This window comes from Haliotis asinina, chromosome 1 (assembly GCF_037392515.1).
Source record: "Haliotis asinina isolate JCU_RB_2024 chromosome 1, JCU_Hal_asi_v2, whole genome shotgun sequence".
Lineage (NCBI taxonomy): Eukaryota > Metazoa > Mollusca > Gastropoda > Lepetellida > Haliotidae > Haliotis > Haliotis asinina.
This window is the reverse complement of record NC_090280.1, coordinates 63,171,865-63,243,203: the sequence shown is the minus strand read 5'-3', so window position 1 is coordinate 63,243,203 and position 71,339 is coordinate 63,171,865. Positions and strand designations below refer to the sequence as shown.

The 71,339-nt window shown below is 40.0% G+C and overlaps 8 protein-coding genes across 8 annotated transcripts in view; 4 read left to right on the top strand and 4 right to left on the bottom strand.

The window, feature by feature from the left end:
- Positions 1-18,493, top strand: part of LOC137295867 (neutrophil collagenase-like) — a 28,480-nt gene extending 9,987 nt beyond the window's left edge. The window contains exons 3-12 of the mRNA XM_067827428.1: positions 239-402; positions 5,908-5,983; positions 6,830-6,981; positions 8,969-9,238; positions 10,192-10,284; positions 11,260-11,436; positions 13,460-13,599; positions 14,948-15,093; positions 15,802-15,891; positions 16,914-18,493. Of these exons, the coding sequence (XP_067683529.1) occupies positions 239-402; positions 5,908-5,983; positions 6,830-6,981; positions 8,969-9,238; positions 10,192-10,284; positions 11,260-11,436; positions 13,460-13,599; positions 14,948-15,093; positions 15,802-15,891; positions 16,914-16,998 (1,393 nt within the window). The 3' untranslated portion in view covers positions 16,999-18,493. The remainder of the gene's footprint in view (positions 1-238; positions 403-5,907; positions 5,984-6,829; positions 6,982-8,968; positions 9,239-10,191; positions 10,285-11,259; positions 11,437-13,459; positions 13,600-14,947; positions 15,094-15,801; positions 15,892-16,913) is intronic.
- Positions 18,494-20,084: 1,591 nt separating this feature from the next.
- On the bottom strand, positions 20,085-24,087 carry LOC137295830 (protein unc-93 homolog A-like). Its single transcript, XM_067827390.1, has 3 exons — positions 22,951-24,087; positions 21,999-22,266; positions 20,085-21,453 (listed from the first exon to the last, which is right to left on the bottom strand). Exons 1-3 carry the CDS (start codon positions 23,794-23,796, stop codon positions 21,176-21,178), a joined length of 1,392 nt encoding a protein of 463 aa, XP_067683491.1. The 5' UTR covers positions 23,797-24,087; the 3' UTR covers positions 20,085-21,175.
- Positions 24,088-29,085: 4,998 nt separating this feature from the next.
- LOC137281792 (protein unc-93 homolog A-like) lies at positions 29,086-33,263 on the bottom strand. Its single transcript, XM_067813409.1, has 3 exons — positions 32,240-33,263; positions 31,553-31,820; positions 29,086-31,059 (listed from the first exon to the last, which is right to left on the bottom strand). The coding sequence occupies exons 1-3, from the start codon at positions 33,083-33,085 to the stop codon at positions 30,782-30,784; spliced, it is 1,392 nt and encodes a 463-aa protein (XP_067669510.1). The 5' UTR covers positions 33,086-33,263; the 3' UTR covers positions 29,086-30,781.
- A 4,275-nt stretch (positions 33,264-37,538) lies between these two features.
- LOC137281780 (protein unc-93 homolog A-like) lies at positions 37,539-41,711 on the bottom strand. The gene is made up of 4 exons (XM_067813398.1): positions 41,642-41,711; positions 39,629-40,496; positions 38,509-38,776; positions 37,539-38,098 (listed from the first exon to the last, which is right to left on the bottom strand). Exons 1-4 carry the CDS (start codon positions 41,674-41,676, stop codon positions 37,833-37,835), a joined length of 1,437 nt encoding a protein of 478 aa, XP_067669499.1. The 5' UTR covers positions 41,677-41,711; the 3' UTR covers positions 37,539-37,832.
- Positions 41,712-47,685: 5,974 nt separating this feature from the next.
- On the bottom strand, positions 47,686-50,222 carry LOC137274354 (protein unc-93 homolog A-like). Its single transcript, XM_067807511.1, has 3 exons — positions 49,377-50,222; positions 48,615-48,882; positions 47,686-48,029 (listed from the first exon to the last, which is right to left on the bottom strand). The coding sequence occupies exons 1-3, from the start codon at positions 50,220-50,222 to the stop codon at positions 47,686-47,688; spliced, it is 1,458 nt and encodes a 485-aa protein (XP_067663612.1).
- A 1,884-nt stretch (positions 50,223-52,106) lies between these two features.
- LOC137281773 (protein unc-93 homolog A-like) lies at positions 52,107-55,201 on the top strand. The gene is made up of 3 exons (XM_067813388.1): positions 52,107-52,958; positions 54,268-54,535; positions 54,975-55,201. Exons 1-3 carry the CDS (start codon positions 52,107-52,109, stop codon positions 55,199-55,201), a joined length of 1,347 nt encoding a protein of 448 aa, XP_067669489.1.
- A 3,327-nt stretch (positions 55,202-58,528) lies between these two features.
- LOC137281766 (protein unc-93 homolog A-like) lies at positions 58,529-62,018 on the top strand. The gene is made up of 3 exons (XM_067813374.1): positions 58,529-59,380; positions 60,988-61,255; positions 61,792-62,018. The coding sequence occupies exons 1-3, from the start codon at positions 58,529-58,531 to the stop codon at positions 62,016-62,018; spliced, it is 1,347 nt and encodes a 448-aa protein (XP_067669475.1).
- A 377-nt stretch (positions 62,019-62,395) lies between these two features.
- On the top strand, positions 62,396-68,543 carry LOC137274346 (protein unc-93 homolog A-like). The gene is made up of 3 exons (XM_067807499.1): positions 62,396-62,446; positions 67,581-67,848; positions 68,317-68,543. The coding sequence occupies exons 1-3, from the start codon at positions 62,396-62,398 to the stop codon at positions 68,541-68,543; spliced, it is 546 nt and encodes a 181-aa protein (XP_067663600.1).
- Positions 68,544-71,339: the final 2,796 nt, after the last annotated feature.

The window sequence follows — 71,339 nt, the reverse complement described above, 5'->3', positions numbered from 1 at the left end:
GCCTTTAGTCGCGTTGTACAAGTATTGGTTGCTGAAGGCCAATAAGTACCCAGATATCCCCGGGTCCCGTGGGTGCACGTGGTATGGTGGGATAGCTACGTATGGCTGTCATAAAAACCTACAAACAAGTACGTCGCTACCTTGAGCGCAATTTCAAAACTTGTGATCGATTGTCTTAGTCCTTTGTCGTTGGCAGATATGAAAATGATTTTAATAAGTATTCGCAATAACGTTTCAGATTATTTCAGAAATACTACAGGTTACAGATGACTGGCCTAGTAGATCATGCAACGTACCGCCTCATGACGTCATCCAGGTGTGGAGTTCCCGATAACCCTGAAATCCTGGATAATAACGATGACAACACCAATTCATCAAAGCCCCTCGCCTATAAACTGTCAAGTACGTGTATATATTCTTTGTCAGCATTTCCTGAAACTGTTTCTGTCCTATTACGTACATTACACAAATTTAACACACAAATGAATCATTGATTCACCTGGAACCTACATAAGCGTGTAAGGTAACGATGAGAAAGCGTGTGAGTTTAGTTTTACACCATTTTTAGCAATATTCCAGCAATATCGCAGTGAGGGGTACCGCAGACCGACCTCACACCCATGTACCCATAATTATGGGGAATCGAGCCCTGGTCTTCGGTGATACGAGCGAACACCTTAACCACTTGGCTACCCCGCTACCCCATCGAACCTCACACCGATGTACCTGTATTGGGAATGGAACCCTGGTCTTCTGTGTGCCTAGCGAAAGTTTTAACAACTAAGCTAATCCCCCCCTCCCCCCCCCCCCCCCCCCACACACACACACACACCACACACACACGTGTTGTACCCATTTGGGGAATCGAACCCGGGACATCGTCGTAGCGAGCGAACGGTTTAATCACAACCCTCGATAACGCCCCCCGAGAATAGTCATGCTTTTGACTATTTTCATTACGATCGTCATGACTACCTGTTCTAACTATTCGAGCACACTAGCACAGTTGCTCCATCGACCCTGCGTTTAGTGCTTTTATGGACGTAAAAACAGTTTCCTTACTTGCATTTGATATCAAAGTATAATATATGAAACTCAGTAATACTCTTTACTTCGTAGATTTTTTTCTTTCCTTTTTATTTATTTTTACTCCGCGATATGTGCATGAACGGGTCACAGTGCTCAACACAATACATGCAGTTTCAGTTTCAATTCACGTCATGTAAGTTTCATAAGTAATGTTCTCATCCATGCGACCAATAAACATGTTGGCAGAATGTGATGAGATTAAAACGGATTCCCCTGTATACTTATTCAATATGGACTTATTCAGGGCATAGATACACATTACTGGAATCTCAGCTGTGATTAAAGTGATTATCATGACGACAATATTGGCCCCATCACCATGGAACTATGTTACAATACCTATACATTGTAAAGTACTTCTTATATTACTTGTTTTACAGATACTACTTGATTTTTACAGCAATATTCTTGTCGATAGGTGGTAAAACATATTTAAAAATGCTTTTTCAGATTTTTTCCCCCTGATTAGAATATATAATCGTACATTCAGGTTCTCACGTTTCCTTCTGCAATAGCTTTTTAAAAAACCCAAATTGATATTTTTGCGTTAATTTGGGGATTTTATTTGTTTCAAAATTTTTGCAATAATTCTTAAGTCGTAAATAAAGCAGATTTTATATTGTTTATTTGGATTTTATCAGCGGTATTTAAAAAAAATGGGCCGAGGATTCGTAAACCAAGATATGTGTGTGCCCTTAAATGTTTGCCGCAGTCTGTCACGTACAGGAAGTGGTAGTGTTGTAGTGAACGTGGGGATGTAGGTCAGTCGGTAAAAGCTCCAAATTTCCGCGCGTACGGCATGAGCAGCGAGCTACACTAGCTACACTGAGTGAGTGAGTGAGTGAATATGATATTACGCCGCTTTTAGCAATATTCCTGAAATGTCGCGGGGGATATCCCAAGCTGCCATCTACTAATGTTTGTCGTATGGTCGGGTGGTCAGGTTCGCTGACTTGGTTGACAAATGTCATCATATGCAAATTGCCCAGATCGATCGCGATGCTCATGCTGTTGATCACTTGCTTGTCGGGTCTAGATTGGACAGTTGGATTATTATCGCTAAGCGTGGAGATAAACAACAAACATACATACATTCAATGAAACGTGAATGAAGGGTGTGACTTTCCTTTCAAACGTGGAACAAGAAGTTAACCCAGCCATTGGCAAGAGGATTAACAAAATGATTATGACAGCTACCATGACAACCAAGAGATAAGCGTGTGGTTATTCCGTTTCAAGCAAGGTATTCAGTAAATGAAGATCAAATTATTTGAGAGAGTTTCAGGCAGGTGATATACTGATCTCTGTCATCCCACTCAATAGTGACGATAGACATTTTCACAGGACTGCATAGTTACATCGCCTAAACGATATATCAAGTAGAGTTAAACTCAGTTTCTTGCTGATCTGACAAGGCTGACGCTTGTCAACGCACACCCATGTCGACGATTGGCGCTCACGAAGTCAATCTCCAGATTGAATGAAGGAATTTACTCCCGAAATGGTCTCTAACCTCTAGGCTATCCAACCGCCCCTAGTCTTCACAGTGCGTTTCCATTCTGACTGGTAAAGAAAACAAATTATTTCCTTCGTTTTTGCTGATCATTACGTGGGAAATTATCCACATTAATGGATAAAATGGTTGGAGTCTGTTTTCACACAGACAGGTTTGTTGTACATGTTGTATAACCAGGACAACTGTCATTTCTGTCAAACATTATCAGTGTAGGACTAGAAGATGAGTATGTACAGACTTAGTACTAGATGTGTTTAATTCCTCCAAGGACAAAAAAAGAAAAGAAAAGAAAAAGAAATACCGGACCTTTAAGGCACAGTTTGGATTTGAAAGTTATTTAAGCATTTTATCATAAAACATCTGGATTAAATTCTTCTTTTTCGCACATCTAATCTACCGCCTACCGGTTGAGGTCGGCCGTTGGAATGGCGTACTCTCAGTAATACCTCGGGGATGAATACCATGCAATTTTAGAATGTCCCTATCTTATTGACTCCAGAAACCAATTTATTAAACCTTACTTTAAGAAAAGACCAAACTTTGACAATTGTTTCAAAATGTAAAAGTTGGTCCACTGCGAAAATGTACTTTTTGAAACACTGTAATGTCACTGGGAAAGTGAATTATATAGTGCATGTAACCAATTACAGACAAAGATTAATGCTCTTGAGAAATTTTGTAAACTCACTGGTATGACAGTAAATCTTGAAAAGACTTGTTTTTAGAAATGGTGGGCCTCTGAGAGATATAGAGAAATGGTATTACAATGGTAAACATATTGAATCTGTATCTTTATACATATATTTAGGACTTGTATTTACACCAAAAGTTCTCAGACTAATAAGGCATTATTTCCTGTAAATAACTTTCAGAGAAAAATGCGTGGTGTCAGTTGTAAAAATTTGTATAAAATATTTGATTGCAGGATCTCACCTATATTATGTTATGGAGCTGAAGCTTGGGGCCCCAGTCACTGTAAACGCATAGAGTCTCTACAAATTAAATTCAGATGTGGAAACTTTAATTTAGCTATAGAGCTATAGCTATAGAGACTGGGAGATATGAAAATATTCTAATGAAAAATTTTGTTTATTTTGTAAATCAAAAGGTATTAATGTTGTTGAAGATGAGTGGCATATTTTCTATATTTGTAAACGTTTCTCTGATGTTTCGAGAGAAATAGTTTGTACAAATTCTGCAACGAAAAACAATTTTATACACATTTTGCAATCTGCTGATGTCAGTGTCATTACGATTGTTTCTCTATTTACAGTGTTCCCAGAAATTATTGAGAAAATCTTTGTTTTTTTTCTAATGATGCTAAGATTGGAAAAAGGGCTTTCACTATGCACTAAGCATACTAAATAAGGGAGACAACTCTTGAAGGCTTAGAAGGCAGCTCATTACGTCAAGAGTTATCTCCCTTGTCTGAGCAGACGGCTTCCTGTGTTGACATGGCAGAATTTACAGCAAGAGAGAAAAGAAAGCTCATTCTAGATGATTTTGAAAGGGGTGAGGCTGATGCTACAGTGTTAGCTTGTAGACATGGTATTCCTCTGTCTACAGTATACAGAACTTTGAAGAATATTCAAACAGGAACTGGGATAGAGCACAAAGCAGGGGCAGGTCGGCCTAGGAAATTCAGTGTTGTGGATCGCCGAAGACTTGGGCAGATTGTGAGTAGGGGCAAATTGAAAAGTGTTGAGAACATCAGAAATAAAATGATTAGCAGAGGAAGTCCTCAGGTATGCAATGAAACAGTTAGGCAGGAATTACAGAGACTTAATTGGGTGAAAAAATGTGGAATTCCCTCGCCGTTGATGAAAGATGCACAAAAGGAAAAACGTTTAAACTGGTGTCGGGCTCGTGAAAATCAAGATTGGGATAATGTTTTCTTTTCGGATGAAAGTTCTGTTTGGCTTTTCCCTAAGTGTGTGAAAATTTGGACCAAAGATACTGTCAAACCTATCTACCAGCGACCAAAACATAGCCCGAAGTTTCACATGTGGGGTGGCATATCGGCTCGCGGAGTGACGCCATTGTGTGTTTTCACGGGAAACTTGACAAAAGAAAGATACGTTGACATTCTAAATGGTCACCTTCTTCCGACAGCACAAACATTGTATGAAGATGATTGGATTTTCCAGCATGATAATGACCCAAAACACACTGCGAGCTACACAAAACAGTGGTTGTCGGGCGAAAATGTTCAAGTTTTAGACTGGCCCAGTTACAGCCCAGACCTAAACCCAATTGAGAATGTGTGGGGAGTCATGAAGGACAGAATAAACCGAAAGGGACTGAGAAATATTGAAGATATGAAGGCCGAGGTGGTCCAATATTGGGATACCCTGTCACACGATTACCTACAAACTTTGATGGGTAGTGTGCCTAGGCGTATTCAGGCATGCATTGCTGAGCGAGGAGGTCTAACAAAGTACTAAAACAAGACTGAGGCTGTAAAAGGATGATGTTTTAACATGTTTATGTAAGTAAAACGCCAGAAGTTAATAAACGTAATGAGTTACATGACGCAACATGATTCTCAATAATTTCTGGGAATACTATATATATTATGTACACATTAGAATTAGGAGCAGGATATTTTCATAAATTATTGTCTACCATTCATGTGATGTGTGATCATGCAACTGAATGTATGATGGGCCAGTGGCCTTTCTACTGAATAAACTTGTCTGTCTGTCTCTGTCTGTCTCTGTAAAGTTTACATGAAAACCTATACATGTATATACGTCACCTGTGCAATACAAAGTACTATGTACTACTATTTGTTATTTGTAGTATTTGTAGCTTACATGTTTTATACTGAGACCACCTCCCAAATCTATACATTTGTATATTAATCACTGTAATCGTCATATGTCGTTCTCCTACTGCCTGAAAGGCAATAAAGTTCTGTTCTATTCTGTTCTGACAAGCATCATTCAAACTAGGGACTGTCGGCCTTTACTACAAACGTAGGTACGACCAGAGCCTCCTTTCAAAAAGCACTAAGGTGATCGTAAGTCACTATGGTAATCTTAGTGCAATGTTGAGAATGGGAGTTAAGGTTAACCTTAGTGAAGGTTGCAAGAACACCGGTCTGCACGTTATGCGCATAACGTCGGTACTGTCCAAATACGTCAAAGAGGTCTAGTCTCTTGGCGGTGTCTTCAAACTATGGTATGTCTTTAGGTAAAGATGTACCATAAATGATCTAATTGAACAAGACTGTAACGTTTTCACACTATATCAATCAACAAAGTTGAGTGACACTTCTTCACTTTATATTCGACATATAGGTCATACATGGAAGCATTCCACGATTCGATGGGGAATTTCACAGTATACAAACCAGCTGCAACGTGAAGAACAGCGGTAAGTACAGTTCTTTGTTGTCATAGCGATGATTGCCGGACAGACAATTCTCCATCATGATGGCCGTATCGTATTTTCATTTGTAACGCGTGGAGTATATACCGGTGACGATCCATTTGAAAATTCTTTGTCAGTAACCCATGTTTGTCGTACGAGTAAATCGATCGGGTGGTCGGGCTGGATGACTTGACTGACACATGTCATCGTATGCCAATTGAGTGGATCGATGTTCATGCTGTTGATCGCTGGATTGTCTCGAATATTTACCGACCGCCGTCATATAAAGAGTGTATTGCTGAGTGAGGCGTAAAACAAACAAACTAAAAGCCTTGAGTACATTGTCCAAATGCCGTAAGACAGCACCCCCGTGCATTCACTGAAAAGGCCACAGACCTATAATACACACAAAGTGCAGTTGCATGTAGGGCATGCTACCTATCACCAACAAACAATAAGTGCATATATTGCGGGACAGTCTTCAGTATTAAAAATGATATGTCCTCCATAATCTTGTAATAAAATTTAGAATTCATTTAGAAACTTTAAAAACACATTGGGGCTGAGAACACATCCTTGACGGATACCCATGGCCATTTTACATGTGAAGTATTCAGATAACCCATCACGTGTTCTGCCACATACAGCTTATCATAAGTTTTAAGTACGTAAGAATGGACAGAAACATTTCACAGACAACAATGTTTGCTAGACAGTATATTGTGATCAACATTATCAATTTTGGAGAGAGTAACCTAAAGGTGTAATACATTACATGCGCCCACTATCATAGGATATTCTTATTATGTATTTGCTTTCTTGCAATGAATGTAGTCCTTTTTCTTTCAGAAAGACGTTCCGCGATGCGTTTCAGCGATGGCAAGCCGTGTCTGGTCTCAAATTTGTATATGCAGATGAAAAGCCAGATATTGACATCAAATTTGTATCCCTGGACCATGGTGATAGTAGTCCATTTGACGGAAGAAGCAACAACTTGAAAGGTTGGCTTCAGATAAACATTGTACACACTCGTGAAGATTCATGTCTTAAATTTGTTTGCCGTATAACGCTTCACTCAGCAATGCTTGATACCCGTGAAGAATCGGGTCGTTGGTAACTCACTCTTGATGTAAGAGGGGACCCGTGACGATCCGAGTTAGAATTGATCTTCAGTAACCCACGCCTGTCGTAAGTAGCGACTAACGGGATCGGGTGGTCAGGCTCGCTGACTAGGTTGATACATGTCACTTGTTCCAATTTCGTAGATCGATGGTCATGCTGTTGATCACTGGATTGTCTGGTCCAGACTCAATTGTTTACAGATGGCTTCAATATTGCTGAGTGCGGATTTCAACATCAAACAAAGAAAACTGTTTCACTATACGGAGGATTTGATATTGTGCATCTTTTGGTCTCTCGGGTCTGTATAAATCTTAGAATCTTGGTTCGAATCATGTTTTGCCTCATTGTATTCCCAGGTTTTTCAACAAGTTTTGAGAGCAATCTTTCTATATAAACTCAAGTTTCACAGTTATGCAAATGCTGCTATTTCCAACTGAGAAACATTGGATCCATTCGCCATCTATTGACACAAGATGCTACTGTATGTCTCATGGGAACTGTAGTCTTCTCTCGCCTAGATTACTGTAACAGTTTATTGTTTGGAGTTTCATATGAATTGAACAATAAGTTACAAAAGATTCATTGCTGCATCTATTATAACAAGAAGCAAGCCATCTTGTCACATATCACCCATTCTACGATCTCTCCATTGGCTTCATATTCCTGAGTGTATCAAATTCAAAACACTGATTCTAACTTATCAGGCAGCTCACAACATGGGACCTCTCTACCTTCAAGACCCCACGACGCTGTACACTCCTTACAGAACTCTGCGCTCCCATGTTCAGTTTCTCCTGTCCGTACCTCCTTATATAAACTCAAATCATTTGGTCCCAAGTCTTTTCAGTATGCAGCTGTTACCCTCTGGAACACTCTGCCCCTTCATCTAAAACATCAACTATGTCACTCTTCAAAAAGAGACTCAAAACATACCTCTTTCAAGAATATTTTTCATAAATCCATGGATTATACTGTGCATATGAACTGTGACTTGTCAGCGCTTTGAGCATTGCCTTTGGTGGGAGTGAGCGCTGTATAAATACTTTTATTATTATTACCTGCATCACCAGCAAACTTACGCATCACAATTACTCACAGTGAAAAACACTGCTCTTCAGTGGATTAAATCTTCGTATTCTGACCGTCCGTTAAAGGTCAAGATGAGCTTTCTGTCAAATTCTAAAGTCAGTATGGTGTTCCTCGGGGTTATGGGCTAGTACCACTTCTATTTACTTAATATATTTGCTAGTCGGACATATGCCATTCAATAACACAAGGGGATATTGGATTTACAAGACTGAGGAAAAAAAATATGAAGATTAATTAAGCGAAGATGTGACAATTTATTACATTTCTTTGGCATATGGTATGCTTTATTCTCTGCTTTTCTTAATGGTACATTTTCAAGAAACATTCCTCTTCTACGATGTCTGACCGTGCTGTCTCAGTCTGCAGTACACAGATGTGGAACTCCCTACCATCTGAGCTAAGAAAACACCAGTTCCAAAGAAGTTCTCAACTCTCTCCTTAAAGCTCACCTCCTCTCAGCATTCTCTTAGACTTTCAGCATTGTGTGTAGATATGTGTTTAGATTTAGTTTTAACTTTGTCACAGCGCCACTGAGCACCTTCTGTGGATACAAGGTACTTTACAAATCCTGAACTATCCTGAACTGCTAAAGAACGCAAATCTGTGATCTGTCAAGATTTTTAATAGAAGACACAAAGTGAACGCTTACGTATACTTTTATGCGATTTCATTTGCTATCGAAAGTTGCGTTTCTTTTGCTGTCCAGTATATTATTATCCCGATAATACCACGCATGCTACTCTCCTAAATATCACGAATCATCTCTCTGTTTATTAGGCAACGTGCTTGCCCACGCCTTTCCCCCCGGAGGTGCAGGATTGTCTGGAGACGCCCACTTTGACAACGATGAGCTGTGGACTACAGACGCTGACAACAAAGACTGGGAAAGGAAGTACTTAGAGAAAGTTGCTGCGCATGAGTTTGGCCATTCTCTTGGCTTACAACACTCCAACGTCGACGGCGCTCTTATGAGCGCCTACTACTCCGGCGCCATAAGAACGTACGGACTTTCCGATGACGACATTAGTGCCATACAGGTTTTATACGGTGAGTATTTTGGGCTACTGCTACAAATAGATTTAATTGCCTCTTGATACACATTTTGATGTTATTTAAGCCACGAATATGACACAGATACTTCTGCGTGTCAAGTTGTTACAGTCAAGGATTGTTTTTGAGACTCTAAGTTAAAATATTTTTTTACAGTTACTGCTTAACTAACCTAATTGGGAAATCAGTCACAGACCTACATTTGTGAATGGAGTTCCCTGGCTGTATAGTTGAAAGAAAGATGATGTGACGTTTAGATTTAACTCGTTCAATGTTTTTGAGTGGCTTTCTAGAAGTTAGTGAATGTCAAAACTTTATGGATGATCAACGTCTCTATTTTCACAATAACGTTTGGTATAGCTTCTAATACCATTGCAAGCATATGGAGGAATAATGGGGTAAACTCGGTTTTATGCAAGGTACATGTACGAGTAATAGTAGTCAACAATAACAAAGGTGGGATAACAAAGCGTCAATGAAGGTTACATGATGAGCTACGATAACAAGATGATCAGCTGAAATAACATAACACTTATGAAAATGATTTGCTCTTACCACAAAGTCTAATGTCTCGACGCAAAGGAAAACCAGCTAATTTTGCAAAACATTTCTGCCTCCAAAAACACATTTTGCCATATATTTATGGAAGAAACACACTCTTACAGAAATGTCTTCAGTAAGAGAATGTAGCCACGAAATTCAGCAGAAATGGCTTGTTGGGAAATGGTAATGAGTATAGGCGTGGGATAAAAATCAGACTAATTTTCATCGCACTGTAATTTTGTTCTTGTAGCTCGATACCCTCGGTGTGATGAAGTTGTCTCGCGGTGCCTTTGTTTTATGCTTACTCTGGCCTTGCAGGTTACGTCACAAAGCGCACCTGCTATTTCATAATCCTATCGGTAGGCGTTTGGCTTGGGTTTGAGAGTTTTCATTTATGTCTGTTCTAGGCAAACCTTCAGGGTATGTTCTTGGAGTATTCATACCAACAAAAGCGCCATCAGTTCCAACGTGCAACAACCTGTTCCAGGCAGTAGTGTGGGGTAAGTCTGACATGAGTGTTGTGTAACGCCGCTACTACCAGATTAGATTTAGCTTAAAGCAGGATGAGACGTATAGATCACGTTCTTTCAAATTACAAACAGAAGCGATGTTGTGGTTGAACGGCATATATACAAGAACGAGGTAGTGTTTTTCCAATGTATAGGATTAGGGTGTGTTTACAGCGGAGATGATAGGGCTGTTGAATACAAAGTCTGTAAGATCTGCGGTAGCAAGTGCTAATCCTTTGCCTTCCATAGCACTTACCCCTTTACCTTCTTAACTGTTTACCATTTTCGTTAAATGCTCGGATGCTTTTTAGACATACGAGTATTCATAATCGTAAATCATCCAGCAACTGATTCATCTCATCTGACTCGTTAGGATCGTTTAGGGTACCTCCATGGTCACTCTTTTCTATACCTCCATTGTCCCTCTTTTATATGCCTCCGTTGTTTCTCTTTCTGTATGCCTCCATGGTCACGCTTCTGTATGCATATGTCTCCGTTGTCACTCTTTTGTACACCTCCGGTGTCTCTCTTCTGTATGCATCCATTGTCTCTCTTTTGTATATCTCAGGTGTCTCTATTTTGTATGCCTCCATGGCTACGCTTCTATATGATTCCGTTGTCACTCTTTTGTATATCTCCCTTGTCACTCTTTTGTATACCTCCGTTGTCACCCTTTTGTATGCCTCCGTTGTCACTCTTTTGTATGCCTCCGTTGTCTCTCTTTTGTGCACCTCGATTATCACGCTTCTGTATGCCTTCATTCTCACGCTTTTGCTATTAATCCAGATCAAAGCTTTTGCTTTACCTGCATTTTCACACTTTTGTATGCCTCTCATAATATCGTTATTCTCTTGGTATACATCAGTTGTCACGCTTTTGATGTGCATCTGTTGTTATGATCCGTGTCCAATATTGCTGTCATTGATACCTCCAATGAGACACTAACTGAAGTATCCTTTCTCACAGGCGCTGATAAACAGACATATGGAATCTACATGGACCAAGCATATGCAATCAACGACGACAAGTATGCTAAAAGTATTCCAAAGAGGCTTCAGATTGTGTTTCCAGGAGCCCCAGTGGAGGTGGACTTTGCCTTCACAATGAACAGAAATGGACAGACAGTTACTTACATGTTTATGGGTAAGTGACACGTCACATTAAACAAAATCCCTTTTATTTCGAATTATTATCAGCAATCCTGGTCGCGCCGTACCGCGTCGCGCATAAGGTGGCGAATTTAATCTTGCACGGCTACTAGCAATATTTTAGCAATATTTCAGCAATATTTTAGCAATATTTCAGCAATATCACGAGGGGGACACTAGAAATGGGCTTCAGAAATTGTATCCATGCCCAGGGGCTTGTATCGCTTAGAAACGGGGTTCGAAAGACACCTTTTAAATTCGTTTATTAATTCAAGCCACGTTGACAGCACCAGATTGGCCATTCCCACTGTATATCTTATTTCCAACCAGTCGGATGGCCCGAGTCTGTATGTGCGGATCTGATCAAGCCATGTGAAAGTCAAGGTCACTTATGGCCGACAAGTGAGTAGGATTGCCGGCGATTTTGGTGAACATGCTTGCTTACTGTCGAGAAAATGATATGTAGATGTTGAAGTTTTCTGACCCGCGGATCGAATCCAGCACAACGCTGGTGCTGTCAACGTGGCTTGAATTAATAAACGAATGTAAAAGGTGAGTTTTCGCCGTATTGGGTGATTCATGATTTTGGCGTGAAATTGCGGAGGTAGCTGTTTTCGATGATTCGTGGTGTATAAGTTTTGAAATAATGATCCGATTGTGACCATTTATAGCTCATTTTGCAGGGAAATCATCTGGCTTTCGATTCGATAGTCTCGACGGGGCCTTAAAAATATTTTACACGGTGACATGTAACTTTGATCGAGGAGGGGGTGGTTTCTTCGTTACATCCCTTTCCTTTTATATAGTACTAGGGTAGGGTCTATACACCTATGTGTCTTTCGAACGCCGTTTCTAAGCGATGCAAGTCCCTGTGTATCCATGTGGGGACTCGAAATCGGGTCTTCGGCGAATCGGGAGCGAACGCTTTAACCACGAGGCTACTCGACCGCCTCTGAAGACGTAGGAAGGAGAGGATAACAGAGGTCAGTTCCTTAAGGGACTGTAGCACTGCGACAGTCAACACTTTTGTTTAAGTTTGAGAGTTGAGATCTCTGTTAACAGCAATATACTGTTACCCTTGCATATCAAGGTCAGCTTAATCTTTCTTTCTATATTTATGAAAAACGCCACTCGACTGACTCAGTTTTCAAATTATACCATTAAAAAAAACCAGTAAGGAATATTGAATTTTCAAGATTGACAAAATGCAGTTGATGAAGCCAAAGAAGAAACAAATGAGAACTTTACTATCACCCATAGGGGATACTGGATTTAGAATATTGACAAAATGCAAATGATGAAGCCAAGGAGGAAGGAGATGATGAAAAGAAATTAAGGGAAAATGTGACAATTTGTTCCATTCCTTTGGAAATGTTTCATCCGTATAGATATATATTACTTTTTATTATATGCATTGGCATTTGCATTTGCTACTGGTATGCTCGCTCGCAAAATGGAATGTCACCTACTTCCTTGAATGGTATGTGATATTTGTCAGAACACACGTAGAAGACAGAGGTGCATTTGTGTTATTATACTATTAGACTGAAATTTTACGTTTTTGTCTTTTACGCTAAATATCCTTCAGATCTAACGAAATGGCATTGAAGTTTTTTCCCTTGTAGAAAAGGTAAAATATTCAAAACGTTCAAGCGTTCATAGTCCCTCTGAGTTTGATCGCCGCAAACATCACTATTCCAGATATATAGCGGCGATCTGTAAATAATTACGTCTGGACCTGACAATTATTATTACCGATATCACTGGATTTCACGTTCACTGCCATGTGAACATACAACTCTTGCAGCCACGAGGCGGACCGAATTAATGTGGCTTTGCCATCCTCACGAAATACCCATTTACCGCTTACAATCCAGTGATCAACAGCATGAGCGTCGATCTACGCAACTGGAATACGGTGACATGTGCCAGATGTAGTCACACTGTATCACCAAAACAAACCAAACTAAAATCAATGTACAATACCATGACGTACAGTGCCTTTACTTTTATTTCAGGCCCAAACGTTTGGCGGTTTACTGGCTATACCCTGGACAAGGATTACCCAGTGGGTTTTGATGTCAGTAACCTGCCAGAACCACCAATCTCAGCAGTCGTTGGCAATGACAATGGCCGCGAGACAATATTTATGTTTGGGGTGAGGTCTTTGCTCTACACCTAGGTGTTTTATGTTTCGTTGTAATTACGTTGTAAGTATTCACGTAATTATAACACCAAACCAAGATACATTTGATGGTATTGTTTGTGATAATTTTGCTGGTATTGTTCGTGATAATTTTGCTGGTATTGTTCGTGATAACTTGCTGGTATTGTTCGTAATAATGTATGAACTGGGTGTACATAGTGCTAAGGAAGAATTGTTTCCCATTCTTACCAGCTTTTCTCTTGTTTCAGTGACCAATTAAGTGTTGTTTCATCTATGTATATCTAGTACGAGAACAGTATTGCTGTATGGATAAAGCCTCGCGTAATCAATATTCGCGCACCTGACACGTTTAGGCACGGTATGCGGAATTAAGGCAGATGCAAATCAACAATAAGACAAACCTTCATCACTATAAAATGTTCATAAGAACATACGTTTCAGCATTTGACATATCGCTATCGTAGCGGGAAAAGCCATACCGACAGTATCAAGGTCAATAGCTAAAATCCGAACAAACAGTATGGTAAATGGTTTAGCGATGTAGAGTTGAAGTTCATGTGTCACAATGCTGATAAGAAGGTTTTAGTCGGGAAATGTTCAGAATTTGTCTACTTTTGTCTTTTTTCATCAAAAAGACGCATTCAAACAAGTAAAAGTTCCAGTAATCTTGAAGGAAAATTTAAATAATATTCTACATGCCTTTGGAGACATTTACTGAATAAACACAAGCATATGTTCGTTATTCATTAATTAAAACCATTTGATTTGATCATTAAAAAATTATATTAATTGCTTTTATTTAGTAACTTTCATAAACATTTGTTGTAAAGTTATTAGGATGGTGTCTGACATTGGCTTCCAAGGTTATGACCTTTTAGCATTACGATCTACCAATACAGACAACCGGCAGATCGGTGATGTCATGGATGGAAACTATTTTTGTAGAGTTTCATTTCGTCTTGATGTTTCTACATTAGTGCAGAAGAGTAAAAATACGTTTGATGGAAAACTTTCGAGAAAAAACACTACTTTGAAGATAACTTCTTGTTTACAAACCCGAAATCTTACGTCACACTTTTATGTGTAGCGACCGCGTAAATCCGGAAGTGATAGGTGCGCGAAAATAGTTGTCCGCGAATTTACATTACGCCGCGATATACTCCGAATAATCCACTCTTTCCGAAAAATTGTCTGTAGTTTTAAGCCTGTTTTTATCTAAATTAAATTAGTTGCTTCGACTCTATTCAAAAACATGACATAGTCAATGAAGTTTCTGCCCCATACAGACGAGAAACCCTTAAATATCAAATAATGCAACAAGAGTTATCTTCCCTTTCAGCGATCAAAATGGTGGATTTGGGATGAGAGCCAGTACAACAGGGTGAAAGGCTATGAGTTTCAAGGTTTCTGGTCTCACAACCCGTCAGAATATCCTCTTGTCACAAAATATATTGACGGCGACGTCTATTTCATACACAACGACAAGTACGTGTTTTTTTGTTTGTTTATTTTGTCTTTCTGTCTCTTTTCTGCACAGTTGGCTTACATAGTAGCCCTGCTTATGGCACATGAAGATGCTTTTCCAGTTAACTCTTCACTGTACGTAACGGCGTCTGTTGCCTCACACAAACACTCAGTCAGATATGCTGTACAAGAAAACATATTTGTTGTGAAGATTGAGCCAAAGAGTAAACACAAATATCCCAAATTATGCATGATCCCCATCTCTATTTGTTCAGTATATGTGATGAAGGGGCAAGATGAAATACGAAACGTTGCTGCACACAACAAAGATGATGTTAAAGTTTGCATGCTGTGTTTTCGAACGTTTTGAACGTAATCCGCTTGTAAATTATCAGACGTAAATACAACGAAATAATACGACCCCCACTGACTTGTTCGATAGCAGGTACAGAAGACCAGTATCACAACGTCTTGCGTTGATTTGTCTAGACCTTGATGGTAGACCAAAGGTTCCGTTTATACACACACACACAGCGAGAGTGTACTACAAACATGAGTGGAAAGAAACAACGTAGTTTTGACGTTGGTTGTTAACGTTTACGTCATTTTAGTGTAACAAATTACACGTTCTGGATTGCATTTTCGGGTGGGTGGGAGGTGGGTGTAATGGCGCTGTTATGTGGTTTGTTTTGTGAGACAATCCTTATATGCACAATGGTCTCATTTCAGTCACGTGAGATTGAACGACAAACGAACTGTAAAAAGTGGTTATCCAAAGAAAGGGGTACCCGAATGGATATACCAGTCGTGTCCGAATACGTGAGTCACACCTGTCATCATCATCATCATCATCATCATCATCATCATCATCATCATCGCTACCTACACCAGGGGCGGCGGGCAGCCTAGTGGTTAAAGCGTTCGCTCGTCACGCCGAAGACCTGGGTTCGATTCCCCACATGGGTACAATGTATGAGGCCCATTTTCTGGTGTCCCGCCGTGATATTGCTGGAATATTGCTAAAAGCGGCGTAAAACCAAACTCACTCACTCACTCGCTTCCTCCACCATCTTCTGTAAACATAACCAGTGTACATACAGTGGACTTCTTGTAAACCAACATCGCTCGGACTGTTATGTCGGTTAAGAGGGAGTTTTCAGAAACTTTGTCCGAAGGAAACCACGCACAGACAAAATTAAACAAACATAGTGAAATGTATAGTGGCTATACAGAGGTTTAGGTTTAGAAAGAGAAAATTTACACGAGAAACATGTTTCGGACCGGATTTGAGTGTAGTAATTCGGAATAGAGAGATATCGGTTTGCAGGGAGTTTCTTATATAATATAACATAATATAGGGACAAAAATGGGGATTAGAGGGATGTCGGTTTAGAGGGTTCCACTGTACGCCGTGATATTCCTGGATTATCAGTCCGATTCCCTCTAACTCAACGATTAATGAATAATCCTCTGAAAAGAAAGCACTTTGTTATGTACTTACAGTACTCTAACATAGACAGTATCTAAGTCTCACGTCTGTTCATATAACCGTCAGGGGCGGTTGGGTAGCCCAGTGCACGTGGTTATAGCGTTCAGTCGTCACTCCGAAGACCCGAGTTCGATACCCTACATGGACACAATAGGTGAAGCCCATTTCTGGTGTCCTCAGCTGCAGTATTGCTGGAATATTGCTAAAAGCGGCGTAAAACTAAACTCACTTACATAACATCCAGAAAAGAAAGAAACAACATATATGTACGAGGGCATGAAATTCTGCTTCTTAATTTCTGTACTCAATTGCCACCAACGTATGATTAACACGATATTACTCTCATTTCCAGAACTACGGCACTAGGAGGAACGGGCTATATCTACTCCATGCTGTATACCCTGTTGCTCCTGAGTAGAACTATATGGAGGCAGTAATCATATCTATATGCAATTGACTCTTTGCTCAAAGTGGTGTCGTTCTCTCAGGACCAATCAAAGCATTACTTGGAACTTCCGTAATCGGTTACATCCGGGGATTAAACTGCACTCAGTGATATTTTGGTCGCTTGACTTGGATTTGGACTTTATGGAAAAATGTACATTTTCCCCGGATTGTTAAAAAACATTAAGCTGAAAATTTTCGTGTAATGGAAATGCTGATTGCTGTCATCTATAAACTTCTCTACCACAAAATAATACATTGTTACAAGGATCGAGGTTTTTAGGTTTTTAGGAGTCATTTATGCTCATAGGTACAATTAAAACCGTCTTGTTAGAAGTTACCGCGGAAAACCTTAAGCACCGATAATGTGCCAGGAGTCTCACATTAATTACTTAAAAAGCATTTCCGTGATATTATTTGAACATGAAATATGCTGTCAGTGTATATATATATAGACAGTAGAAAGTTGAATCTTTATTTATTTTTACGATAGCATTACGAGAACTGATATATGAGCCTGATATTTATGCAATATGTATATATTTGTACATACATAAACTATGTGACGAAATTTCATGTTAATATATGAGTGTTTAGAAACTTTCAAAATATTTTTTTAAATATCCAACTGAAGAAAAATTGTTGGGAAAGATATTTCTATTCCTAATTCCTATCCTTTCAAATGTGTACATGAATTTGGTTGTTATACATACTAATAGTTCATAAGTGATATATTTTTAATTTCAAGCGGAATTATAAGTCATCAGAATAATGTTTAAGACCAACTTGAAATACAGATAAACTATTTGCAAGAATAGTTGAATTGTACAAAAGGTCATCAAATTTTAGTTATGCAAAGCTTCATACTCTTGCTGACTTTCATTAAATTTCTGGGGAACTGATTAAACCCAGATCTGTTTGTTAGGTTGTTTGTTTGTTGTTTAACGCCACACTCAGCAATGTTACATTATGTGGCGGTAGTCGTAAAGAATCTAGTCTGGACCAACAATCCAGAGACCAACAGCATGGGTATCGATCTACGTAATCGGGACACGATGGCTGGTGTCAGCCAAGTCAGCGAGTCTGACCATCTGGTCCCGTTAGTTAACTCTTATGACAAGCATGTGTTACTGAAGGTCAAATCGGATCGTCACGGTTACCCTCTTACAACAAGCGTGAGTTACGGAACACCCGAATCTTCATGGGTATCAAGCATTGGTGAGTGAAGCAATATGCAGGAAACAAATTTAAGACATGAAGAGAGTCTGACCATCTGATCCCGTTAGTTGGCTCTTATGACAAGCAAGGGTTACTCAAGATCAATTCTAACCCCTGTCGCAGATTTATAATAGAGGACAAACGTACATTAAGTTATTGCTTGAAAGAGTCGTATAATATTCGTTGGTCTCTCTTTTGTCACTGTTCATGCTTCATATCATTGTTCATATGTACCATTTTTTATGATTGCAATAAAATTTTCAGAATATATCAGCTATTTAGTTGCCTGTATGTTCACGTCAACCTGTCTGTAGTACAAACGACACGAATCGGATCAGAGGTATATGCTGTACAGCAAAAGAAACGCAACTCTGTTTTTGGTCAAGTTTTTAAATAGGAGACATAAACATGAACGCTTACTTTATGATCTCATTTTTTTTCGAAACTTTTTTTCCTATTCAGTAAAGACAACTTTGGTTTCGGTGAGCAGACAGCTTGGCGACTGTGTCCTTCATTAGAGAGATGCTAGGGCTTGGGTTCTGATTCACACTGAATCACATGTCGTACATTTGTCCTTAGAAATATTTCTTTGCTCATCAGGAGAGAGTGGTTACCCGGTAGGTGAGGTGAGGTGAAGTGGGATGTATCGTCATATCAGTATATTTCGCTCATATGACGTCGTTGCGCGTGTATGTGTGACTGCTGTGGTAGCCACGGATTAAGCTGGTTTTATAGTGCTACTTAACTGAGATACCATGCTACAGTTAAGCATAAAACCCCACTAAGACCTATACTGACTCCGAGTCGTCCTTGTTGTACGCGTCGATGCCGAGCACCAGGCAGGGACCACATTTTCACGTCAGCTGGTATGGCGAAGCCGGGAATGGAATCCGTAACCCACCACTCCGGATGCTCTAACTTTACACTCGTGGGCGGTGTGGGTACCCGGTATGACGAACGGTAAAACTGCTCATAGATCTGTTAACAAAGTTAATGAAGTGGCGCTTTATAACCACAGAGTATGGTTTTATTAAATTATATATTATGCAACATTGTACTCGCATGTGCTCGAATATTTCCTAGCGCCTTCCATCCACTTGGAAACTGTACAGAACAGGTTACGAAACATGCTCTTCGTAACAGGCAACTGATGAAATTATAATCAGTGATTTAGGGAGGGTCAAATTGTTGTCGGTATCACCTTAACCTGACAGATGAATTGTGTTCATACCTTCAGCCTCTGGCTTGCTTAACTCATACTGGGTTATGTACAGGTTCAGTATTGCTGACCGAATCCAAGTTTCCAAGCTTCCAAGCTTCCAAGCTTACAAGCCCAAGAGAGAAAAATACTTGAGATGTCGATGTCAAAGAGCCGCAAACCCTAGCAAAGTACATGTTTGAAATCATAATTGCAAATTTCCTTCTCACGAAAGGCACCTGTGAAGATCCGAGTTAGCATTGATCTTAAGTATTGTAACTCATGATTGCCGTAAGAGGCGACTAAGGGGATCGGGTTGTCTGTCTCGCTGGCATGGTTGGCGCAGGCCATCGTATCCCAATAGCGTGGATCGATGCTCGTTCTGTTGACGATTGGATTGTCTGATCCAGACTCGATTATTTAAGGACCGCTGCTATATGGCTGGAATGTTGCTGTGTGCGGCGTAAACCTAAACTCACTCACTAACGTATGAAAGAGACTACTTACAAACATTAAGTAGGCTAGTGGACCAAGTTTGACACCTGGCGGTGTGGATGATTACACCGTGCTAGATCCCTCGTGTCAGAGTTGCCAAGCTACTGCCTTTGACGTTGCCATATATCTAGATACTGACATATAAACAGATGTCACATTAAGCATATCTAGGTACTTGAACAGCAGTTTATTTTAGGTCATGACGCCAGGGGGAAACTTTCCAAACATCCTTTATCTTTACAGAAAGCTACAGAAACATCCAGGCTACACACAAGCTTCGTTTCGGAATAAATACGGAGATACAAAATGCTCATTACTTCAAACGGTTAACGTAACATATGTAGGACTAAACATTTTAAATATAGGCGTAGCTTTAGGCATATAATGAATATAGAAAAGGTTAACAATGAGTCGGGGGTGACTGAAACGCACTTAAATTTTCAAATAAATTGAAACACGTTCAATAAGACAATACAAAAGATTAGTACACACTATACAAAATGTCAAACGCCAGATAATAACCAGTTTTAATTATCAGTCGAAAGAGGCATCATTGGGCATCGAGGACAATATCCCTCAAAACCCAAACAGGATAACCCAATCTGCCGCATCCGCCTTGAAAACAGTTCACATGTAAATTGCATTTAAATGGTGACAAGCGCCTCCCGAAAACACATATACACATATAAACAAATACGCGAACGCATGAAAGTACAAATGTTCCTTTGTGTATTTGCAGAATTTCATTTCCAGTGCAATACATACCTTGTGAAGAAACCTGGAAAAGAATAAAGAACACTTGTACTTTCATGTGTTCCCTTATCTGTTTTGACCCGTGAAGGTCTCGGGGTAGAATAGGCCTTCAGCAAACCATGCTTCCCATAAAAGGCGACTATGCTTAAGAGGCGACTAACGGGATCGGGTGGTCAGGCTCGCTGTCTTGCTTGACACATGTCATCGGTTCCCAATTGCGCAGATCGATTCTCATGTTGTTGATCACTGGATTGTCGGGTCCAGACTCGATTATTTATAGACCGCCGCCATAAAGCTGTAATATTGCTGAGTGCGGCGTAAAACTAAACTCACTCACCCACTTACAGTATCTGTTTCAATGGATATATTTGGAAAACATCCGGAAGTTACTTGAATAGGTAACACACATAAATAACTGTTTGTGGCCCGATAGGTGCAAACGAAATGGAACAAAGGAAACCTACATTACACACATCGTTTTCATGAACGTATTCTAACACATGGTGTTAGTTAGTGTATTTTGATTCTGTTGTACCATTTGAAATGATTTCTAATGATGTAGTAGCTTTGCCCTCTTTGCGCTTCTGGTGCACTCGTGAGTAAATCTCCACGCCAGCATACATTACCATTGCCACGGCTAACAAAGCCAACACACAAATAAGTTTTGTCTTCAAACACAGGAAGTTGCTGACAACAAATGTGATCGTGAATGCTGTAGATTTCCAAGTGTGGAAATTAGCGAAGGCTGGTTCCTTCTTTTCTGGGAACAGCAGGGCGATCAGAGCTGGAATCAGAAGTACGGCGGCCATGAGTTTGGGTATAAATCTGTTCAAACAGCTGTTAAGACTAATATGAGGCCATTGGCACATGCTTACAGCAATAAAATACCCATTGAGATTCCGGTTCAACAACCCATTCATGTCAGGCTGACTGACTTTGTCAACACGTGTCACAGTATTTCAGTTGCGTCGGCTGATGCTCATGCTGTCGATTACGGGATTGTCTGGTCACGACTCGATTATCTATAGATCACCGCCATTTAACTTGAACATTGCTGAGTGCAGCGTAAAAGTAAAGCCACTTACTCACTAAGTCAATAGAAAAACATCAATAGCCTCCAAGTTAATGCACTCAGCCAGACATTGATGACACAGACACATGACATTCAAAATACTATGTCATACTGATATGATGCCATCGAGAATACAAATATTTTGTGTATTGTGACAATGACTTTCGCACTTTGGGTGATAGCCCTCCTGGTCTGATTATTATGTATATTTTTACCTTTTATAAGTAATTAGATCACTGAGTGTGAAAGGTTCTTACAGTTTGTCTGTGTCTCCCATATTCCTTCCCCGATGGCCCACACGATAGGAATGACGAAGATGTACTTGGTGTCGTCACTTGTCGGCGTCCATAGGTAAAGCGTTATGAACACCCCTCCTTGTAACAAAGCGGCTGCGGAGAACAGAATGTACCGTCCAATGTACTTGGCAATACGACTGAAGATGAAGGCACAGGAAGCAGTGGTGGCCCCATACGTCGCCATGACGAAACCAACCATGTGTATTCCGATAGGACAGCTGATGAAGGACTGTAATGAAAGCGTGACGAGTATTGTAAAACCTTGTGAGTGAATTTAGTTTAACAGAAATATTCCAGCAATATATACCAGAAATAGGCTTCCCACATTGTGTCAATGGGTAGAATCGAACCTAGGTCTTCGGTGTGACGATAGGAGGTCTTAACTGCAAGACTACCCAACCACCCCTACTGCCCATTAGATATGCTCATACTACCTACTGCATCAATACTATTGCGCACCTTGCGTCTCAATGCCTCCACTTTGCCTGTAGATGTTAATCTGTGGATAAACTTTGTCCTGTTGCATTTGTCCTGACTATTGCCTTTGGTTACCCTGTTGTAAATTTATGTTGCAATGAATGCATACTGCATATAGACTGCCTTTTGAATATATACTACTTTGTGCAGTTAAAAGCTTACATGAATGGAACGAGAAAGTTCATCGAATCATGTTAATGCATTGTCCGATTCTTTACATATAGAGTGGTTGCGGTTCAACGTGGCGTTTGGAACCAGTGTCTTTGGCACGACGAACCATCGTTTAAACTTCGTTTACACCACATTTTATTATACTCGCAGCACGCGTGGGTGAGTGTATGGTCATACAATTAAAAGATCTAGCAATTATGAAATATCATCTTCAAGTTATGACATATAACATCAAGATACAATCATTAATGATCCAATAACCTACCCTTGTATAGTCTGACCATAATATGCCTTGTTCCACAGCTTGGAACATTATGAAAGGAACAAGGAATATCAGCTTGCTGGTGAATAATGTTACAAAGAAGGAACTCAGGGATTGCTTCAAGCTGACGTTGCTGCTCCAGTCACTTTTTGGTAATGGTGGCAGGAAGACGACTGTGATGATCAAAGCAATAACATCACATCCTAGATAGATCCCAAGGAGAATGTACACCAGGCTCATCTCTGGAGTAGCTATGTCCGTTCCATTGGCTACTCCAGGACAATAATCAGAACCACAAACGGCTTCTCCTGTGACATTGCTGTAGGTTCCTGATCGTAGGATAAGTGATGACACAAGGTTGCCTGGAACTTGGGTGGTCTCAAAGACGGTGAAGAAGAGTCCGTTCAGTTTACTGAGGACATCGTACGGTTCAGCGCCTGTAGACTTGGCAAGAGAGTAAGCACACACTGAAATGTAAATGCCCTGACTTGTCCAGAGAAAACCAGAGATGGCCCCAAGGAGAATTGAAGAAGGAATGAGGGTGTAAAATGCCGGATAGAAGTTCGAAGACGTATACACGAGGTGTATCACCCAAGACAAGATTAAAGACATCTTGATTCCCATAAATCGAATTATAGTTGGGGCCATGATTCCGGAAAATATAATGCAGCCATACAGAACGCTCAAAGAAATAATTCCAAGGTCTGCTGCTTCGTTGAGGCTGCTCTGCAGGTTCTGAATAGCCATGTAAGCAGCAAACGCAGCAAAGAAAGCCGCTGCCAGCACAGCACTACTTTTGGTTTCCTTCCCTTCAAAAGCATATTTCTTCGTGTCCTCGATTTTCTCCATTTCGTTGTAGATGATTCCAACAGCACAGTTTATCAATACCTGTTGAGTGGAAATCTTGTTCTATGATGGTGGGTGAATCCAAACAATTGGAGAAGGGTGGCAAAGTTTAGATCTGCTAGTATGCTTGTATTATGATGCCCCGCGGGCATGCACCATCGTCTCCTCACTGAATAAACTGTAAAGTAAAAGGTCCTCAGTATAGAGGAATGTATCCGATCATGGCCGTTGCTAAGCCTATCAGTGACAAAGTTTATGAAGGAGACGTACGTCTTGCATTCTCTTATCTGACATACTTTTATTACTAGTAATTTAACATATGTGTGACCTCACTGAGTAGGTGCACGGAAGGTACATCTTTTGGCAACTACCCATCTCAAGTTGATTCAAGGTTGACCCATCATATGACCACGGCTGTGATTTGGGAAAAGTCCCTTCCGTAGCATGCTTGTTGACCCGAGAAGATCTGGGTCAGAATTGGTCTACTTGGTGAACCCATGCTTGTCGTAAGAGGTGACTAATGGGATGGCGTGGTCAGAGTTGCTAATTTGGTTGACACATGTCATCGTATCCCAGTTGTGTATATCGATGCTTATGATGATGATCAATGGGTTTCCTCGAGGTTTACAAATTACAGCCATGTAACTGAAATTTACGGAATGTGGCGATAAACAACCAGCCATGTCTGTACTCACAGGCAACTAAAACACCGGGTGGATAGATACCTTAACTTGATTAACTGGGCTGTCATTTCTCATAGGACAAATCGCTGTGTCTGGCTATACTGGAGCCTTCGTAGACCTATACACTTGTGTAAAAGTTGGCTAACGCTTGCCCCACATCCCCTGCATTACTTGGTGAGTGAGTGAATATGAGTTTACGCCGCAGCAATCTCATGGAGGGGTGCACCAGAAACCAGATTTCATGAATTATACCCAAGACACGGGTAAGGCCAACGGTGCTAGAGCTAGGCTACCCGTAATGGAGTGTCATGAAGCTTTTTTGATTGTTAAATACCAATAAACTTATTAAAATGACAAATAACGACCTGAGCGTGTTCATACATGCACATGACATGTTATGACACTTTGAATTGCATCTCCCATTTTCGTTATATCTGCACAATTGATGACAAAGGCCAAAAGAAAGTTCTGGCTGTGTAGTTTTGAGATTATTAAAATAAACCCGGTCGGTCGATGGTTACGATATATATTCTTTGTGTTTGGGGATTGTCTTAAACACAAGACATGTTTTTCTGATTATGTCTATCTTAGGATTTGTATGAAATTTACAGCACGATTTTCATCCAGACAAGGCAGCGTTTATGAGATTATGTTCTTGTAAAACACCACATATATAGTGCCAGAGGTGAATGTTGTCACGTACAAGATAAACAATAATGTACCTTTCCTTGAACTGATTTGATGGTCAATTCACACTTGTTCTCCGGTTGTCAAATGGACGCTTTCATAAAATGATCATTAAACGCAAGTCAAATCATTGATACAAAGGTAGGTGTTGACAACATAATCTGTTACCATAAAATGTTACCAACACACATGGTCACGATAACACGTGGTAGCGCCACACACATGCACAGACTGTCCATCATGGGGACTGACACCATCAAGGAGGCTAGGTTCATCTATGTGCACCACAGTGTCTCTAAATGTTTCTGTTTCTGCTTATATAGTTGTGATGTACATGATTCCACTCACTGTGTCAGCAGTAGGAGTGGAGGCTGCAATGGGCGTGCTGGACACCTACAGTGGCCGGTACGTTATCTGGCCATGAATAGTCGCGGGTCACCTTCAGAAGCGCAGCACCTCAATAATTGTCATTGGCCACAACATAACAATGAGCACTCGTACACTGTAGCTTCCTTTACCGGACAGGGGTTAAAGGATAAATATACTTCTCTTTCTTTCAACAACGGAAATGTGACTACGGTCATATATAACACAATCTGAAATCATTTTTTGATACAATGTTGTAAGAATCTGGTTTTGTTTAAAATTGACATGTGCAAGTGTACAAAATGAGTCGCCGATGGTATTTACTGCGTATTTATTATCTCATCGTCATCTGATAACTCTGACTTAGCCTAGTGGTTAAAACATTCGCTCCTCACGCTGAAGACGCGGGTTCGACTCCCCACGTGGGCACAATGTGTGAAGCCCATTTCTGGTGTCGCCCGTTGGAATATTGCTAAAAGCGCCGAACAATCTGAACTCATTCATTCACTCGTAAAGTGAAAGACTAAAGGAGTTGTATGTAACTGCATGAAGTATCCGTATAATGATCGCCCACTTGCACTCAGTAAATGAGAAAAAAATCAAGAACGGATTGTCCTGTTCACAAACGATAACAAAGCCACTTGTATGACTTTGAATTCCAAGCACATACATCGACATGGCGGACATTATCACCTAGGTTAACCCAAGCTGTCTGTCAGGTTCTAGGGTAATAATACTGGGACTTCACTGCTGGGTAAACACAGGCATTTTTGAACAACCACAGTTGCCTATTGTGAGACCAGACCAGACACGTGTGTTTCGTTGTGTGATTGAAGTCCTAGAAACTCTAAGGCGTCACCAATCCAGGCGCTCGTCAGGACCAACGCACTTTAGGAGCGATCTGTGCAGGTAAACAACTAGACTTGTGTATACGACGGATGCAGCCAGTGCAGCAGGATGCACTCACATTTCGCGAACATCCCGTTCACTATCTCATGATGATTCGTAAACACATGCTCTGTCATCGTATCGCATGGTGACAATCACTGGTTTCTCCATTCCAGCCTAGATTTGTTTACAAACAACATCACCGGACAACTATCATGCTACTGAAAAAATATATGTGCTCACCATAATGTCACAATTGTGCAACCGACTCTTTTTTCAGCAAAGATTTCTTATGGATGGTGAAATAATAATAAAATAATAATGGATATTTAGCACGCCATTATCCACCCAAGGTGCTACATCAAGTATACATACAATACATGTGAAAGGAAAACATAATAAAATAAGTATACTATGAAATTGTTGACAAAACGATTGATGTTACAACTAAAGTTTGAGAGTTTCCAACGGGGGAGACTGCTTATATGGAGAGGGAGAGAATTCCACAGAGTAGGACCAGCGTATTGGAAAGATCTCTTGCCAAAAGAAGCAAGAAGAACTTGGGGAACTGAGAGAAGACATTCGCCTTAGGATCTGTGAATTCTGGTAGTGGAGTATTCAATGAGAAGTTCAGAGAGATACGAACGAGCTAGATTCTGTAAAATTAATACACAATGCAAAGAAGTATGAAGTCAAACCGGAACTTGATTGGAAGCCATTGTAATGATGAGAGCATTGGGGTGAAATGGTCGCCTTTAGTGGTAAGGGATATAATACACGCTGCTGTATTTTGGACTTTTTGTAACTTATGGAGATGTCCACAGTAATCCAATCTGGATGTTACAAGGCATCTCACAAAAGTGTGGGCACTTTCCATTGTGATCTGCTTCCGAACCGTCACAATGAGTCTGAGATGGTTACAGCAGGTATGGTCCAACTTATCCACTTGCGAATCTACAGACAGGCCTGAATCAATATAAACACCAAGATCTTTTATCACCTCTAACGGCGTGATGTTAGCTGAGCCAATCTTCACACTACCAATGTTTAATTTCTCCAGTTTCCTATGTTTTCCAAGAATGAGAACCTCTGTTTTAGTGTCATTCAGTTTTAGTTTTCTGTCCGTCATCCATGTCTTGATTTCCAAAGTATATTTCCCAATCTGTTTGAACGTTGATTGGGCATGGATCGGTTTGAACATTGTCAGGAGTTGGTGATCATAAGAAAAATGTGGGGTGGAGAACTTGTCGCTGGTCGCAGAGTGTTGGTGGATGTAAATCAGGAAGAGTACTGGGACCAGAACGGACCCCTGTGGTACTCCACATGTCAGAGTAAACTTTTGGAGATACTGCCCGATACTGAGAGTGACCGGTGTCTGGAAGAAAGGCGAAGTGAACCAGGCCAGTGCTAGTCCGCTGATTCCAAACTGATGTTGAAGCGTATGTAGAAGCATTGTGTGGTCCACAGTATCAAATGCCCAAATCAGATCTAAGAGTGTCAGAATAGCCACGTCACCTCTATCAACCTTAGAAGCAGAGTCTCAGTAGAGCGGTGCGGACTGTAAGCTGATTGGTACTCGTCTAAAATGCTGTTGCTTGATAAGTGAGCCATCAACCTCTTGGTAACTGCTCTCTCAGATTCTAAATGGAGCGTTAGTTTTTAAAGTCATTTTTGTCAGGTTCATTGTTTGTGACCAGGGGCTCCTTTTAAGAAGCAATCTTTTCTAAGATTAACCTTAACTCCCATTCTTTATCACTGCACTGAGGTTACTTTAGTGACTTGCGATCGGGCTATATGAAAATGGCTACACGACAACACATCATTCCAGTCATGAAGTTATTAAATGACCCTGATCGAAATATGCCGCTGTTCCCTGAGGATGCGATGGTAGTGTGAGTTGTTTACCACATCAGCTTAGATTGTATACTCCACTAAAAGCCATTGAAAATCAAGTGGTCATTGTCCCAGTGACCAGGGTATCAATGTTGCTAGAACATACTTTAGGGTGTAGATTCGTCACGTTGTAAATATATGTGCATTATATATATATATATGTGTTATGGCAAGAATATTTCCTGAAGCCTTCTGAACGGAGGGACCCGTGATGCGAATAAGTCAACAACGTTGCCAGCCAGAGTCTCTTCGCATCCTGATCCGACAATGTTCATAATATCAACCATTGATTTCAGTGGCTTATACTTCGTTAGGTATATCTCTCATGTGTAAAGTGGGGTGAATTATTAAACTCGTAGCACTAAGTGCATATGGATGTGTGGCTGCTAGTACTAGCCCAGACTTAAACTTTTGTTTACCCACTAATGCCGAACGCCAAGCTGGGACCAACAAGTACCAAATTATTACGTCTCTTGGTTGGGGTTGGGGTTGGGGTTGGGGTTGGGGTTGGGGATCGAACCCGCGGCCTTCTGTTCTCTTGAGTGAGTGAGAGGAGTTTTACACTACTTTAAGCGGCATTCCAGCAATATCACCGTAGGGGATACCATAAATGACTTTCCTACACTGTACCCATTTGGAGAATCAAATCCTTGTTTTCCACGTGACAAGCGAACGCATTGTCCACTAAGCTAACCGCCCTTCATCCCAAAGCTTCTCAGCTTATCCAGAGGATAAGTAACCCAAAGCAAACTGAAAACCAAAACAATAAAACATGCAAAAGTGTGTTTTTATTCGACATGGAGCGCAAAATACAGAAATAATATCTATGTGCATACATTTACAACATGAAAACCAAGGCAAACAAACTAACCAAACGAAATATTTTCCATTCAGTTAACGAAGAAAACCATTCCGCTCAGGGTCATTATGAAATTAAAGTATATCCTTGTTTGAGATGGCCCCTGGTTCATGATCACGTTTCAGATGCATCAGCATTGTCCCTGTTTCAGACGTAAACGTCCCTCCACTTCCACATACTCCTGCCACATGCTCCGGTGGGTTTGTCTAGTGTTTCACCCGTCACGGCGAAGGACTGGGTCGATTCCCAACATGGGTACAATTAGTGAAGCCATTTCAGGTGCCCCGAGCCGTGATATGGCTGGAAATATGGCTAAAGGAGGCGTACAACCACTCACACACAACCGTGATGTAACGAATATTAATGAGGTTAAATTACAATCACTGACAGACCCCGGCTTGCAGATATGGTTCAGGATGCAAATGTGTTCACGATGGCATCTTCCGTTTATGACATTAGTATTTTATGATGTTTCATGTGACTAATAAGCCTTTATAAATCCAGTTTTAATTTGGCTTTAAACGTCCCTAAACCTGAAGTTGGAATTGTAAATCAGACCCTAACATAATCATAATGTATGAAGCAGAACTCATTACAGGACTTGTAACTATCTCATGATAGAGATTACTTTCAAACATAAAGTAGGCTAGTAGACCAAGATTGAGTCCTGGCAAAGTAGATGGTGATTCCCTTCTGGACTCCCGTACCAGAGTTGCTAAGCGCCTTTCTCTTGACGCTCTCATATATCTGGCTGTCCAGTCACTTTAAACGTATCCAGGTAGTCGTCAAGTTATTTATCTTAAGCCTTGTCAACAGTAAGAAAGTTTCAGAATATCTTCTATCTTTACATTAAGCAACACAAACATTAATGTTTCGTTCCGAATTAGTGTGTGAATCAGTCTAGTTTCACGCTAGTATCTGCAATGACATCGCTATGATATCACTAGTATTAGAAATGGGACGCCCACTGCGCATTACCATTGGTGGTGTGTGGTCCTGTGCACAGAGCCCAGGTTGAAGTTCAGCAAGGATGGGCGTGGAGTGTCCTGGCATGTCTGGCACTTTGACTCCTGAAGGTTTCTAAGACTTCAGTCCTACTCCAAAACAAATGTGATACATGTGGTCTCACCCTAGACAAGTGAGTTTTGTTCAAAATTGCCACTGTTCACTCAGTGGGATTAGTCATGTGACTATTAACCTTCTAGGGCCTCACAGGCAGCTTGTGTTACCGAGGTCATAATAATCAGATTATATGTGTGCGCTTTGAGCAGGATATGAGGCCTGGAAACCAGTGTTATAAATACGTTATTACTAAAGAAAAAAGAGCTGTGTATGGATCGCTGGAACTCAATGATGCCAAGCAGGCATTCGCACCTAGATATATATCTTAGTGGTGACTTATGAGGCACAGCAGCATTCCTGAACTAGGTATTTAGAAACGCACAGTTAACCTGAATGGATTGCTTATCAGGATCATGCCATCGCAAAGTTTACGTTTCTTACTTGAATAGGTAACACACACAAATAACTGTGGCCCTGTAGGTGCAAACGAAGTGGAACAAAGGAAACTTACACTACACACATTTTCGTGAACGTATTCTAACACATGGTGTTAGTTAGTGTATTTTGATTCTGTTGTACCATTTGAAATGATTTCTAATGAAGTAGTAGCTTTGCCCTCTTTGCGCTTCTGGTGCACTCGTGAGTAAATCTCCACGCCAGCATACATTACCATTGCCACGGCTAACAAAGCCAACACACAAATAAGTCGTGTCTTCAAACACAGGAAGTTGCTGACAACAAATGTGATCGTGAATCCTATGGCTTTCCAAGTGTGGAAATTAGCGAAGGCTGGTTCCTTCTTCTCTGGGAACAGCAGGGCGATCAGAGCTGGAAATAGAAATAAGACGGGCATGAGTTTGGGTATAACACTAATTGGAACAGTTCTAAACATGATCACTAGATTGTCTGTTCCAGACTTGATTACTGACCCACGCTATACGGCTAGAATACTGCAACTGCGGCGTTAAGAAAACAAACAAAATATCAGTGGACTCCATCATGTTAATATACTTTGCTTTTCTGATGTGGGCGAGGGTAGCCTTCACTGGACATGTTAAAGATCTGGGTTCGATGCTTCACACGACCACACATTGTGGCTCTTTTCTGGTATCCCCCGTCGTATATTATTGGTGAAATGGGCGAAAAAAAAACAAACTCACACACTCACTCACATTAGCGTGATGCCATAGAGAATAAAACACATTCCTTTATTTTTGTTCAGGACATTGCAATTATCGGGTAATTAACCCTCCTAGCCTGCTTAAAATAACATTCTGTTGTTCGATGATAATGAGATCACGGATTGTGAAAAGGTTCTTACAGTTTGACTGTGTCTCCCATATTCCTTCCCCGATGGCCCACACGATGGGAATGACGAAGATGTACTTGGTGTCGTCACTTGTCGGCGTCCATAGGTAAAGCGTTATGAACACCCCTCCTTGTAACAAAGCGGCTGCGAAGAACAGAATGTACCGTCCAATGTACTTGGCAATACGACTGAAGATGAAGGCACAGGAAGCAGTGGTGGCCCCATACGTCGCCATGACGAAACCAACCATGTGTATTCCGATAGGACAGCTGACGAAGGACTGCAATAGAAGGTATACTGATTGTACCTTGTAAAATCATACTTTGATACATACAACGTTTAGTATATTCATGCTGTTGAATAAATACTGCAAATATACAGTGATGTTTACGTGATACCTTTTGTTTTGATTCTGCTGTTGTAAACATGCATTCTGCCTATTGTATACATCTGTTCAGGGCCTTTGACACGACAAACTAACGTTTAAATCACAAAATACTTTCTTAAACTGACACCAAGTGTACGTGAGTGTTAATATCCACTGAGAGACAACACTATGGTTATCTTCGATGGGCCATTTTCTTCACTTACGAGGCACAGAGCAATTAAAAAGTTCATAAATTTATGATTTATGAAATGTCTTTCTCAGGACGTGACAAATCTCACAATGATACAATTGTTAGAGAACCATTAACCTACCCTTGTATAGTCTGACCATAATATGCCTTGCTCCACAGCTTGGAACATTATGAAAGGAACAAGGAATATCAGCTTGCTAGTGAATAATGTTACAAAGAAGGAGCTCAGGGATTGCTTCAAGCTGACGTTGCTGCTCCAGTCACTTTTTGGTAATGGTGGCAGGAAGACGACTGTGATGATCAAAGCAATAACACCACATCCAAGGCAGACTCCAAGAAAAATGTACACCAGGCTCATCTCTGGAGTAGCTATGTCCGTTCCATTGGCTACTCCAGGACAATAATCAGAACCACAAACGGCTTTTCCTGTGACATTGCTGTAGGTTCCTGATTGCAGGATAAGAGATGACACAAGGTTGCCTGGAATTTGGGTGGTCTCATAAACGGTGAAGAAGAGTCCGTTCAGTTTACTGAGGACATCGTACGGTTCAGCGCCTGTAGACTTGGCAAGAGAGTAAGAACAGACCGAAATGTATATACTCTGACTTGTCCAGAGAAAACCAGAGATGGCCCCGAGGAGAATTGAAGAAGGAATGAGGGTGTAAAATGCCGGATAGAAGTTCGAAGATGTATACAGCAAGTGTATCACCCAAGACAAGATTAAAGACATCTTGATTCCCATAAATCGAATTACAGCTGGGGCCATGATTCCGGAAAATATAATGGAGGCATACAGAACGCTCAAAGAAATAATTCCAAGGTCTGCCTCTTCGTTGAGGCTGCTCTGCAGGTTCTGAATAGCCACGTAAGCAGAAAATGCCGCAAAGAAGGCAGCTGAAAGCACAGCACTACTTCTGGTTTCCTTCCCTTCAAAGGCATATGTCTTTGGTTCTTCCTTTTTCTCCATTTTAAGTTTTGTCAATAAGCTGTATCAATACAGGTTGGACGGTAAATTCAACAGGATTCTAAGAGGACGTCGATTTCCAAGCGTATGCAGTCCAGCATTACTTTCAGAGTTTCAAAGCTAAATAGTAGTTTCTAAAGGAACAAACCCAACTGCTTGAATCGAGCCACAAGCCATATCTAGAACACATATGGTGGCAGTGGGCGGGCCCTTCGTTTTGGAAGGTTTCATTTTGTTTACAGGGGGTTGTAAAATTTAAAACTGGGAACCAGCAAGTATCATATCAACATAATCATAGGTATACATCACAGGAACCCCCACTGAAATGGACCGCTCTGTTGGCGTAATTTATTATAAAGGGAAAGGTCAAACGTATGTTTATCAGTACATACTGGAATGTTGGTGGACGTTGCTAAGAATGGCAATGACAAAGCAGAACGACGAACAAACTCTCCATCACAGGGTTGTGTTCACATTAACACAATGCGCTTATCTAAATCCCATTAAATACTATGTTCTCAATGTGGTTATTGTGTTTTGACCTCAATAATTAGGCATATTAATACAGGCTCCAGGTGTGTTTGTTGGTAGTTGTTCATCTCACCTGTGTACCCATTCATCTTTTTGTTGACAAAGTTATGAAGATTTCATGTTTGGATTCCTCGTTAGGTTAGACCTCGGTTCCCAGTAGCATGTACCTCTCGACAGAGACGCCTAATATCGTAGGGTGGTTAGAAACGGTGATGGGGCCGTTACCAACATATACAAAGACTTCACCTGAAACAAACTGGGTACGTATGGTACAAACAGCATTTTGTATCAGAGATCATTTGTGTCACTGATGCATCAAATGTCTTCCCTAAGTAATACCATAAAACCCTTTGGAAACTTTACTGAGGCATTGAGTGTTGTAACCTTGAGCAAACAACCTCTGGGCAAGAGTCATGTGCCGCTCTGTGGAATCCAGGTAACACCAAAATGCTCGATGGTACTTCAAAATGTGTAAAATTTGAAAGTCGAAGACAGGAGCTGTTGGAAAAGGTCTTATCTCCAAAGTATTCATAAATAACTATTAATAAGGAAGTCCAACATTTTACATATAATTCTCTCAGTAAACTTCAAGTGCTTTAATTTTCGAGGAATCGTCCTTAACCTCTGAAGATATATACGATAGGTGTATTGGTACCGTATACAAATCAAATGTTTTGACAGTGTGTAAAATTTGGAGAATCCATATGGTAATAATTCCGAGTGTCTCAAGTACGATCTGTGAATAAACAGAAAATCCTCCTGGATAGTAGTAAAGAGTATGTTTTTTCTTGGAGACAAGGGGTTATAGGTGGTACATTTGCTGTGCCCAGGAATATATCTGTCTTGTTGTGGACGTTAGTGTGCTATGGAATCCTGTGCAAAAGAGGAATGGTCATATTATTTGTCATCAATTTATGACATGATGTTTACACATGCGAGCTTGTCAGTGGGAACAACTATATACAACATATACCGGTTTTGGACGACTGCTGGCTGGGACAGGAAAGGTTAATTCCAAGTCTGGTTCATCATCATTTGCGTCTTACCAATGACGATATCACACACTCAAATAACTTACTATAAATGGCATTCCACAAATTCTTCTTCTCTTTTGTCTTTTGACAATCTCAAACGGTAGGTGGCTTTTTAACATAGTTTTGTCCTATACCTGATGAATGTTCTTGTCAACAATGGAGAAGTCATCTGTGCTTTTATGCCCTACTGGATTGTAGCAAAATAATGAGTTTTGGTTGCCACGTTAAGTTGACTTTATATCCTGACCTACTGAGTTGACCTTCACCTTCCTTTACACGTTAATATAAGTGAAGAGCCTGAGTAAACGTGTATTATTTTTTTACAGGAAAATGAAATTGTTTATATTTCAAGAAATCAGAAATATTTTTGCACATTTTCGAAAATCAAATTTTGTTTCAGAAAATCAGGGTGTTTTTTCAAAAGTAAGACTCTGGTCTGATTCAGTAGAGTCTACACCTGGTTAGCCAAACGCTTCAAAGCAATAACAATCACTCAACAGTTCAGATGACATTGTAGCATGTCTACCTGTAGATCCACCCAGTAGCAAAACATGGAGAAGTCGTTCTCTTAATTAATAAGAGGCAGCAACTCATCCAAATGAATGGTGTAATTGGGCTTTTGCCCTTTCTTGTGACCATAGCTGCGATGAAACCGTTAGGATGGTGTACATTCAATAACGTTTCCCGATAACGTCTTTCGACTTGTTGCACATAGAAGTCAAATCCAGTGATTTTTCATTGACATTCTGTAATGTCCACTGCAGTTAAGGTAGTATATTCTTAAGGTAGTATACTACAGTGGTAGTATATTTTCTGATGTCCTAATTTTCATCCGTAGGAATGAATGATTTTCAGAATTAAAATGTTGACATCCGCAAATAGACACATTTCTATTGATGTCAGTCTATGCTGGCTGGGTCGTTTCTTTAGTTTCTGTTTTGTCTCTCCAAAATGAATCATAGTGAAAAGTTCTGTTAAGATAGTTTTCAACATTTTTTGTGTCATATGAAGAAATAGTGCACGGAGGAACTCCCGTTCTATTTACGTTATTCGTGAATGTATGATAATGTAAGAATTCTTGCCACATATGAAAATGAAGATATTCCACATTTATTGTTCGTTTGTGAAAAAAACCCTTTTGTCTATTCGACGAACGTTTGTAAACAAATCTAGAAAAATGCAGGACTATTTCAAAATGGTTTCTTTACAAGGGAGATAAAAGTGAATCTGTTCGGGTAAATAAATTACAGCTATCACATAATTTTATTATTATCAGTACCTTGGTAGAATATTTCCATCCAGTTTCATCGAGTCGTTTGCAACTCTCTGTTCAGTTCAGAACGTCCTCGATATTTTAAGTGTTTTTCTTAAGCTTGGAGCAGTGGGTCAGTCTAGTGGTTGAAAGCATTTGCTCGTCACGCTGAAGATTCAGGTTCCATTCCCCATTGGTACCACGTGAAGCCAATTTCTGGTGTCCTTGGAATATTCCTCAAACTGGCGTAACACTAAACCCATTCACACTCACTTTAGCCAGAACATCCACAGTTTCAAGACTGGCACAAAAGATCGTCGGGGTGATGTATGGTTTTACGACCAATCCATCTGCATGTTGAATACAGAAAATTATTCTACGGAATCGCTTAACCGCAGAGATCGTATGCTCATATTTTTAACTTTCGTTTTTACTCACATAAAACAGAGAGTATATGTCAAGACTCGATAATGCTAATAATTCTGACCCATTTGTGTGCTCAAAGGGTAATGTGAGCCTTCAAGAAGTGCAGATGTTAATTTGATCATACTTAAGAACTTGAAGGAGCAACGTGTCTCTACTTACATCTGCATCTTACTACATCTTACTGTGTAGTTGTGACATTAAAGCGATTTCACACATATTAAGAAAAATTAGTCCTGTTTTCTTAAGAGATGCTTGGCGATTTAAAGAAGTATTTCAAGTAGTACATAAACTTTCTTTGTTCATGTGCTCTCAAATAAATGTTACAAGCATGTGCGCTCTGTGCCATGAGGTCTTTTCACAAAATTAGAGCGTGTTTCTTGCCTTACCTACCTATCAATATGAACAGAAATCAGAGTATGCACACAAAACCACAAAACAATACAAAGAAATCAGACAATATCACACAGCATTTTTATTATTTCCTTTCGCGAAAAGGAAAGTGTTAATATTGTTGCATTTAGTTCGATATAGTATAGCCCTGATGTATACATGTCACACGACAACCACTGTCACTTGTTTGGAGACGTAATTGATGCAGCGAATATCGTATCACTTCGCCTTCAGCATAGCCACGGTGACCTACATAATTCAGTCTTCATGTCAGGGTCAGGCTATCCTGTGTAACAGAGCCGATCCATTTCTGTGTCAACCTTGACAAACATGGTACCTAGGACTAGTTCTGCCATAGAATACACAAGTGGCAATGTTGCCACTCAAACCGTACTGTTAATACCTTGACTGACATTACTGTCCTACTTTAGTCAACTGTCTCCTTAGACAAGAGCTAGGGGTCCGAATAGGGATAGATAATAACATATTTGTTGGTTCAAGCTCTCAGATAAAGCTCGAGATGAGAAATTGTCGAGAAAACCATATATATCCGATGTACAGAGAAGACTGCACATGCTGGATACATATTTCACATTCGATCTTCTTGCTACGTGCGTACATTCCATAACATGCAACATTGCATAGTACACGAGGCACCGGGGAACAATATATTGTGATAAATATTTTACGTAATACTACTTTCACTTGTTTTGGTGTTTGTCCTCAGAAATGTGTATGTTTTAATAAATAACAGATGTTCTGCCTACATTTTATTTGGTAAAGTTCCGTTGTTTTCGCAGGTGATCGATTAATTTGCCTTCGCGTGTATTTGGGATCTGAGAAACAGGATACTATCACCTTTCGTGAATGCTTGCTATCATTACTTGACAGTGATTCATATTAGATAGATGTCAAATGTAGCTTACAACTAAATCGTATGACAGTGGAGTTACTGCGGTGTCTTATCCCCCTCCACTCCTTTCAACGCCCGATGGAAACTGCTTCGACATGACTCTCTTTACCGTTGACATTTTATACGAAAATTATGTTTTGCCGGTGATATTCCAAGGACACTTATATGCCGTGGCTTGTAATCGTCTGAAGGGAACAACTGAAGTTATAAGGACGTTTTAGATACTTTTTTGTCCTCCATTTTGATATCTGGTTTCGTGACCTCACTCCCGTGAGACCTTCTAGTATAAATCTCCACACCAGTGTACATTGTCATAGCAACCACTAGCAGGGTCATCACAAATATCAGCTTGGTCTTCAAGCACAGGAAGTTACTCAGTATAAACGTAAGTGTGAATCCGATGGCTTTCCAAGTGTGGAAGTTGGCAAATGCAGGTTCTTTCTTCTCGGGAAACAGCAGGGCAATGAGAGCTAGAAAAGAGTTGGAAACAAGAAAATAGAAAAAACTGGTAAACCATTGCATTCATCGTGACGAGAACTTAGCTGACAACATTACGTAGTAAGTGATGACATATTTACATGCATGCAGATGACAATGTAAAACTGTTCATGATTATTGTTAGGCATTTTATTTGCAAGTGAATGGTTCATTAGCCTGTGCAGAACAGGATGCTTTCACCACAGGATATCACCACTACCAATGCGATGTGGTGACGTCTCTGAGAGTTATTTTATAAATAATGACGTACAATAGTGACAGTGTATGGATAACAACTTCTATTTTCTATTTTGTGCGTTTATTGTGGATTGGAGAAGTAAATACATTATTTTTGCTTGTTCTACCATGTAGATATGTACACTAATGGGGACAGGCAACTTACAGTTGGATTGTGTTTGCCAAATGCTTTCGCCAAGACCCCATGCAACCGGAATCAAGAAGAGGTATGTTAAGTCCTCGCTTGTGGGCATCCATATGTACAGGACAATAAACACTCCACCTTGCAGAACAGCAGCAGTGAAGAACAGGATGTAACGCCCAATGTACTTCGCAATACGACTAAATATAAAGGCAAAGGAGGCAGTGGTCGCCCCATATGTTGCCATGATGAAACCAACCATGTGTATTCCGATCGTACAGCTGACATACGACTGCAAAGAAAAGGAAAGTCTTCATGGCACTCTGCAAACTGGACATTGTAAATGAAACGATGCATTGACAGAATTTCTACCAATAGTAAAGTACAATATTAAATGAATGTTTCACCCTAATTTCTTTCTGTAGGTGTAAATATAATATATTTGGAACAGAGTTCATATATGTGTTTCAGTGGTATTGAAAGCTTGTATGATGGATAGGCACACTCTTTATTGTAATAGATACGACGGATCGGTGACTTGTTTGATAATAATGTTAGCATCTACATCTATTCAAATAAAGAATGTGTCTATCGTTTATTATTTAATTTTATTATTTTATTAAATATACAGTATATTAATAGTTTCTTTTTCTTTATAACGCCACGGAAACGATGGATCATTGTGTGAGTGGGTTTCTTTTAGTGAAGCTGTAGGTGAATGAACCCTTGGATTAACCACGTTTTGTATTAAGAATGCAGTGTATGAGGCCAAAAGGTTCTGATGACAACTGAACTCATGGCAAAAAATCACACAAGATTTGTTAAGACTGAACGCTTTCGGATTATGATGGTTTCAAATTCGTACTGAGAAACGAAAACATGTTTCAAAATATCTGTCCATATGGGTCCTTATATTTGGGCTTCTTAATTCTTAACGTTCATTTTGTATGGAATTATAATGTTATGCAGGCGGGTATAATCAGAAACCCAAAACAAACGAAATGGACATTAAAGTAATGTAATAGACGGTCGAATACGTGAGCTACTTTCGCCATTTGCAACAACATTCAACAACATCAAACAGCAAATTCAATCGAGCTTTGTACTCTTACACAATACAACATCCAATGAACCAATCACCTACCCGCGTGTAGTCTCCCCAAAGGATGGCTTGTTCCACGGCCTGGAACATGATGAAAGGAACCAGGAATATCAGCTTGCTCTTGAAGAGGGTCACAAAGAAGGAGCTGAGGGACTGCTTCAAGCTTGAGTTGCTGCTCCAGTTACTTTTAGGTAGAGGAGGAAGGAAGAAGACCGTGACGAACAAAGCAATAACATCACATCCCAGGTAGATACCAAGCAGAGTGTACACGACGCTCGACTCAGGAGTGGCTATTTGGCTTCCATTTGCTGTCAGTGGACAATAATCCGGACCACATACAGCCCCCTCCGACACATTACTGTACGTTCCTGTTTGTAGAATCAGTGACGATACCAAATTCCCTGTTATCTGTGTCGTCTCAAAAACCGTGAAGAACAGGCCGTTCAATTTGCTGAGAACATCGTACTCAGTGTTACCTGTAGTCTTGGCAAGGGAGAAGGCGCACACTGAGATGTAGATGCTTTGGCCAGTCCACATGAAGCCCGATATGGCACCAAGGAGGATGGATGAAGGAATTAATGTGTAGAATGTTGGGTAGAAGTTCGAGCCTGTGTACAAGATGTGACAAATCCATGACAGGATAAGGGATTTTTTTACTCCAAGAAATTTAATCACAGCTGGAGCTAAGATTCCTGAAAATATTATACATGCGTACAGGACGCTTAGGGAAATGATGCCAAGATCTTCTGCCTGATTCAAGCTGCTCTGGAGATTCTGTATCGCCATATAGGCTGTGAACGCTGCAAAGAATGCAACCGACAGAACAACCGAACCCCTGGTTTCCTTCCCCTCAAAGGACGAAGCCTGTTTTCCATCTTCTTTGCTCATGATTCTCCGTGTATCTGGGATCCTGGAGGACAGAAAAAATGTTTCACTCCTGAACACAACGCCGAACTGCCCCACGGACGGAGACTTGGTCAATGCCAGTCCTATATGTTTCCAGTGTGTACTCAAAACGGTAATTTATGCTTGTAGTCCGATGTACATATCCTTCAGTTCCTCTAGGACTTTACACCCACAAGGATACTCCTTAAACGTTCAAAGTTGATATTTATATGGCCCTTGAAGCTGTCATTTGAAGCAATGACTAGGCATATGTACAATGATGAATAGCAGCATCAAGTCAATATATATGATGAATTAACGTGAACTGGTTTGATTTTTATCTACGGGTCAACACTTCAGTTCCAGCACCAGGTGACTCACCGTAAACCAGAGAATGGTATCACCTTAATCTATTATGGAAGATAGAGTATGGACACGTAAGATTTAATTGTGTGTAAGTGAGTGGACGATGTAAAGTTAGGCCTTTATAGTCAGCACTGATATCATGATATTGTCTGTAATAAGTACTGAGTTTTTCTCCATGGCTTCAAAGGGTGTCAGGATAAGAATAAAGAAAGCAATATTCTTTTAGAAAAAGGGTACATATTTTCACATGTTTACAGAATAGAAGATCCTACGGGCAACATGGATGGCGATGTGGTGTTCTGCCGCGCAGTATCTGGTCAGTGTGTATGCACGCACACGCACACGCACACGCACACGCACACGCACACGCACACGCACTCACAACACATACACTTGTTATGTGTAAGAGGTACGATGTTCAGAAGAGTAAGGTAGTAGATATGTATAGAAAACAACAAAATAATGACACGACGCGAATTGTGTTCAAAGCGTTTCATCTATATCTTTTATAAAAGTGTGTGTGTGTGTGTGTGTTTGTGTGTGTGTGTGAGAGAGAGGGAGTGTGTGTGCGTGTTAGTGTGCTTGTGTGTATTAGTGTATATTAGCATATTCTTTAGTTTCAACACACGTGATGACCTAGAGTCCAATGTATGTTATGTTCATTGTACATTATAAATATTACATAACACGTTGCATGATTGTTTTTCTTTAGCTTTTTCGCTCTAGATCTGTAATTTAAACTGTTGGATATCACATGCCAATCAACATATCTCCATTATTTCCACAAAAAATAACCACACATACCTTGACAGGCCCGTGCACAGGTGTTGTTGACTCATGTAATGGTAAACCCAGAAGCAGAAAGACAGCCTGTCTCAATGTGTCATGAGAGAATGTGCCTAGCAGGAACACACCTTTTATTACCTATTGTATATGCATGAAAGAAACGTGTCGCTGTAGAAATATATATATATATATATAACAAAGACAGAAATACGCCTTGCGTACTGTCATCAGATGAATGTGACATATGACGTAGGAAGAAGTACAGGAAGTAACAAAAACATATATATACTTGTGTGTGTGTCTATATATATATATATATAGATATAGATATATATACACACACAAGTATATATATATGTTTTTGTTACTTCCTGTATGTACGTATGTATGTATGTATGTATGTATGTATGTATGTATGTATGTATGTATGTATGTATGTATGTATGTATGTATGTATGTATGTATGTATGTATGTATGTATGTATGTATGTATGTATGTATGTATGTACACACACACAAGTATATATATGTTTTTGTTACAAGTATATACACACACACACACACACACATACACACACACACACATTTCTGTCTTTGTTATTACCTTTAGGGATTAGCTGTGTCTCAAATAAAATCTGACTTTCTATAAAAGCCCCTACATCAACCGCAGAACATTTTTTAACTAAAAGATGAGCCGGAATTATGTTTAAGAGGTGTAAACTGAAATAAAAAGAATTTTAAATCATGTGAGAGGTTCGATTTTATTTTAGAATAGTTTCGAGTACGAAAAGCGTGTTGACACAAAAAGATGAGTCTTGGATTGGAACTCCCGGTTACAATTTCTCGGAATGACGCAAGCACAATGCTGCATTATAACATCGTTCTCTCTCTTCAATCTCTGTATGCATCTCTCTCTCAAATTTTCTTTCACGCAACTACCCACGAAGATCAGGCTTAGTACTGGTCTCCAGCAAACATCTTGTCGTAAGAGGTGATTACATGTCTGGACACGTGTCATCGAATCCAGATGGCGTTGAACGATGCTCATACTTTTGATCACTTGATTGTCCGTCCCAGATTCGATTATTTACAAACCCGTGCCACATAGCTGAACTATTGTTGCTTCACGTGTTAAATAACCAATGAACAAACAAATCATACCACATCAATGCAAGAGTTTATTTGTGTCACTCCAGAGCCCAGTCTGGAGTTGAACGTGTTATGCCTTAATCGTGACTTTGCAAGAAGGAACGCTAACACAGCCTTTGTCCTGAAAACAGTCACTCGATCTTAAATGGAGTGAGGCCTGGACCCTTAATCATGAGTGCCCAAATCCACGAATTGGCAAAGTAAGTCAACTTTTGTCCTGTCCTGGTGCTGATCTATCCCAGCCTTACCTTACACACACCCTAGGTAAATAACCTGCGTGTTAGTCACTGGCAAGGTCCGGCAATAAATCATTAACCAGCGTGTTTAGTCCTAAGAGTTACATCTGCATACCCTGCATCTCAGGGCATTGATGCATGCCGCCAGTCAATGGTAAGTGATAGTAGGTGATTGAATAGCTATTAACGCCACGTTTAGCAAGTCCCACGATATCACAAAGTGAGTGAGTTTAGTTTTACGCCGCAATCAGCAATATTCCAGCTATATGGCGACGGTCTGTAAATAATCGAGTCTGGACCGGCTATTTCAGTAATCAGCATCATGAACATCGAGCTGCGCAATTGGGAACCGATTACATATTGGTCACCCAAGCCAGAGAGCCTGACCACCCAATCCCGTTAGTCGCCTCTTACGACAGGCACAGTCGTCTCTTACGTGCATAGCCAAGATGAAAAACTATGATGTACTACTACATGTATAGGAATCGAACCAGGACTTTTATCTCGACGAGCGAAAAGTGTTACCACGAGACTACAACTATGTATTACGTGTGTTGCGACCTAAATTGTAACGACTCCATAAAATCCAATTAACGAAAAGTGGAACAATATACTGCTAAATATATGATGATTCGTTTTGCCACATTGTCGTAAATTGTAATAACTTCGTGTGGTATAGCTTTTTTGTTTAATGCAGTATCAAGCAGTTTTCCAGTTATATGGCAACGGTCTGTAAATAATTGGGTCTGGACCAGACAATCCAGTGATCAACAGCATTAAAGGGACAACATCCCACCACATCAATGTAAAAAAACCCCACAAAACAAACAAAAATAACCCACCATAACGCTTTAATCTCAATGAAGCTTCCATATAATTTATTTCCAAAAAATTACGTACATGTGAAAAAATTCAAATGAATTAATGCAACGTTGCATTAAATCGTGTCTCGCGCTCTCAACCGGCTGACCAATATTTCAAGCGATCCGTTTAGGGCAATAGGCCACATGGGACACAATACGAATGTCCTACGCACAATTTGTGATTGAAACTAGTTCGGCAAACACCGACAAAACCGCGTGCGAATGTTTTCCGGTACACAACGATTGTTGACATTCCACATATGGCAAGTGTTATCTGTGTGGAAGCTGTTCGCATGGAAGTTTCAATTACCAGGTATTTTTTGCCTCATTAGGAATCTAAAATTACCGCATATGCCCCAAAATATAAAATATAGGTACACATATTGTAAAAAATGTGTGACATTGTGCCTGTAAGATCGATCTAATAGGGACTCGATGACATTTTCAACCGAGTCTGCGGCCCTGACAATAAGATCCCGTTAGTCGTCTCTTACGACAAGCATGGGTTACAGAAGACTAATTCTGACACGGATCTTCACGGATCTGCATTGTGGTAAATCGTAGTGAAATATACTATATTTGGAACCCCACAATGACATTTTGGTGGATATTTAGGATTAGAGAAAGAACTTTGTTATTTATCTGGGATGCATTATCAGGTCCCATATCTTCACTCCATGACTAACCCGTCTCACACTCAAGGCTTGTTTATCGCTACCGCTGCTTCATAGGTCCTTTCATATATATCTTGTGCTGCTTACATTAAAGATATACCCGTAGCAGAGGGTACAGGGCAGATAAAACTATGGAAACGTTTAGGGGACAGTTTCGTACGTTTCTGAATGCGGTGCAAAATCGTGATACTTATGTGCGAAGAAAATATCAAAATCTCATGTTTTCTTTTCTCTCCAAATAAAAAAAATCTTGAAAAGGAAAGCGATTAGCGATTATGTCACATACAGTGTTCCGTACGGTACGCTCGGTACATTATCATTGTTAACTCGTGACTGATTGTAGAGGCACTTCATCTCGGCTTAAATCTTATGTCAATATCCAGATATGTGTGTCATACATTGTCCTAACTTTAATAACAGGATTTGCATGTAGATGTTACAGTGCTGATATAATGTATACAGTTAATTCACTCCCGTTAGTGTTTTACGTAGTATTTCATAGAAAAAAAGTAGATTCCACCAAAACTGAATGTAAGAAAGAACTCAAAAGACAGAATTTAAAATTTAAAATTTAATTTTAATATGTGCATATGCGCATTATATCAGTTCTGGTTAAGGTACTGTTATAATATGTGCATATGCGCATTATATCAGTTCTGGTTAAGGTACTGTTATAATCAGACGCGCACATTTTTGTATAACAGATCAGCACTCCACGAGCGGCTTTCGCTAAGCGGGGATTGGAGTAGCTGGTGACCGAGTTGGTAAAGCGTTGGCTTGCCAAGCCGAGGGCACGGGTTCGATTCCTCACATGGATTTAATATGTGATGCCCATTTCTGGTCTTCGTTTGTTCGTCCCCCAGGAATGATATTGGTGGAATATTGCTAAAAGCTGTGAAAAACCCATTGCACTCACTCAGCCACGGCAAGGTTCTAAGTTCACAACAGTAATTCACTCACAACAGATACTCATTAATTCCTCATGCCCCAAAGGTATATTTTGTCTGGTTATCCATATTTGACCCATCAATCAGGGCGGCAACACGACACAAGAGACATAAACACAGTTACCAGGTCATTGCTATCACGAGTGGTTAACGCCAAGTCATGCTGATGTGGACACATGCTACAGGTCGCTTCATAAATCAACTTTATCTGGAGCAGGCCAAGGATGGTAGCTTTTACGTTCACTCTTCAACTCGAACTGAACCATAGCGGGATATTAACTCGGGTTGTAGTTGATATGAAGCTGTAACTTCTTATAATTTTCTCAAATATACTACCCATCAAAGTTTAGATTCGCTAGTGTAAATATAGCCCCTTACTTGATTAAACTGTTCTAAACTAGGTTTTGTAAAATATTCGATACTAATTTATTAAAAGGTGCTCTTTATAGAAAAATTGATGTATTGTAAAACAAATTCGCAACTTTGCAAAGACAATGAGTTCAATAAATGATGACACTAGGTGAAAATTAGTTAATTCTTCACACATCTGTGCACTAAAACGCAGCCGTTCACATGCAAAATAATTCCAGAAGCTTTTTAATTTGATGCATGGGTCTCATTAAATGAATTTATTTAAACTATTTTATACATTGCCTCATTTGCACACTCAGCGAAAATATAACTGACGGTGTTTATATCACTATTAAGCTTGTCAGAATACATTTCACTGATTTAAAAAGTCCAGTCGAGAGGCAGATGCTATTTTGTTTACATGCTATATAGTCGGTAGCAAGCTTATGGATCTTCAAAATAAAATAGAAGGATATTTTGTATATTTAACATAGCGATACGATAAATACGTTGTAAACATCTCACTCGGGTAATACGGTGTGATGTGCGCCTCTTTGTAGTAGTGTTATCTATCGTCTATAGGCTCAGGTGACACTGCTGTGAAGAAGCGTACATCAGGCCGCATTACCCTTGAGAGAAACATACAACTTATATAGAATTGTAACTATACATTTTCTCTATAGTCTGAGTGTCATATATTGTCTCAAAAATTCCTCCACAATACTGTTCAAGATATACTTTCATTGCATGCCAATATTATGTGTTGTTCATTAAAAATGTGTCTTTTGATTTTGAACCGGCAGATGGATTATGCATACCGAGTATACTATAACATACATTCCAACATGGTATGTTTGTCCATGATGTTCCTGTAAAAGAATGTTTTTTTCCTTGTCTTTTTCTGTTCAAAATATATTCTTTAAAGAGTACAATATCATTATTATGTGTTTTACGAGACAGGCAGTTTTTGATTTCTCGTTTCAGTTCCCACACAGCAATGGTATAGCTACTTGTGTGGGTGAATAAGTTTAGTTTTAAGCCGCTGTTAGCAATATTCCAGCATTATCACTACGAGAAATGGCTTCATGCTTCTAGGTATTTGTGGCTAGCCTGCAAGTGATCATGTCTGGATTCGAAAAAACAATGATTGTAATTATGAGAAACGATCCATGTTGCAATCAATCTCTTCCATCAGATCATTTCAATCGACGTTTACATTTATATGTCGTTTGGGGCCTTGGTTTAACCTTTGACACTTGTCCTAGATAGGTGTAGATCTATGTGTACTTATGGTCGCCGACACTTCTCTTGTATCAGGCTGTGTAGGCTGTCGAGCGGCATAGGATATCAGACGTAGTGATTTGTGGTCACGTCTATGTTGCATGAGGTTTCCAAATGATCACGACGACGGGGCATGACATCACGTTATGGCCACCAAATCAGTAGAGTCCCTTTCTGAACATCAGCGGCGGTGGGGTAGCCTAAGGGTAACATCGTAAAGCCCGACTTGAATTCCCCACATATGTACAATGAATACGATTTCTGGTGTCCCCTGCTGTGATATCGGTGGTAGTATTGATATTATGTTTTATGTGCACTTGCACTCAAGCAATACATTGTAGGAGGCACAGACATGCGTCGCCCCACACTGTATCCATATAGAGAATCAAACCCGGGAGCTCAATGCGGGAAACGAACGTTTTAGCCACATGACTATATCCTCCCTTTTTCGAGTATCATATGAACAGAATACCGGAATATACATAATGGTATAAAACGGACTCATTTATTACTTATGCACATAAATAGACTAAGTATTTACACAGAACAAAATTGTTCTTTTCAATCTGTTTTCGGACAGCTCTTGTCTACATTGCCATAATTAGAAGCAGGTGGTTGGGCGTCTGTTAGTATCGGAATATTTTCCTCTGAAACAGCTTTTGATGAAAGTCCGGAGTTGATATCGCCAGTCACTGTATGGCTTTTGTCATGGACCTTCCAATAAATCTCAACACCGGTATATAACACCATCCCTATGGTAAGTAGTGACAACACAAATATAAGCTTTGCCCTTAGACAAACAAATTCACTGAGTACAAATGTAATAGTAAATCCAATAGCTTTCCACGTGACAAAGTTGGCAAAGGCTGGTTCCTTGTTGTCGGGGAAAAGAAGAGCAATGAGTGCTGAAAAGTAGAAACACGAAAAAAAATAATTACATCCTTTTATGATTTTAGTAACTCTATGCTGTCTTAAGGGGACTAGCGGGATGGGTGACCAGGCTCACCGATCACTGATGCATGTCATCGTGTCCCAATTCCGTAGATCGATACCCACAGTATCAATCACTGTACTGAGCATTTACAGATTGCTGAATAAGCAATAGGCAGATCCGAGTTGGCAGCATAACTCGGTTTGGTAATTACATGAAAATTAATGTCTACCTCTGACATTAGGAAAACCAACTAACAAAATGAAATGGGGTTGTGGTAGTGTCATTCCTTGCACATAGAAAGATTGTTCCTGAAACTGGCTTGAGTAACGTATCTCATAAAATAGCTTACCACCAGATACTATGATGTAAATCCAACAGCAATACAAACGCAATAAGACAAATATAGTAGCCTATATTTCGTGATACTTCATTGGGAAGTCTTTCTAAACAGACATAGCACGTATTGTCGTACAGCTAGAATATTACGGAGTGCCGCGTTTAACAACAAACACACATATTATCATTGAGTTTAGTCCAACAAACAAAACAATCATACAGTTTGCCTGCGTCTGCCATATGCCTTCTCCCATGCCCCACAGAACTGGCAACATGAAGATGTATTTGGTGTCAGCAGGTGTGGGCGTCCACAGATACAGAACGATGAACAATCCTCCCTGGGACACGGCAGCAGCACTGAACAGCAGGATCCGCCCAGTGTACTTGGCAACACGACTGAAGACCAAGGCTGATATGGCCGTGGCAGTTCCATACGCTGCCATCACAAAACCAACCATATGGACTCCAACTGGGCAGCTGATATAGGACTGCAATAATATTTGAACATGCGAGGTGAACTTAAGACTCATAACATCAGTGATGATGTAGCCTTTCCTCAAATCGAAACTAAACGTTGCCAGATCATCTGTGTAAAAGTCAGATACATTGCAAGAAGGTTTTTGAATTTAAAATGGTGTCTGTTCAGACGTAATTTTTACGTAAATGCAACCTGACTGATAGAGAAGCGCTTGTCAATACAGTGAAAGCTGTCACAACCGGCATCTGTCCAATCCGGCAAGTCACCACCAGCATAAAATCTCAGTCCCATCTGTGGCATGTACATTTATCATGTACATCTATCATGTACATCTACATTCCGGTATGTAGTTTAAGCCGGATTATTTCTTCAGTCTCGATGAGTGCCGGTTTAGACAGCTTCCTCTGTATATCAATATGTTTTCATATATTTGTTACCAGACTTACCAACTTGAAAACGTTCACGCATCACGGAAGTGACGTACAGCCCAACTCACTTACTTACCAGCGTGTAGTCTCCCCACAACACAGCTTGTTCCACAGCCTGGTACATGATGAACGGAACAAGGAATATCATCTTAGACGTGAAAAGGGTAACGAAGAGAGAACTAAGAGATCCTGTTAAGGTTGTGTTTTCACTCCAGCTACTTTTAGGCAACGGCGGAAGAAAAAACACAGTGATAGCCACAGAAATAATATCAAAAGCAAGATATATTCCTAGCATTGTGTAAACCTTGTCCATGGAAGGTATGGCTACGTCAGTTCCATTGGAAGCCGAAGGACAAAAATCAGGCCCACAAACAGCTTCTTCTGTGGCATTTTGGTGAGTCCCCGTTTGTAAGACAAGTGACGACACTAGGTTTCCTGGGATCTGAGTTGTTTCATATATCGTAAAGAAAAGTCCATTAAGCTTACTGAGAACATTGTAAGTAGACTGTTTTGTATAACTGACAATGGAGAAGGAGCACATCGTGATGTAGATGCTTTGGCTCGTCCACAGAAAGCCAGAGATTGTCCCGAGAAGAGCAGACGAAGGAATGAGAGTAAAGAACGCAGGATAAAAATTGGATCCAGTGTAAATAGCATGGCATATCCATGATATAATCAGTGTATTTTTCACTCCTATCCATCGTATGACAGCTGGAGCACAGACTCCAGAGAAGATAATACAAGCGTACTGTACGCTAAGTGAAATCGTTCCCAGACCAGCTTGCTGATTAATGCTGCTCTGTAGATTCTGAATTGCCAAATATGCCGTGAACGCTGCAAAGAAAGATGCTGAAAGAACTCCACAACTTCGTGTCTCCTTCCCTTGGAAGGAAAGTTTCGGTTGTTCATATTCCTGCGTCATACTGAACGTTGTTTGACGAAACTCAGGGGTATTTGTCAAACAGATTTCAGCTAGTGAGTAGCTACGGACATTTCACACAAACGGAAGATTATAACTAATACTGTCACTGTCATTGATAGTAAACAGTGTAAACGTAGCCATTGCTACACGCACACATCACCTCTCACATCTAATCTCGTCAGTGCTATGTAGGTCATCAAGGCCACGCTAAATGTGCTTGATAAGTGTGTTTGTGGTATTTGTACAGTGAGAATACATAACTGATGGAGTCAAGCAAGGTCACATTACATTTCCGAGTAATCAGTACAACAGACTCAATAAATTGGGACCTTTAGTACATAAAACAAGGTATTCAAATTCCTTGCGCACCTGTTCAAGGGCAGTTGGTCACATGTTAAATAAATGTGCTGCATGCAAAGCTATTTTGAATATATGGACAGTTTTACCATCGATCCATGTCCATTTTATGTGGCAGAAAACCCCCAAATGATGCCGATCAAAGGCGTTCGCTGCTTGGTAGATTCTGCATCAGCACAGTTGCAGAACTTGCTGCAATGAAAGAAGCTGAAACTGCAAGACATTGCAAACATATGGCAAAATGTAAACGAAAATGTCAAATGATTTCAATGTGATTAGTAAATCCAGGAATACGGTGGTTTAATATGTTCTTTAATGTCGCATATTCCAGCCATGTGACAGAGATCTGTATATCATATGGACGAGAAAATTAAGTTATCAAGATCATGAGCATTGATCTACCCAACAGGGATACCATGATCAACAAGGTCAGTGAGTCTGACCACTCAATCTCATACGACAGGCATGGGTTACTGAAGAATTCTAATCCTGATCTTTTGCCGAGAATACGATCACGCGCCCAAGAATATGAACTGGGCACAACATGTGTAAAGGGCAAACATATCATGACGATGTATTCAGTTCATTTCAGCAACAAGAGGAAAACTGGAAGTCCTAGCAAAGAAATATTTTTGCAAATGGGTTTTTGTAGTCACGCCAGAACCATATCGTGCACGTTTTATTGATGCCATCACCTGTAATATCAGGGAAGGACATGGTCATTATGTAGGCGGAGCATGCACATGTTATCACCCAACAATGTTACAGATAACTGAAGGCTGCTGCATTCCGTCGACTTAGACAGGTTTTATGCTGATAATCACATCACTCTACAAAGTACACGCCAACTATATGAACGCAACGAGTGAGTATTAAACAAACCCTCAATCAACCCTTAAAACGAAAAAGCCAGTAGGAGAGGATCACTTATAAACACGTTAGATCCTATTTTCCTATTATTATTTATATTTTTAAATGTTCGTTTTCGTGATGTTTGGACGTTTGCGTACATTCAGCATCACATTCTGTAATATTAAAGATGTATGACGGATCTACATAATCATTTATGTACCAGGCATACCAGAAGTTGAAACTAAGGGCAAAGTCTTTCTCCGTCAGGACATGATCAACCAGTTCAGTATATATTCTAAAACTTGATGAGAATGAGAAACGTATGAGAAACGAATGTGTCCATTTCGTAGTTGAGGGTTAAAAGTTTAGTAAGCCTTGCACTTGATTTTATCTCTGTTACCTCACCGTCCAAAATGACGGGAAACAATACTGGCGTTAATGCAGACTAACATGGAACACGTCTATCAAACTACTAGAACGGTATGCAATGGGGTTTCATTCTCACAGATGTAAGTATCTTTTATTGTAGGCTTATACAAATCACCCCAATGAAAATCATTGCACCAAACAAAAAGAGCACGTAAAGACCAACGCGACCAACACATTCTGTTTTTCATATGCTATGTATTTTATTATGATGTACTCATTGTTATTAGTTTAGGAATGACAGAAACCATGACGTCTGGATCTGAGGACGATAGGGACGTCAAAACGATACAAGGCAAAGAAACAAGGAACTGCTTGATTTTGGCTATCACCTTCCTAGCGGCATTCACAGCATTCCATGCTCTTCAGGATCTTCAAAGCAGCCTCAACGAGAAACATGACCTTGGAGTCTTCTCACTTAGTGCAGTGTATGGTGCGTTTGCCATTTCAGGTATGTTGGCACCAACTGTAATACGGTATTTTGGCGTCAAGAAATGTATTATTCTATCGTGGGTGTGTCACTTTATCTACACCGTCTCCAACTTCTACCCAACATTCTACACTCTAATTCCAGCATCACTTATTCTTGGGGGAATTTCTGGCTTCCTCTGGACCAGCCAGAGCACGTACATCACAGTATGTTCTTATTCTTTGGCCAAGAGAACCTCCCAAGAAAGCTACGTCGTTCTGAGTAAATTAACAGGTCTGTTCTACGCCATTTTTCAAACCACACAGATTCCGGGAAATTTGGTGTCATCGTTGGTCCTGAAACTAGGAACGTATGACAATGTAACAACACAAGCTGTCTGTGGAGCTGCCTATTGCCCATTGTCCACTAACGCAACTAGCATTCTGACTCCGGATAAGGGAGTTGTTCATATAATGCTTGGAGTCTTTGTAGCCTGTGATGTACTAGCTCTTCTCATCACCGTGTTCTTTCTCTCTCCTTTACCAAAGAGTGCATGGAGTGCGGAAGCCAGTTTGAAAGACTCTCTGTCTTCCTTCTTTGTGACTGTGTTCACTACGAAGTTCATCTTTCTTGTTCCTATGTTGCTGTACATTGCTGTGGTGGGATCGGTATTCTTTGGAGATTACACAAGGGTGAGTATGTCAGTGTTTACGCATTAAGGAGGAATAATTCCTCCGTGAGGGGACTCAAGGGACCGCGTGGGCAGGTTCGCTCACCTGGTTGATTTGTGTAGATCGATACTAAATAAATGATACTGATCACTAGATTGTCATGTCTGGACTCAATTGTCTAAAGTCCGCCGCCGTATGAAAGTATACCTTCTTGCGGTTTAGGTATAATTCCTCTGGAATTTAGCAAAGTTTTGAAATGCTCTTTAGGCGTGGCAAGTGAATGACTTGTTCAGATGCACCTGCAACGACTACATCGTGACGTCATCGTAGTGGGTGAAACTACTGCGAAACGCCGTTTATCTGCGAATGTCTGACTATATTCATTGCTCGTTTACCATACCTTCTTAATTCTTAATGCGAACGATGTCAACAGAATGACACTTTATGTGTTTTTCTTCTATTATTAACTTTAGCCACTTGTCCCTGTCCCATTCTGATGAAATGATTTTCATTGTAGCATGTAATACTGGTCACAAAAAGAATATCGTGGATGGTTTGAGTTCTTTCTGAACTAGAAAATGCAATAGCAATGGCCAGACACATAGAGAGATCATAAGAAGACGATATAACAAGACGTGTAATGTCCATGGCGTTGACGTTAGTGGTCCAAATGCGGTGTATTGATCTGTACATACACTAACAAGTTTGAGTTTTCCCATACAGATACCACTAAGAACAGCCAACATTGAACATGCATGGATTTGTTCTGTTCAAATAACCACTTACTCTCTTTTCATCTGTGTGCACATACGTTCCAACATTTAGTTTCATTTCCTATGCGCAGATTTATTTTGTGGCTAAGCATTTTTCTTCTGTCAGTGGTAACTGTTCTATCCAGACTGACGAAAATTCAGTGTGAATTCGACACATTGCTTTTTCTGCCAGTGAAAACTCCACAACCTGTTTGACGGAGTTTCACTAGCTTCTTACATGTCATGTTCTACTGCATTGTGTTGGTCAGTCAGTGGTAACTGTAGTACGCTCCAGATTAAGGCAAAGGCACTTTAACACATTACAGGCAATTATTATTGTAGTGTTCAGCCAATGGTAACTCTATAATCCGGATTAATGGAATTTCACCATTACATATTATGTGGAAGTGTTTATAGCCAGTGGTAAGTGTCCTATCCAGATGAATGAAATTTCACTGCAACATGTTACACTTTAATCAAAGCATTGTGTTTTTCAGCCAGTAGTGACTGTACTATCCAGGTTAATGCAAAATTAACTGATATTGATTACATATCAATTATTACATTGTTTTCTTCAGTCGTACATCAGCTGCCCCATTGGGATCCACATGGTCGGGTTTGTCATGGCAGCCTACGGGGCTGCAATTTCGTTTGGAACCTTCGTGTCAAGTCGAGTAGCTAAGTACACTGGACGACATGTGTTATTTGCGATGGCGGCACTGATACATGCTGCTGTCTTTAGTGCACTTTACCTCTGGACGCCAACCGAGACGGATACGAAATATATAATCCTGTTGCCCCTCGGCTGGGCAATGGCTGATAGTATTTTCTTGCCACAGGTAATAGGTAAGTATTTCAGTTTACAATCACCTAACTATAGAAAAGGATAAGACATAGCAATTAATTTAACAGTCTTTCTGAGTTTTTCTTATTTTCTCTTTGAAAAAAGGAGGGGAAGCCGTTAGATTAAAACATAAATGTAGATAGATTATGTAGATTAAGTATTTACAAGAAATGCGTGAAATAAGAGGACTAAATAAACCCTGTGATCACATGATAACCCTGTATGGATCTGAAAGGGCTATCCGATAAATGAAGCATTTTACACAAGGTACATGTCGTCAGCGGTACATATTGTCCGACGACGGTCATATAGCTGGAATATTGCTGTGTTCGGCATTAAACAAACAAATAAGCAAGGAAACAAAACCCAAAACAAATTGTCCGTTAGGCCAGGTATCCGAATAAGCAGGGTTCCACTATACTGAACCATTTCTGTTTTCAGCATTGGTTGCTCTCTACTTCCCCGACAAGAAGGAACCGGCATTCGCAAACGTCCACACATGGATATCCCTTGGTTCAACGTTAACGTTCGCTCTGAGCAGTGTCCTATGTGTTTATGTCAAACTGTACACCCTGTTTGCCCTGTTGGTGACCGGTATAGGGATGTACATTGTGGCAGAAATACTTTACAAAGTTGAAACCAAGAAATACACGAGAATAAATGAATAAAATAGATGATTAGTACACGCATATTAACAGGGACCTTAGCTTCTTTGACATCTTTTTCACTTGATGAAAGCGTAATAAAAAATACACTTGTAATTTTTGTTTTCTCAAAAGAGAGTTTTGCCAACCACGCATCCTTTACTCTTCGTAAAGGAGTAAAATTATGCATCGTTGCTCGTGGAATGTTATATCTCTCATGCCTGGACACACTGCTGTACTTGTAAGCAGGTTGCACATAGGGCCGATGGCCACAGCATTGTACTGAACGAAGAAAAAAGAAAGAAAGATAAAGGAGTAAGAATATAACTGGAAACGTTGGTCGTCATGAAAAGACGGTCTTTGCCATCCACAAACCACCACATTGAGGAGCAACTATATACACCGAAATGATGTGTCTCTTACCGTATAGAAGTTGACACCCATACATTTCCCTTTTTATGTGACTCACTTCTAAATTCCACTCGAAGGTGTGTATTCATTTCGTTTCATGTAAATATCACTGTACGTCGTAAGGCGATGTCCTAAGTATATAGACATACTGACGGTGAAACTGCTATTGTATGGGCGCTTCTTTTCTCTCTTGGGTACGTGCAAAGTATTTTGGGCGTAAATATACTTTTCAAAAAAGGAGAGCTTCATGTTTAATATACGATTAAACTTTAGGGGATACATTGGGTGCTGTTGATATGCTAATAATGAATATTTCGAGAGTGCATCACCTCTTGCATGTCCTTATGACCACTGTTTTATAGTAAAGACAATAATTAGGCCAACAAAAGAAAATACATGCGTACTGTACTGAGTGAAATCGTTCCTAAACCAGCTTGCTGATTAAGACCGCTCTGTAAATTCTCAATCGTCAAATATGCCGTGAACGCTGTGAAAAAGGAACCTGAAAGAACAACGAACTTCTAGTCTTCTTCTCTTAGAAGGGAAGTTTCGGTGGTTCATATTCCTGAGTCACATTGAGCGATGTTTCAGGAACGTTTGACAGAACACTCACGACCATGGTCAATTCAGAATTCAACAAGCATCGCTGATCTTATGCATGGAAGGAAAATTGCAAGTAATGACGTCACTGGGTCACTGATAGTAACCAGTGTATCAAGCGGCCATAACTGCCATACACCTCTCACATCTAATCTCGTCAGTGCTATGCTGGTTGTCAATGTTAAATGTGCTTGATAAGCGGGTTTGTGATAGTTCTGAAGTGAAAATGTATAACTCATATAGTCATTGAAGGTCAAATTACATTTCCAAGTCATATGATACGATGGACTGGTAAGGGGATCTTTTTTATGGTACAAGGGATTTAAATCAATGACCGCCCTTGAGCCTATTTAATCACAGATAGTAATATCAGCTTGGTGAATTATTCCGCTGTATGTTTACAACACGTAGTGATGTCACACTGGAAATAATTGTACTGGAAGTAAAGCAGCTTTTACAGTTTTATCACTTCATGACAGCCTTTAGTGGGAGAAAAAACATTATGATGACAGTCAGTGAAGCTCATTGCATTGTGCATTCAATAAATATGCATCGTCAAAACTGCGGAAATGTCAAATGTATGGATACCAAAGATATCACGCTGCAGATATAAACATTAAATCTAGAGTTGTTCGGTATTTCTTTGAGTGGCATTTAGAAGCTGGGAAGATGAACAGGTGCGATCTTTATTGATAGAAAATCTTTTTGGAAATGCATTCAACGTTTCGGTAAAGATTCCAACAATGTTATTAAACAAGTGAGACATAACGTTATGGACAAGGAGAATATGCCATGAAATGCTGTAAATTTTCTTGCCAACGTTATGTGGCAGACAACAATGATGGTCCAAGACATTTGCTGGATTTCGTGGATTCTTTATTGCCAAAGGAGTAGGTTGTGCTGCAATGAAAAAGTTGAGGAACGTCAAGATATCCTTCCTTCAAGCGTGAAGACATAAGTACTTCATTGTTAATATTTGACTAAACACGTAAGGGAATTGTTCAAGTGAATGTATACTGATTAGAAAATCCACGAATGCTTGTGTTTAGTTTGTTTGTTGTTCAACGCAACATTACAGGTATATGGCATTAGTCTGGAAATAATCGAGTCTGGACCAGACAATCCACTGATCAAAATCATGAGGGATACGGTTATATTTATTAACCAAGTCAGCGGGCACGACCGTCCTATCACCTCTTACGACAAGCAAGGATTGCTGAGGATCAATTCTATATGAATTTCCACCAATCCAGAAATATGAACAGGAAAACACGTCTTGACAATTGGCCAAAAATATTCCATTGTGCGACGGGTAAAATTGCTTTGATGAAGTGTATATTTCACTTCTATACTCAGGGGTGAACTGGTTTTCAGTTAGGAAAAGAGATATGGTGTTGAGGCGTACTTTTGCATTCACTCAGGAGTTGAAACGTGCATGGTTTTAATGACATCACACGTAATATCTGCGGTGACCGTTATTTAAGCCATACATATTTTATCAAGCAACAATGTTACAGATAACTGAAGGCTGGGAAGCGTTTTTTTCAGCAAGATTCATCCAATCGATTTTAAGATGATAACCACGCCATATCTGCAAGAAAATTCACGAACTCCAATAACACATGAGTACAAAATAAACCCTAAATCAACTCTCCCAAATAACCATTAGTCATCTGCGCATGAAATTTTCTTCGTATCCTTTATATTAACATATTTAATGGTCGTTTCTATGTTGTGTGCATAAGTTTACGCTTATCGCGTTAAAATTCAAGCTACACGATGACGATGGCGCTGATAAGTCTCTGTTACGTATGATACATTCCGATGGTTTAGATTCATGATTAATATCTCACACCGTCTGCCAACTATCAACCAAGTCACCGAGGAGCAGTAGTTGTCGCACGTATTCTAAACGAGAATCAGGTTTGTTTTTGATGTATGGATAACGAATTTGTCAATTTTGTAAGTGGTTGCAAGCTTACTAAGCTGTGCAGTTGATTTCATCTTATGCAGATGACGGTGAGCAACGTTGGTGTCAGTGCCGACTGAGGCATAAATATGATTAGCAAACTCGTACACGGTTATTCAGTTAGGTTTCCATCTATTGTGTTGATGTCCTGAGAAATGAATACGCTATTGCTTCGTCATTAGAATCATTTATTATTATTTTTATAGATTTAAATATCCAGTTTAGGTTTATTTATGCAAAAGCATTGCATGCACAAAATAACGGAAAGATAAAAGAATGAAAACACTAGTATGACTCACCAACTTTTCATTTCATGGACTGTTTGTTATCATGATGTACTCTTACTTTTTAATTTAGGAAGAAAAGAAATCATGACGTCTGAGTGTGGGGAAGATAAAAACGACAATACGATACAAGGCAAAGAAACAAGGAACTGCTTGATTTTGGCTTCAGCTTTCCTGGCGGCAGGCTCAGCGTTCAATGCCCTTCAGAACCTTCAAAGCAGCCTCAACGAGAAACATGACCTTGGCGTTTTGTCAGTTAGTGCGGTGTATGGTGCGTATGTGTTCTCGGGTATTTTGGCACCAACTGTAATACGTTATTTTGGCGTCAAGAAATGCATTATTCTATCGTGGGTGTGTCACATCATCTACACCGTCTCCAACTTCTACCCAACATTCTACACACTAATTCCAGCATCACTTCTTCTTGGAGGAATCTCTGGCTTCCTCTGGACCAGCCAGAGCACGTACATCACAGTATGTTCTTATTCTCTGGCCAAGAGAACCTCCCAAGAACTCTACGTTGTTCTCAGTAAATTAACAGGTCTGTTCTTCGCCATTTTTCAAACCACACAGATTCCGGGAAATTTGGTGTCATCGTTGGTCCTGAAACAAGGAACGTATGACAATGTAACAACACAAGCTGTCTGTGGAGCTGCCTATTGTCCGATGTCCACTAACGCAACTAGCATTCTGACTCCGGATGAGGGAGATTTTCATATAATGCTTGGAGTCTTTGTAGCCTGTGATGTACTAGCTCTTCTCATCACCGTGTTCTTTCTCTCTCCTTTACCAAAGAGTGCATGGAGTGCGGAAGCCAGTTTGAAAGACTCTCTTTCTTCCTTCTTTGTGATTGTGTTCACTACGAAGTTCATCTTTCTTGTTCCTATGTTGCTGTACATTGCTGTGGTGATTTCATTCCTCGCTGGAGATTACACAAGGGTGAGTACAGTCAATATTTTCACATGAATAAGGAATAACTCCAATGTCAAACCAACGGTGAAAGTCAGGGTTAGAAATGATCTTCAGCAACAGTCGCCTAGTACAAGAAGCATGTTCTTGTAAGAGGCGACTAACGGGCTGGCTGACTTCGTTGACATGTAGATCGATTATAATGATGTTGATGACTGGACTGTCTAATCCAGACTCAGTTATTTAAAAACCGCCTCCACGCATCTGGAATTTTGTTGAGTGTGGCATTAATCAACATACAATCAATGAATATTGTTTACTCGTTTTTATCAGTTGTGATGGGACCCCTACTAAGTCAAGTGGACAGATCCTCAACCTGAGAATTTCCGGCGAAAGTGAAATATGAACCATTTTCCCTCATTAGTATGTCAGCCAAAATAATTAAAATAAACCACATGATTTTAGATGTTTCAGTTCATTGTCAACCAACAACAGGTATACACACATCTAATACGGCCATCATATCTAAACGATCATGCAATTTTACGTATCAAGGCGTAAAATTCAAAGGTATGCATGCGTAGAAATAAATTGCCACGTCTGATGAAAGAAACTAGAATGTAATAAAGTTAAATGTTTCCTTGTAAATGTTAATAGGTAGATATTGAGATTATATAAAGACGACAGAACTTGTTTAATGTTCATGATATTGAAGTTGAGAATCAAAGAGTGGTCAAGTTTATGGATATGCACAATGTTATTAGAATGTGGTTTTTTGTCAGTTAGAATGTCACATTTGATTGACTTTTAGTTGTTATTGGTCACACGCTTTAAAGCGTTGGGTGTTGCTTTGAACTCACACTTTGAACTTTCGTTTGTGTATTTTCATTAGTTACGATTGGACAGGGGAGTTACCTCACTGTTGTTTTGGCTTCCTGTCGGATTGTGGAATGTGTGATCAATTTATTGATGGTTGTAGTGTGGCATGTTTTGTTAGAATTACCTACAACTGTATACCGGGTATATAAGGGGTGGTTTCTGAGACGTATGAGAGACTACTACTTACACTCACACTCATCTCTCTGCTAACATCAACGTTTCAAGACTGACCGCTCTACTGGTCCTCGTCTATATTGAACTTTCAACATCTGTGAACAATTTTAATAAGTGCATCTGTCTTTAATGGCAATATAAATACTTTGGTGAGTTAATATTTTAGATTTGTGACCCACTATTTAGAATTTTGATCCAAGAGTATTGTAGTATAAATATGTACTGTCATTCATTGTAATACACTGTATTATTCAATATACAATTGAATAGGATCGACTTGTCTATGTTTCTGTTTTGCTGGTTTAAAGGGGACTGACGAGCCTTTTTATCAGTAGTTTCTAATCCACAATTACATGCACAAACGAGTTGCATTTGCCCATACCTAAACCAATAAAGCCACGAAACATAGAAGCGCCAATGCTAACTGTTCTATCTAGATCAACGGAATTTCACTAATATATTACATGCCAATTTTTATTGCATTTTTCACTTCAGACAATAGTAACGTCAAGTGCTGTCTGTACTATTCAGACGGAAACGTACTGTAATTGATCACGTGTCAATAATTACCTTGTTTTCTTCAGTCGTACATCAACTGCCCCATTGGGATCCACATGGTCGGGTTTGTCATGGCAGCCTACGGGGGTGCTTGTTCATTCGGAACCTTCGTGTCAAGTCGAGTAGCTAAGTACACTGGACGACATGTGTTATTTGCGATGGCGGCACTGATACATGCTGCTGTCTTTACTACACTCTATCTCTGGACGCCAAAGGAGACGGATACGAAATATATAATCCTGTTGCCCCTCGGCTGGGCAATGGCTGATAGTATTTCCTTGCCACAAGTAATAGGTAAGTATTTCAGTTTACAATCACCTAACTATAGGCAGGAATAAGGCATGACAATCAATTTAACAGTCTTTCTGATTTTTACTTATTTCCACTTTCAGAGGAGAAAGGTAAGCTTTTAGGTTAAAACATAAATGTAGATAGACTGTGAAAGTATACAAAAGAAATACGTGAAATAAGAGGATTAAATAAACACTGTCATCACATGAAATCAGGCCATTTGGTGTTGATGAATTACAAAACAATATTAATCATCGTCAAATGTGGTGGCGGTGAAATAAGCGGGACATTAAAGTGTATATTAGGTAACTGAAATTCCCTGTATGGATCCGAAAGGGCTATCCGATAAACGAAGCATTTAACACAATGTACATGTCGTCAGCGGTACATATTGTCCGACGACGGTCATGTAGCTGGAATGTTGCTGTGTTCGGCATTAAAGAAACAAACACACAAACAAGACCCAAAACAAATTGTCAGTTAGGTCATAATGTCCGAATAAGCAGGGTTCCTCTACATTGAACCATTTCTGTTTTCAGCATTGGTTGCTCTCTACTTCCCCGACAAGAAGGAACCGGCATTCGCAAACGTCCACACATGGATATCCCTTGGTTCAACGTTAACGTTCGCTCTGAGCAGTGTCCTATGTGCTTATGTCAAACTGTACACCCTGTTTGCCCTGTTGGTGACCGGTATAGGGATGTACATAGTGGCAGAAATACTTTACAAAGTTGAAACCAAGGAATACACGAGAATAAATGAATAAAATAGATGATTAGTACACTCATATTAACAGGGACCTTAGCTTCTTTGACATCTTTTTCACTTGATGAAAGCGTAATACAGAATGCACGTGTAATTTTTGCTTTTCTCAAAAGAGTTTTGCCAACCATGGATCCTCTACTCTTTGTAAAGGAGTAAAATTATGCATCGTTGCTCGTGGAATGTTACATCTCTCATGCCTGGACACACCTGTACAAACATTCTGTATAACATTTTGCACATTTACTATATACTGTATAATTAGGCATTATTGACTGTTGAAGTATGTATCTCTCGAGCCTAGATATTCATGTATAAATATTCAGTAAACCGTCAAATAGCCTTCTGCATTTTGTAATGACCACGTTGTAGATAGTGCCGATGGCCCACACCATTGTACTGAATGGAGAGAAGAGAAAGGAAGATAAAGGAGTAAGAATATAACTGGAAACGTTGGTCGTCATGAAAAGACGGTCTTTGCCATCCACAAACCACCACATTGAGGAGCAACTATATGCTCCAAAATGATGTGTCTCTTGACGGGCAGAAGTTGACACCCATACATTTCCCTTTTATGTGAATCACTCCTAAATTCCACTCGAAGGTGTGTATTCATCTCGTTTCATCTAAATATTACTGTACGTCATAAGGCGATGTCCTAAGCACAGGCGCCCACCGCGGGTCGGAAAAATCGATAAACTAAGTCCCGGTTTACTATCCAACCCCCTTACTATATAAACTATAAAGGTGCATCACCAAATCACGGCGACGTGATCGAAAACAGGACCATTTCGCACTCTTCATTGAATACATCGTATTTTAAAAGTCTCACGAGTATCAGAAGCTTCTGTCCACATTTCTGATGTGTGTGGGAGGCATGTACACAGGCCTTCCGAGGGGATGCACTTGTTGATTTTTATGAAATCGCCAAAGACCGAGTTGCAGTGCCGGAAGTATACAAAACTAGGTCGTGAAAACTAGGTCCGGGAATCTGATTGGCTAACACTATTGCGTACAAAACACACCCACCCACGTGAAGTTGCAGTTTGCATTATTAACCAATCAGATTCCCGGAGGTGATAAAGCATGTCGCTTACGATCTAGTATCTTAGTTCTCAATCGTCAAATATGCCGTGAACGCTGTAAAAAGGAACCTGAAAGAACAACGAACTTCTAGTCGTCTTCTCTTAGAAGGGAAGTTTTAGTGGTTCATATTCCTGAGTCACACTGAGCGATGTTTCAGGAACGTTTGACAGAACACTCACGACCATGGTCAATTCAGAATTCAACAAGCATCGCTGATCTTATGCATGGAAGGAAAATTGCAAGTAATGACGTCACTGGGTCACTGATAGTAACCAGTGTATCAAGCGGCCATAACTGCCATACACCTCTCACATCTAATCTCGTCAGTGCTATGCTGGTTGTCAATGTTAAATGTGCTTGATAAGCGGGTTTGTGATAGTTCTGAAGTGAAAATGCATAACTCATATAGTCATTGAAAGTCAAATTACATTTCCGAGTCATATGACACAATAGGCTGGTAAGGGGATCTTTTTTATGGTACAAGGGATTTAAATCAATGATCGCCCTTGAGCCTATTTAATCACAGATAGTAATATCGGCTTGATGAATTATTCCGCTGTATGTTTACAGCACGTAGTGATGCCACACTGGAAATAATTGTACTGGAAGTAAAGCAGCTTTTACAGTTTTATCACTTCATGACAGCCTTTAGTGGGAGAAAAAACATTATGATGACAGTCAGTGAAGCTCATTGCATTGTACATTCAATAAATCTGCATCGTCAAAACTGCGGAAATGTCAAATGCATGGGTACCAAAGATATCACGCTGCAGATATAAACATTAAATCTAGAGTTGTTCGGTATTTCTTTGAGTGACATTTAGAAGTTGGGAAGATGAACAGGTGCGATCTTTACTGATAGAAATTCTTTTTAGAAATGGATTCAACGTTTCGGTCCCAACAGTCTTATCAAGCAAGTGAAACATAACGTTATGGACAAGGAGAATATGCCATGAAATGCTGTAAAATTTTATCACTTAATGTCAACGTTATGTGGCAGAATACAATGATGGTCCAAGACATTTGCTGGATTTCGTGGATTCTTTATTGCCAAAGCTGCAATGAAAAAGTTGAGGAACGTCAAGATATCCTTCCTTCAAGCGTGAAGACATATTTACGTGTTAATATTTGACTAAACACGTAAGGGAATTGTTCAAGTGAATGTATACTGATTAGAAAATCCACGAATGCTTGTGTTTAGTTTGTTTGTTGTTTAACGCAACATTACAGGTATATGACATTGGTCTGGAAATAATCGAGTCTGGACCAGACAATCCACTGATCAAAATCATGAGGGATACGGTTATATTTATTAACCAAGTCATCTTACTCCGTTTATCACCTCTTACGACAAGCAAGGATTGCTGAAGACCAGTTCTATATGAATTTCCACCAATCCAGAAATATGAACAGGAAAACACGTCTTGATAATTGGCCAAAAATATTTCACGTTGTGCGGCGGGTAAAATTACTTTGACGAATTATATATTTCACTTCTATACTCAGAGTGAACTGTTTTTCAGTTGAGAAAAGAGATATGGTGTTGAGGCGTACTTTTGCATTCACTCGGAAGGTGAAACATGCATGGTTTTCATGACATCACAGATAATATCTGCGGTGACAGTTACTCAAGCCATACATATGTTATCAAGCAACAATGTTACAGATAAACGAAGGCTGTGAAGCGTTTTTTTTTCAGCAAGATTCATCCAATCGATTTAAGTTGATAACCACGCCATATCTGTAAGAACATTCTTCAACTACAATAACACGTGGGCACAAAACAAACCCTAAATGAACCCTCACAACTAACCATTAGCCATCTGCGCATGAAATTTTCTTCGTATCCTTTATATTTACATATTTAATGGTCGTTCCCATGTTGTGTGCGTAGGTTAATGCTTACCTAGTTATTTCACGCTACGTGATGACGATGGCGCTGATAAGTCTCTGTTACGCATGATACATTCCGATGGTTTAGATTCATGATTAATATCTCACACCGTCTGCCAACTATCAACCAAGTCACCGAGGAGTAGTTGTCGCACATATTCTAAACGAGAATCAGGCTTGTTTTTTGTGTGAGAAAAACGAATTTGTCCATTTTGTAAGTGGTTAGAAGCTTACTAAGCTGTGCAGTTGGTTTCATCTTATGCAGATGCTCAACGTTGGTGTCAGTGCCGACTGAGACACATATATGATTAGCAAACTCGTACGCGGTTATTCAGTTAGGCTTCGATCTATTGTGCTGATGTCCTGAGAGATGAATACGGTATTGTTTCGTCATTAAAATAATTTATTATCATTCTTATAGATTTAAATATCCAGTTTAGGTTTATTGATGCAAAGACATTGCAGGCACAAAATAGAAAGAAAGAAAATAGAATGCAAACCCCAACTTTTCATTTCATGGACTGTTTGTTATCATGATGTACTCTTACTTTTTAATTTAGGAAGAAAATAAATCATGACGTCTGAGTGTGAGGAAGATAGGAACGACAATACGATACAAGGCAAAGAAACAAGGAAACATGACCTTGGTGTTTTGTCATTTTGTGCGGTGTATGGTTCGTTTGTATTCTCAGGTATTTTTGGCACCAACTGTAATACGGTATTTTGGCGTCAAGAAATGCATTATTCTATCGTGGGTGTGTCACATCATCTACACCGTCTCCAACTTCTACCCAACATTCTACACTCTAATTCCAGCATCACTTCCTCTTGGAGGAATCTCTGGCTTCCTCTGGACCAGCCAGAGCACGTACATCACAGTATTTTCTTATTCTCTGGCCAACAGAACGTCGCAAGATACATCACAATGATGTTGGTGACTGGATTTTCTAATCCAGACGCAATTACTTACAAACCGCCACCATATAGCTGGAATTATGTTGAGTGTGGCAATTATCAACAAACAATCAATGGATATTGTTTTCCTCTTTTTATCAGTTATGATGGGAACCCATTAGATCAAGTGGGTAGATCCTCAACCTGGAATATGGGAATATCCATGTATCTTTAGTTAAACTGCCTTTTCAGTGGTAGATATTTTTCATAGTGGTGATCCGAACCATTCTCCCTCATTAGTATATCAGGCAAAATAATTAAAATGCACGACAGAGTGAGTTTAGATGTTTCAATTCATTGTAAAGCAACAATAGATATACACAAATCTATTACGGCAGTCATATCTAAAAGATCGTGCAATTCTAACTTCCAAGGTGTAGAATTAAAATGTATGCATGCGTAAGAAATATAATGCTACGTCTGATCAAAACGCCAGTTCAAGAGAAAACAAACTGTTTTGGTGAGTTAGTGAGTTTAGTTTTACGCCGCACTCAGCAATATTGCAGCTATATGGCGGCAGTCTGTACATAATCGAGTCTGGACCAGACAATCCAGTGATCAACAGTATGAGCATCGATCTGCACAATTGGGAACCGATGACATGTGTCAACCAAGCGAGGCTGACCACCGATCCCGTTAGTCAAACTGTTTTAAGGAAATGTAACAAAATTAAATGTTTCCATGTAAATATTAATAAGTAGATATCGGGAATATATGAAGACGACAATGCTTGTTTAATGTTCATGACATTTAAGGTGAGAATTGTTTTTGTGAGTTAAAATGTCACACTGATTGACTTTTAGTTGTTATTGGTCACAAAAGTTTAAAGCGTTGAGTGTGGATTTGAACTCACACTTTGACCTTTCGTTTGTATATTTTCACTAATTCAGATTGGGCAGGGGAATTACCTCACTGTTGTTTTTGCTTCTGGTCGGATTGTGCAGCCTGTAACTTCTTTCTAGAAGGTTCTAGTGTGGCATGTTTGTGTTAGAATTCTTTAGAACCGCACACCAAGGGATGGTTTCTGAGACCTATGAGAGAGTACTACTTACATTTACACTCATCTTTGTGCTAACATCAACGTTTCAAAACTGACCGCTCAAGTGCTCCGCGTCTACATTGAAGTTTCAACAACTGTCAATAATTTTTAATATGTACGTCTGTTTTTTTAAAAGGGAGTATAGATACTTTGGTGAGTTGGTATTTTAGTTTTGTGATCCAATATTTAGAATTTTGATCCAGTAGTATTGTAACGTAAATATGTACTGTCATTCATCGTAATACATTGTATTATTGAATATACAATTGAATATGATAGCATCGTCTGATTTTGCTGGTTTAATGGTGACTCACGAGCCTTTTTTCAGTAGTTTCTAAACCACAACGACATGCACAAACGCTTTGCATTTGACCATGCCGAAACCAGTAAGGCAACGAAACGCAGAAGCGCCAGTGGTAACTGTTCTATCTGGAACAACGGAATTTCACTAATACATTGCATGCCATTTTTAATGCATTTTTTACTTCAGTCAATAGTAGCAAAGTTACACATCTTCCAGTGCTGAATACTATTCACACTAACGGACACGTACTGTAATTGATTACAGGTCAATGCTAATATTGTTTTCTTCAGTCGTACATCAGCTGCCCCATTGGGATCCACATGGTCGGGTTTGTCATGGCAGCCTGCGGGGTTGCAAGTTCATTTGGAACCTTCGTGTCAAGTCGAGTAGCTACGTACACTAGACGACATGTGTTATTTGCGATGGCGGCACTGATACATGCTGCTGTCTTCACTACACTTTACCTCTGGACGCCAAAGGAGACGGATACGAAATATGTAATCCTGTTGCCTCTCGGCTGGGCAATGGCTGATAGTATTTTCTTGCCACAGGTAATAGGTAAGTACAGTTTTTCAGTATTTCAGTTTACAATCAACTATAGACAATAATAAGACATGACAATCAATATAACAGTCATACTCACTGAGACATAATTTGTTTTTGAAAGATGAAAAGGAAGGCTTTGGATTAAACCATAAGTGTACATAGACTATGAATACCTATAATAGTAAAAGGAAAATTGAAAATCAGAATTATAGTGTTAGCGCTGTGTGACTAATTGCAAAACAAGTGTGGACACGGTCAAGTAAGCTGGACAGAATAGCAATGCATTTATTACTGAATTGAAATTAGCTGTGCGGATCCGCATACCGGTTTTCCCGACAGTTGAATCCTTTTATGCAGGATATACATGTATTACCATTACATATTGTCTGATAGCTAGAACATTGCTACGCAAAGAAAGAAACATTGTCCAGGTGTGCGAATAAGCAGGGTTCCAACGTATTGCACCATTTATATTTTCAGCATTGATTGCTCTCTACTTCCCAGACAAGAAAGAACCAGTATTCGCAAACGCCCATGCTTGGCTATGTCTTGATTCGACGTTGACGTTCGCCTTTAGCAGTGTCCTATATGTTTATGCCAAACTGTACATCATGTTTACCCTGTTGGTGACCGGTATAGGGATGTACATAGTGGCACAAAAACTTTACAAAATGGAAACCGAGAAATACACGAGAATAAATGAATAAAATAGATGATCGACGTGCTCATATTAACTAAAATTAAAGACTTTATCTTCTTTCAATTAAAGAACACACATTTCTGTTAACACTTCAAACAAGGGTAAAATCACCCAAACTTATAAGTTGCCATTCATACATTATCCGATGAAGGAATAAGACTGCATTGTGTTATACTTTCCAATATGTTCCTTGTAGTTAACATCACATAAGTTGACATCCGTAAATTTTCCCTGTTATCTGAATTCCTTCTAGATGCCCCATAAAAATGTATGTTCATATTGTATTTTGATAAATTTGTTTTACGACGGAATCTGATCTCTTAAAGAGATCTATAGTGACGAGACAGTGACTGTTTAGGGAGCCCGATGAAGGATTAGAAATACTATACTCTGAAACGATGTGTTCGTTCATAATGGAAGTTAACAGATCTCCATGTTACGTGAATAACTTCTACGCGCAATTCAAAGACGTATACAATGGAAGCTGTCAAAGCCGGGATATGACAAATATCAAGCAAGTTGTCAACACCAGCATAAAATCTCAGTCTCGTCCGTGGCATGTAGAATTTACCATCAGCTCTATAATCCGACATGTTGTCTAAACCGGATTATTTCTTGATGACAGCCGGTTTAGACAGCTTGCACTGTATTTATATCGTGGCATTCATAAGGTGCCTTTCCTGCTTTCTTGGTATATTTCCGAGGATGTTCTTTTGCACTGATGGTGTATGTTGTTATGGAACCAGATACCTTCTGATCTCTGCTTGTATTAATTCCAGACATACATGTAAATACATTTCTCATTATGTGATGAAACATATATTGTACTGTATAAGAAGCAGGTACACTGTGTAACCTGGCTACGGTCGTAAGAAATAAACGCATGGAGTTACTGTTCAGAACCAGTCTTCAGCTGCTGATGCTTGTAAGAGACTATCAACGGGATAAAGCCCTGATACCACGGAACACACTTAAGGCTGAGTTTTGACTTATGCTAGTGTTCTTAGTTAAATTTAAGAAAATGAATGTCTCAGAATGAATTGAAATCGATATTATACTTAAGCATTGTTGACAATTTGAGTATGGTGCATTGATTACTATAGTTGTTTGGGCTTTTCATTGTAAAAATGCAGTTGAGTTAAAAAATCAGTTGTTTCATATTTTCAAATTCAGTGTAAGATGTGAGTAAATACTTAAGTTTGTTTCGACAAATCGAGGGCAGCTTATGCTGCTGATCACTATATAATGTCCGGTCCATTCTCAATTATTTACAGATCACGGCCATTCAGCCGAGATATTGCAAAATTGTCAAAAGAGCCCCAAACCGCAATGCTTACGAAATGCTTATGAGTATATTCAATCAAATGGGCAAAGGCGATACGTATTACAAAAGACGACTGCATTAGGCAGTGTCCGGGTTATGATTATACAGGTGAGCAGGTTAGGCGGCTGACTTTGTGTGCTGGCGACTAGGTGCCAAACTCCGAGGATGTGGGTTCGAAATCCGAACGGGACTTAACTCAGAAAAGTACTATTTTTTACATACTTATCATAGCTGAAAGCCAACAATTGCCCCAGCGCTCTCCGATGCGCTCAGTCTCTCTACTTATACCACAGAGAAGAGAGACGACACTGCACGTAACTGGGTCGCGACCCCCACAGGCCACGTGACCCCTTGACGCATCATTCCTTTTTAAGAGATTGTCGACGACAGGCCATTTTGTCTCAGTCTGTAAAATTCGCTCTCTACCTGCTTATTACTGAGGGATTTGCACTCTTTTTGGGTTCCAGCACGTGGCTATTACCCCCTACTTTGGGAAGGTTTACTAGGATTGGTGTTTAAATTATTGACTAATTAATCCTTCATTAGTCTCAGGTAGCTTTGACCCACTTTTTCACTTGTCCGACAGGTAGCTACCATCCCGGATTGCACGTGTGTCCCGGGCACGGGCAGGTTTGAGCGGGGGTCACGCACCGACGGATCCTCCGGTCCTGGAGCTTCCGACTTCCGACCGAACCCTCCGTGGTACCGAACCAACCTTCCGGATTTATTTCCGCAACACAGCTCATTATGGCACGGGGGATTCCTCCAGCATCTCTCCTTCACCTTCTCCGGACAGAAGGAGGAGGACAAAAAGATCCAAAAGTGAGTAGGTTGAACGAAGTTTCTCTGACCGCTAGGGTACTCGACTCAGTGAGTCGTCTCGAGCCTTCTAGCGAGGGTAAGGGGTTTTGTGCTGACACTGCTTCCCTTTGCCAGATAGCGGACTATCTGGTCCACCTACGTGCCGCAAGCGCCCTCAAGGCCTCTTCCATCAACACCAACCTGTTCGTCATCAGGAAACGGTCCCATGGGTTGGATGTGGCGGTACTCAAGAGGCTCATTAAGAGCTTCAGGCAGGCAGACGGCAGACGCAAATCCAGGGCCCCCGAGTGGGACCTGAGCATAGTCCTGAACCACCTTAAGTCGGACTTTTATGAGACCCTAGAGGTCAAGACGGCCTTTCTGGTAGCTATGGCTAGGATCAGCAGACGAACTCGGCCGCACATCCCCTCTTTGACTCCACTGGTGGACCCCAATGAGGATGGAGCGCCTGCATTGTGTCCGGTCATGGCGCTGCGGATATACACCGACTGCACCCGCACACTGAGACGGGGTCGACGCAGGTTGTTTCTTCCTCATTCCCAACGGAGCACGAGGAAAATAGACAAAAGGGCACTGGGAGTCTACCTCCACTCAGCGGTGATAGAAGCCTACAAGGCTGCTGACCTCCCAGCACCCATGAAAACCTACCCACATACA

Coding starts and splice junctions, on each gene's coding strand:
- LOC137295830 (XM_067827390.1), bottom strand. CDS start 23,796: ATGGAGAAAATCGAGGACACGAAGAAATATGCTTTTGAAGGGAAGGAA. Junction 22,267..22,950: donor TATGGTCAGACTATACAAGG/GTAGGTTATTGG, acceptor CTTTCATTACAG/TCCTTCATCAGCTGTCCTAT. Junction 21,454..21,998: donor ATGGGAGACACAGACAAACT/GTAAGAACCTTT, acceptor TTCTGATTCCAG/CTCTGATCGCCCTGCTGTTC.
- LOC137281792 (XM_067813409.1), bottom strand. CDS start 33,085: ATGGAGAAAAAGGAAGAACCAAAGACATATGCCTTTGAAGGGAAGGAA. Junction 31,821..32,239: donor TATGGTCAGACTATACAAGG/GTAGGTTAATGG, acceptor CTTCTATTGCAG/TCCTTCGTCAGCTGTCCTAT. Junction 31,060..31,552: donor ATGGGAGACACAGTCAAACT/GTAAGAACCTTT, acceptor TTCTATTTCCAG/CTCTGATCGCCCTGCTGTTC.
- LOC137281780 (XM_067813398.1), bottom strand. CDS start 41,676: ATGAGTCAACAACACCTGTGCACGGGCCTGTCAAG. Junction 40,497..41,641: donor CTGTGCACGGGCCTGTCAAG/GTATGTGTGGTT, acceptor TCTGTCCTCCAG/GATCCCAGATACACGGAGAA. Junction 38,099..38,508: donor TTGGCAAACACAATCCAACT/GTAAGTTGCCTG, acceptor ACTCTTTTCTAG/CTCTCATTGCCCTGCTGTTT.
- LOC137274354 (XM_067807511.1), bottom strand. CDS start 50,222: ATGACGCAGGAATATGAACAACCGAAACTTTCCTTCCAAGGGAAGGAG. Junction 48,883..49,376: donor TGTGGGGAGACTACACGCTG/GTAAGTAAGTGA, acceptor ATATTATTGCAG/TCCTATATCAGCTGCCCAGT. Junction 48,030..48,614: donor ATGGCAGACGCAGGCAAACT/GTATGATTGTTT, acceptor TCTACTTTTCAG/CACTCATTGCTCTTCTTTTC.
- LOC137281773 (XM_067813388.1), top strand. CDS start 52,107: ATGACGTCTGGATCTGAGGACGATAGGGACGTCAAAACGATACAAGGC. Junction 52,959..54,267: donor TCTTTGGAGATTACACAAGG/GTGAGTATGTCA, acceptor TGTTTTCTTCAG/TCGTACATCAGCTGCCCCAT. Junction 54,536..54,974: donor TTTCTTGCCACAGGTAATAG/GTAAGTATTTCA, acceptor TTCTGTTTTCAG/CATTGGTTGCTCTCTACTTC.
- LOC137281766 (XM_067813374.1), top strand. CDS start 58,529: ATGACGTCTGAGTGTGGGGAAGATAAAAACGACAATACGATACAAGGC. Junction 59,381..60,987: donor TCGCTGGAGATTACACAAGG/GTGAGTACAGTC, acceptor TGTTTTCTTCAG/TCGTACATCAACTGCCCCAT. Junction 61,256..61,791: donor TTCCTTGCCACAAGTAATAG/GTAAGTATTTCA, acceptor TTCTGTTTTCAG/CATTGGTTGCTCTCTACTTC.
- LOC137274346 (XM_067807499.1), top strand. CDS start 62,396: ATGGCCCACACCATTGTACTGAATGGAGAGAAGAGAAAGGAAGATAAA. Junction 62,447..67,580: donor AGAGAAAGGAAGATAAAGGA/GTAAGAATATAA, acceptor TGTTTTCTTCAG/TCGTACATCAGCTGCCCCAT. Junction 67,849..68,316: donor TTTCTTGCCACAGGTAATAG/GTAAGTACAGTT, acceptor TTATATTTTCAG/CATTGATTGCTCTCTACTTC.